We start from the raw sequence: 72,089 nt of genomic DNA on the forward strand, positions 1-72,089 counted from the left end.
ACCGTTAGCTGTTTTGTAGTGTATGGAGGAAGAAAATGAGGCTTGGCATCTCTCAACAGTTTTCTTTGCAAGCTAGGACAAGGAAGGCAGGAAGCAATGCTGGCTGAGTTTAGAATCAGGGAGTAACCAATAGAGTTACTAATGAATGGTAATTCACACTAAGAAGCAGATGTTTCATGCATGTAAAGAAGAAAACACTGGAATCTAGTTTAACCCATAAGCTTCATTATAGGGTGAGGATGTTAAAAAGGTTAATGATCACAAATGAGAATGTCCAGCTACAAATTAAGCTAAAGATGTGGCACTGGGTGATGCTGTTTCCGCACAATGGCCTATAAATCTCTTTCATCCGGCCTCCTCATAATTAATAGGTTTCATACAGATCTACCATATTCCAAACCAGGTTACGGTTCCCAACACAGCCTTGGTAAATGCTGGGAGATTCTAGATGGGTGATGTCTCAGAAAGGTGGAGTTTGGGAAAGGTGTGATGTCCTTTCTGGGTGACTCTAGATGACCATAGATATTTGGGGAAATATCTAGAGTATTAGTATGTGGAGGGCATTTTTGGAGATGGAAAGCTGAAAACAAAAGGGAAGGTAAAGGCAGGTTGGTTGTTAGGTGGGAAGGAAATGGGGTTGCCAACTTCTGGAGATTGGAGGGGTAGAGCCAGGAGATAGTGAGGATTGAGTAGAGGAAGGACATCAGACAGACACAATGTCATAGACTCCATCCTCCAAAGCAGTGGTCCCCAACCTGCGGGCCGCGGCCCGGCGCCGGGCCGCAAAGGCCATGGCGCCGGGCCGCGGCTCCCTCTCCCCGCCCCCCCACCCCCGCAGTAAAAAACTTCCCAGGCCGCAAGCCTGCGGCCCGGGAAGCTACTTACTGCGGGAGGGCGGGGAGAAGGAATCAGGTCCGGGCCGCGCCCGTGCAGGCCGCGCCGGCGCGGCCCGATCCACGGGCGCGGCCCGCGGGTGCGGCCGGGCGCGGCTCGCGGGTGCGGCCGGCGGGCGCGGCCGGGCGCGGCTCGCGGGTGCGGCCGGCGGGCGCGGCCGGGCGCGGCCCGATCCGCGGGCGCGGCCGCGGGCGCGGCCCGAAGCGTGGGCGTGGCCCGCGCGGGCGCGGTCCCTGCGGCCGCGGCCCAATGCCCTGCCGGTCCCCAGCCTAAAAAAGGTTGGGGACCACTGCTCCAAAGCATCCATTTCCTCCATGGGAGCTATCATGGCCTATCTCCAGGCATTGCTTCAGCTACCCCCTTTGTACTTTCCTGCTAGCTTCTGACCAATGAGACTGCAAGGAGAAGCAGCATTGGAGTGTGAGTGAGTGGGGCAAGTCAGATTCTTCACTCCTATTTGTCAATTAGAAGATGGCAGGAAAGTTTAAAGAAGGCTGCTGGTGGCAGTAATTGTGGAAGGGGTGAAAAGGAGCCCTCCACGGTCCCCCCTGGTGCTTCCAATGCCACAATACGCAAGATTTTCTTTCAGGTCCTAATTTTGTTTTTGTTTTAAATTGTGTAGATGGTAGGCTTTGGTGTGGGCTGGTAAGTAGCTTATAGATTTGAGAATAAGTAAATATCATGAGCATATAAACCACAGCCATTGATTAGAAATTGTTTTCTTTGTACAGTCCTCCATGGTTAAATACTGGCTCTTGACTGATTGAGTCCCATCGGTTCAGATTCTCTGAAGAAACAAGTTCTGAGACGGGATGCCAAGCTAGATGGATGATAGTGCCAGCCCTCTTCTGAGGGAGTGCCTGCTTTCCGCAGAAAGCTGAAACCATTCCATAGGGACAATGATAAGGGTGGATACCAAGTGTCTTTGCAGCTGCTGATCCATGAAACGCCAGCAAACATCTTTTTTAACAATGACTTTCTTCGGCAGTTTATCATTCAGCCGACACATTTAATGTCTCAATTGGGCCTTACAATCTCTATTTTCTTTATCCTCACTGCAGCTTGTGAGAGGCTGTGATCCTATTGATGGCTATGAAAAATGGGAGTTCTGTGTGCGCAGCCTATTTGCCGGCTCTGAGAGAAAGTTCCTCGCACGCAGGGTCTTCTGTCATTGTGTTGCAGCAGTTTTGCAGGCTGGAATCTGAGTGTAAGAGTGTAGGCAGTACAGCTTCTCGACCAACATGTTGTGTCTCACTGAGGCTGGATTTGAACTGGTCATACCTAGACTCAAAAGCCCTTTGAATTGGGTTTCATCTGGTCATTTTTGTACAAACTGGCTCATAGTATCCTAATCTAATCTCGGTACTTGCCCAGATAGCTGAAACATATATGCTGTTTGCTGATGTTATGGTCCATTCACACAAACCAGGACACCACCAGCCGTGTGTATTGAGGGTGCAAGATGTTACTTTACTTCTGACCTCTCACAAAGATCCCAAATTCGACACCAAATTGGGTCAATTGCAACTTTTCCCCAGCAGCACCAATGTAAATTCAGGTTCCTAAGAGAAACTCCCTGAGTCCACCAGCCCTTTTAGATGGCTCCTATCCTGAAACATCTTTGTTACCACAAGCATGACAATATGCCCTACCACCTTCCAGTACCACCTTCCAGTACTCCTGCTCAAACCAGAGTATGATTTTTTCTATCCCATTTTGCTTCCCTTCCCAAATATAGGCATCTATGTCCTCATTTCTGTGCACCCCCTCTTAGCTCTTCTTCTGCTTGACATTACACATTACTGTTTTCTTCTCCTTCCCATTACAGATTACTGCTAAATGTTTTCTCCCCCAGGCACCCAAACTCTATTTGTAGGTTTTGGTATTTCAAGATCTCCTGTTCTTCCTTTTCTATTCTGCTGTCTCCTGGGATTGTAATATCAGAGATCCAAACACCCTTTCTCAGTTTTTCTCCAGTTGTGATACCAGGGTTGTTTTGATCCGGGTGTTTATCTGTTTGCAAACCAAAGTCCCCAAGGGTCTTTGTTTCATGATTCTCCATTGTTTCATGATTCTCCAGTTTTTGCTTCCATGAATATCTAGATCAGTGGTCCCCAACCACCGGGCTGCGGCCCGGTGCCAGGGTGCGAAGGCCTTGGCACCGGGCCACGGCTCCCTCTCCCCGCACCCCCCCCCCACAGTGAGAAACTTCCCAGGCCGCAAGCAAATTGGCCACCAAAGCAGCCGATTAGCTTGCGGCCCAGCAAACTTCTTTTTGTGGGAGGGGGGGAGAGGGAAGCAGGGCGGCCGGCACAAATGTGCATGCGCGGCAGCCCCTCGCATGTGCGTTTGCACCATGTGCAGCCACAAACATGCATGTGCGGCAGTTACATGCATGCGTGTCAGGTCTGCGCATGTACGTTTGCGGTCGCGCATGGTGAGAATGCGCATGGCATGAACGTGCATGGCTAGAACACACATGGTGAGAACAAGAGCGCGCATGGTGAGAAGCATGCGCAAAATTGCCGCACAAATGTGCATATGCGGACCTGCCGCACATTTGCATTTGTACATGCGCATTTGCGCATGTGCGGCCGCCAGATCGCCCTCCCACTCCACCGGTCCACAGCCTTAGAAAGGTTGTGGACCACTGATAAAGATTATGGTAATACATACTACCAGCAAAGATTCCAGTGCAACACAGCTGCAACTCTATAATAACATTCTTTATAGTGAGTTTGAGCAATTTTACTGCAGACACTGTTTCATCCATTGTCTTGCAAAGGTAACACTTGCTGTTATCACTGGTGTTCTAAATCTTGGCCATCATACTTTTTATTTTGAGCACTTGCCATTGTGGAGCTGGAATGTGCCCTTCTTTTTCTTTCAAGTACCGATTTCCAGGAGTTTTCACTGTCGGTTTTGTTCTCAATGTCTTTTAAATATTGCCCATGCAAGTGCTTTTCTTTCCAGTTGTCAAAGTGAGTTCTGATTGCAAATACTTTGTAATTTTTAGTTTCTTAAATAAGTCTGCCTTGTACACTTCAACTAGAAGCTTTGCTTTGCTTGATGTAGCCATTCAGTGCTCATTTTTCTTCATCAACTGGTTGTTTAACTTTTAGGGGACCTCTTCCACCTAATTTTCTTGGCAAACAGAGAAAAGTAACTTCTAGGATGTAGTGTATGATGTATTGTCATAATTTTGTGAAATATCTGATCTACTGCTTCTTATTCTGCTTGTTTCCAAATGATTATGCCAGCTGTGTATGTCAGAACTGGGACTGCCTACATGTTAATTGATTTTAATGTGTTGTCTCCATTTAATTTTGTTTACAATATCTTTTTAACTATCTGGTAATAATCCTTGGTTGTACTTTCATAACAAGTCTATGTTTGATGTTGTCAGGCTCCAAAATCCAAGATATCTGTAGTTTTCTTCAGAGCCCAGTTATTTGATATTGTTTCACATCTTGATTTCTTCTTGTTCAATGATATTTCCTCTGTTCAGTGTTAATGCTGCACACTTGTCATGGCCCAATTCCATTGCTATATCATTACTAAATATTTAAACTGTATTTAGTAAAGAATCAGTCTATGAGGATGACTTTTCAAGCATTTCCAAGTCATCCATATGTAATAAACGTTAATTCTTTGGGCATATCTTTGAAAGTTGGTATCCAAGGCCTGTGTGGCTGAGAATGATGGTGACTGGCATTAGGGCAATGCCAAAGAGCAGCGGTGATAATGAACCACCCTGAAAAACACCTCATTTGACATTAACTGTTCAATTTTTTGACCATGTACTGTCATCCTGATGTTTCCTTTACTCATGGCAGTTTGTTTTGCCAATGCCTAACTTTTCTAGTGTTTTCAGGATCCACATATGAAGGATAGAATTAAATGCCTCCTTTTGATCAATCCAAGTGACATTCAAGTTGGCGTTCCATCATTTTCAATTTATGAGGCTATTTTAGCCATCAATAGCTGATCTTTAGTTTATTTTGTTTTCTACATCTATCATCCAGGTGGTTTTTCAAATTTTATTCTTTGATTCTTCCCAGAGTTCTTTCCAGAAAGTTGTTGTCTTTTCCTCCTCAGGTTTTAATTCTAGATGATCATGATGATTATCACAGTCAGATATTTGACTGGTAGATGGTTTTCTGCAATTTGAGATCTAGCCAAGTTCTTGAGAATTGCAGTAGTGTTCTGGAATTTAATCATCATCACCATCATCAACATCATCATCATCATCATCATCATCATCGGTGGTGGTGGCGATAGAGGCCTTATTGTTCTTTTTGTGAGACCTTGTGTATGTTACTATCTAATAAATTGCTCACGCCATTTGAATGCATAAACGTTGGGGGCTATTAATCAATATGTCAATTATCAACACTGTCAAGCTGTATATTTTCATTCATGCAAATAATTGATGTTGATCTCTGTCCCTGAATTGGCTGTTTAATTATAAAAGGTTGATGACACCTCTGCTGTAGCAGTCATTTCAAATGGATTAACTTTTCTGTATAAGAAAATATACTTCCAAATGTTTTCAGTAGGACAATATTACTGCAATGTCTAGTAATGTGCAGATGAAGTGTCATTCAAAGGTGGGATGTATATATATCCAAAGGTGGCATGTATATATATCCAAAACACAATTTGTGCTCTGTTCCTGGCTGGAGACTGTACATCCTGCCATTAGAGATAAGTATAGAGCCTCTTGTGGCGCAGAGTGGTAAGGCAGCGATATGCTGTCTGAATCTGTCTGCCCATGAGGTTGGGAGTTCAATCCCAGCAGCCGGCTCAAGGTTGACTCAGCCTTCCATCCTTCCGAGGTCGGTAAAATGAGTACCCAGCTTGCTGGGGGGTAAACGGTGATGACTGGGGAAGGCACTGGCAAACCACCCCGTATTGAGTCTGCCAAGAAAACGCTAGAGGGCGTCACCCCAAGGGTCAGACATGACTCGGTGCTTGCACAGGGGATACCTTTACCTTTACCTTTTTATGTAACTTAACCATACATTTAAAACCTGGAAGTGTGGAGTGTGACTCATATAGGGATGCTAGCCATTGTCTGGCAACCAGACGGAGAGGAAGGAGGAGACAGGTGGATCCTATTATGCCAATCATATCTATCTCTGATGTGACACCAGCATGGCATTCTGGAATTCATCAAAACTCTATGGTAAAACCATGCTGGTGTAATGCTGATGATTCTGGATGTTCATCAATGTGACACCACTTTTCACTTTTGCAGAATAAAAAGCTGGTGGGCAGTGAACAGGGAGATCTGGTGAATTTGAATCTCAAGCAATAACAATCCACTGACTTTCTTAAGGATACCCAGTAGGGATTTGAATCCCACCTTCCCACATGCCAATCCATCGCAGAACTCTGATCTTTAATCATGAAATTGAAGTCTGTAGTATAGGACATCTGAGATTCTCTGAACAGCACAAGTGAACAATATAAATTTTAGCAAGGCATTTTACCCTCCACTGTCTCACAAACTCCCTTTACACATTTCAGTGCCATGAACTTAAATAAACTGGCAGATGTGTGTTCATAAGTATGTGGTGTTTTGCTATTTGGAAACCTCCCTGAAGTGAATTCTAACAATTATGTATTTTTTATGACTTTGCCTATTACCAGCAGAAAAATATTGATGCATCTGGCAAACTATATATGTCAGTCATGTTTTCAGGCAACATATCCTACACTGGCTCTTTTTTGCGAAGCACTGTGCTTCTGAGACAGTGAAAACCATGCTGCTCAGTGAATTCCAAATGAGCTTATTAGAGTTTGGGAAGTGCAAGGGCTTCTTATCATACGCAGGGGCCAGCTCCCAGAGGCAAACACACTAGTTTAGACTGTGCCTTTGTGCTGTTTGCTCCCATTATAATGCTTTATGCAGGTTTTTGAGAATACATATCCCTTGCAAAAGCAGCATTTTTAGGAAGCTGCACTGTGAGTCATAGAGGAGGGGTTGTGGTAGCCCTGCCATCAGATACATACTTGATTCCATCCCTGGCATCTCTACTTAAAGGATTTCAGGTGGCTGCTGCCAGAATAGACTGGAGTGAGCTACCTGATGAAAGATGTTCGGAGATGGTATAGTGGCTACAGAGTTAGACAAGTATTATGGGAGGCTTGGGTACAACTCATAGCTCAAATGACGCTAAGTGGATGACTGTAGATCAGTCACACACTCTGTCTCACCCATTTTCCTTGGTTGTGGTAGAGACACAGGGAGGGAGTGAGAGCTAAGCACTCTGCCTTGGAGGAAAAGCCATCAGCTCTTCAAGAAGACAGAATGGGGTGACAACGGAATCTGTGCAACTGCTCACCACAGTGTGAATGTGCTTACAGTTAGTCTGAGGAAGAGTGCTTGCACGCAAAAGCTCAGGACTTGAATCAAATCATTGTTGGTCTTAAAGGTGCCACTGGACTCTGATTTTGTTGTGCTAGTTCAGACCAACACGACTACCCATTTGAATCTGTGCTTACAGTGGTGTAAATGTATTTCAGAGAACAACCGTAGTTTTTCATTACATTTCTGAGCCCCTTTGTGGCCTTTGTTCCTCATATTTGAGGGACCACCTCTTCCCCTATGTTCTGCCAGGATGCCTTTGCTCTTTGGAACAGGGCCTACTATGGTTGCCACCCTGAAAACTGGCAACATCAATGACTGCTGTACGCATGTACTCTCTGTTGTGGCTGTCACCTTATTGAGTGGTCGGCCTGATATAGTTAGGGAGGCTCCCACTCTCTTGGTTTTCCACAAGTTATGTATACTGTGGCAAGTAGCTTCACACTATGTCAATTTTGCATTTGTTTAATTTCTCACCTCTGGTACCATTTCCACAGTTAAATCCAATTGCATTATTGGACAGTCCACCCTGTTGATTGTATTCACTTAATATGTATAATCTGCCAATGTGTTGTCCTTCTTGTGCATATTTCCATTCCTATCATGATCTCTTTACACACCTGTACACCTCTCCACAATAATGGAAGAGCTGTACTGAATCTCAAACTGAAGAGAACAGGAGAACCACCTTTCTAGGAAGTTTGTTGAACATTGGCAGGGACTAAGACTTCTGTCCAGACAATAAATTCTGTTACCTTGTATGACTCCTGCTTCAGTTAAAAATTCTTTAAAATGGGGATATTGATGGCCCGGTTTGGATAGCTGATGTAGGCATGGGTATGATGCATCTTCTCAATCATTTAGCACACTCAGGTTGAATAGAAGTGAAGTAGATCTGGTTAAAAAACAGAGAGCTAGTCTGCTTCTCAGTCACGTTTGTAAACAAGGCTGAATGCAAAATCTCTCTTTTTTTAATGAGCTGGCCATTTAGATCATTTCTGTTTGCAATCTGAAAACAAACAAACCCTACAGTTGTTCAGCCAAGTTAATCTTAAAAATATGGCTAACAAAATGTGTCCAATTCTGAGCGCAGATCTCTCATTTAATTAATTCCCTGGGGTACGTTGAGCTCACTGCCTCCCGCACATCCAGAGACTGAAAGGGCTTTCTGAATTATGAGGCATGAACACATGTCCCAAGGCTAATATTGAAAGAAGGAAGCTGATACCAGGAGAAAAATAACAAATGTATGATCTTACATTCAGCAGCTGGGTGGCTGGAAAGGTTATGGCTGTTCTGCTGGAACTCCAAAGATCTATTTGATAATCCTTCAGGACTGAAATCTGAGGGTGCTTTTACCTAGCCAATTAAAACATCCTGTGGAGCCCAGGTATGGCAGTTGTAAACGAGTCACAGCATACAACGCTGCATCATGGGAGCTGCATTAGAGAGCCAGTTTGGTGAAGCAGTTAGGAGTGGCAGCTTTTATATATATATATATATATATATATATATATATATATATATATATATATATATATATATATATATATATATATATATATATATATATATATATATATATATATATATATATATATATATATATATATATATATATATATATATATATATATATATATATATATATACACATACATACATACATACATACATACATACATACATACATACATACATACATACATACATACATACATACATACATACATACATACATACATACATACATACATATATATATATATATATATATTTAATTTTTCGCTCAAGATAGAAATAAAGTGAATATATAGAACATAGATTAGTAAACATTAGGTAAGTTATACTCTGAAAACATTTTGATAAAAAAATCCCAGCATAGTTTATTTTCTTAGATAATTCAGATAAGGACCCCATTGTTCTTGAAAGACTTCTTCTGTTTTCCCATTAACTGACAGTGTTAATTTGGCCATCATGGACAAATCTGAGGAGTGGTGGCTTTTAACCTGGTGAGCCCTGTTTGATTCTCCACTCCTCTTCCACATATAGCCAGCTGGTTACCTTGGCCTTGCTGTTCTGACCGAGCAGCTGTTCTCTCTCAGCCTCACCTACCTCACAGGGTGTCTGTTGTGAGGAGAGGAAAGGGATGGCGATGGTAAGCTGCTTTGAGATTCCTTTGGGTAGAGAAAAGTGGCATATAAGAACCAACTCTTCTTCTTCTTCTTTAATATCAGGGCTCTCTCAGCCTCACCCACCTCACAGGGTGTCTGTTGTGGGAAGAGGAAAGGGACTGCAACGGTAAGCCGCTTTGAGACTCCTTTGGGTAGAGAAAAGCGACATATAAGAACCAACTCTTCTTCATAAACAAGGTGTGTTTTACTGTGGCTAAATAGACAGGATCTGACAGGCTCATTCTATGTGAGTCAGGCAATGGCAACCATCAGGAAAAACTTTCAAAATCTCCTTAATCTGCATTTCTCTTCAGAGTTTAAAATTCAAAATTCCTTATCTTAGTTCCAAAGTAAGTCCTTTGTCTTTATTTCCAAAATTTGCATAAAGCAACTTCAACTGGCAATAGCCTTCTCTCTTCATTTCTCCCCTCACATGATTGATGCTCATGTGTGCCAAGAAGCAATCTCGATATGATCATACATGTCATCTTAACACCGCCCGTGGCACCGTGGGCGCCACGGACTAAATAAAAGGCTAAGGGGTTCTAGGGCGGGATGTGTCCGTGATGAGGAAGGGTCCGGATTGGACCCTTCCTCCGGACAGACAATCGGAGGGATTGACCAATCGGCTGCGCGCCTGCCGATTGGTCCCTCCGATTCCCAGCCCCAGCAACTGCGAGCCGCGCACAGTGCGGCTCGCAGTTGCTCCTTTGCCACCGGCCTGAAGTATCGGAGGCGCTCCCAATCACTACACTGTGGTGCAGAGAGGAATAGGAAGGCGACTGTAAGCCGCTTTGAGCCTCCTCCGGGTAGGGAAAAGCGGCATATAAGAACCAACTCTTCTTCTTCTTCTCAAGAAGGAACCTGGAAGGTGGGGGCTTCTTCTTCCCAGAATTTGTAGAAGAGGGGCTTCATGTGGGAGCGAAGGGGAAGGTATTTCTACAGCTGATGAGAGGAGGGAATGGTCTTTCACCTGCTGACCATCAAGGAAGGAGACTGCGCTGGATATGTGGACCATATAATCAGACTTTGGGAACTGCTTAAGTGAAGGTGCCTGTTCTGTATTTAACACAAAATAAAGTATATTTTTAGTACAGGGACAGAAGGATTGCATTTCATCCAACTTATTTTGCCTCTTTTGCTTAACTGTGCTGTGCTAAAAAGCTGTTTTTTAAACCTTGTTCTTTTAATAAATCTTTTATAAATTTGAAGTACATTTATCGATTGTTGTCTGAATTAGCCTTCAGTGGGTGTGACACTCTACCCTGGTGGAAGGAGAATTTCTTTTTTATACCCCACTTTTCCAAAGGAGTCTCCAAATGGTTTTCCTACCTTTACAATAGTCTCCCTACAACAGAAGGTACCATACAAGAGGACAGGACAATTCTTGACATGGGAAAGGCATGAGTGTTTTCATCAACCTGCTTCAAGTTCATCCCAAGATTTCGCTATTTCTGTAATCCAGCCCTCAAATGCAAAGTGCTGCATCCGTGCTAAGTACCATTCCATATTAAGTTTATATACAGCATATCTAAAGGGAAAGAAAAAGAGACAGAGCGTATGTGTGTTTAATAGAATAATAAATCTCAGAGGAACCAGATACACAACACATTTACAATGAATAGCGGCAACAAGAAAAGATAGCAATGCAATGTTCACCAGGAAGCAATCCATCTGAAACAGCATACAGAACATGAAAAGTAAACTAAATTTTAGTTAACAGAAATTGGACACAGATGAAGCTGCACAGGCTTGGGAGAGAATCCTATATAAGATCGGCAAAGAGGTCCAGCGATAGCAGCGGTACATTCTCAGATGCTAAACCTCTCTGTAAAGTACACACAATGGATAGCTTATGCAGTGATTCTATCATCAGGCTGTAACCACATACCAGCAGATGTGTTTTCTTACCTTCTGGGCATAACTGCCATATAGAATTCTCTAATCTCTGGGGAATGAAACTATATGTAGTAATATCTTCCTGCTAATGTTCTCCATCTCCCTGATTCTTTTTGCTGCTTTCTCAAGGGGATAGGCTGCAATCCCTTTACTGAACCAGTTATGATGATACATCAGTGCTTTGCACATTGAGGACATGGAGAATAGAATATAACCTCTAGCCTACCACTCATCCCCATGCTGGTATACTGGGCAGACAGGCCCAAATCCAGTGTGCATAAGTTTAGTATTCATCACAGACACTTGACATTTAATCTATGATTTTTAACTTCATATATGTTTGCTGAAGAACCTCTTGTGCTGCAGAGTGGTAAGGCAGCAGACATGCAGTCTGAAAGCTCTGCCCATGAGGCTGGGAGTTCAATCCCAGCAGCCGGCTCAAGGTTGACTCAGCCTTCCATCCTTCCAAGGTCGGTAAAATGAGTACCCAGATTTCTGGGGGGTAAACGGTAATGACTGGGGAAGGCACTGGCAAACCACCCCGTATTGAGTCTGCCATGAAAACGCTAGAGGGCGTCACCCCAAGGGTCAGACATGACCCAGTGCTTGCACAGGGGATACCTTTATGTTTGCTGAATTTCACAAAGACCATTACCACAGGGCACCAAAACTCCACAGTGGTGTTCTTAATTATTCAAAAAGTTCTTCACAAAATTTTGCTTACTCAGGTGTAGATCCTTATTGTACCCCTAATTACTTCACATTTTGTGAATCCTGGCTTACAACAATATTTTTGTTTCCTTCAGATCTTGACTCCCAGTATCCAAGTGAGGAATTTATAAGTGTGAATTTGTCTTCTTCCCCTGCCTCCATTTTGTGTCAGTCATCTTGGTGTCATATTCTCGTGTTTGCCCCTCCTACTGCCCTCTGTGCAGTGACTTCATTGTATCTATGTCTGTCCTTCAAGGTTTCAACAAGTAAAGAGAAACTTAAGTAACCTCTGAACCAGGACATGTGGCCAGCCTGGTGGGTCAAAAAAGAGAAAAGACCATTAATCAGCTCTTAGACAACTTCAAAAGATAAACCATCCAATGTCCTTGGATAATTGCATATCCATGAAAACAAATCTAACCCAAAGATGAAATACCTCTGATTTCATTTCTATGGTCCCCATACCTGGCAACAAAAATGTTTGCATCTTCTTTTGCTCCTTCATCTTCACTTCATTAAGATGACCTTCCTTCATGCACCCTCTTAATGAGCATTTTGGTGTTTGTGCATCTTTACTCAGCAACAAAGCCAATTTGAAGCTTCAGCTTTTTACTCTCTGAGATAGAGTAATTCACAGGCTAGTGCATGCATATTTTCTTACACTGGCTTTCTTCCTGCCCCAGATCACTGGAGCAGTAAATAGTGGGGGGGAAAGCTCTCTCTAAACAGCATCAGATCAGTGGTGCAGGAAATAGAAAGCAACTCCCCAAAGGAACATGTGCATTCATAGCAAAATCTACCAGCAAATGATAATCAACCGGCTAATTATATTTAATTGCTGTCTGTATCAAAACAATTAATAATGTGGTAGTCCAGCACACTTTGTTGGAGATTATTACTTGTTGTGCACTTGAGAAGGATGAAAAAAGGAAATGCAAACAGTTCGCACACACTGGTGTTAATTATTGTTCTATTTGCTCAACTCTAGTTAGGAGTCTCTAGGAGTTCTATAACCAACTCCTAATTTCTAGGATCTCCCCCATGCTTCAAAAATGGCAAGATTGAAATGCACTGATGCTGTAAATACAGACTTTATTTGAATAAAATCCCACTGCTTTAGTAAAATAACTATCCTTCTTGGCACCTCATGAAATAGGAAGAATTGCCTCAATTTTGCCCCTTGAAAATTAAGTTGGGATGAGTTATTTGTATTCACATCTCACTCTGTTCCATGAACAGGGTATGATCATAAAGATGCCCACATTGCATGTGGTTACTAAAGACATTCTTGGGTGTAAATTACATGGAGCTTTTATTCCAATCCCAGGTCGATTCAGTCCCTGCTGTCTACACAGAATGCGATTTCCGTTTGGATATTGGGCAATTTAAATTTTCCTTCTGCAGCAAGAAGGATTGATCCAGAGTGACCCTACCTTTATTGTGCAATATCTTAGAGTGCTTTTAAACATCAATATTTTTCAAATCCGGATTGGGAAAGCAAGCTCCGTGGTAGAGAACCTCTGATAGGCCACACCTGGTCATATGACAAGCTTGACTTAAAGGAGAAGCCCCTAATTTCTCTCAACTTCTGTCGGTCCTGGATTTTTCTCCCTTCTCTGCCTTTTTTGATCCTCTCCCCCCCCTCCAAGAAAATAAAGAGGCTCCCTGCTTGGGTCCTCTCCCCCCCCTTCAAGAAAAGAAAGAAAGAGGCTTGGCTCCCCCCCCCCCCTTCGGAACTACCCTAACCACGTGCAGAACACTTTCCTATTTCAATGGGGGGGGGAGGAAGACCCGAGTTCAAAGCGATCTGGATTCAACAGGATTGACAATGGAATAAACAAAGTAAGTGCAGACTCTGCCTTGGTCTATTTTGTCTCTAGTGCTGGCCAGTCCCACCAACTAGAGCCCCAAAGCCTCCCACCACCACCACCACCGAACTGCACCCAGGATGACTCCAGAAAATGAAAACACTCCCAAAAGAATTGAACCACAGCTATTGCAGCTAACAGTTAAGTTAAAATGCCCTACAGTTGAAAATGTTATAAGTTCTACTAGTGTTAGAAATTAGTGTTAGATCTGAGGAAGAGTGCTTGCACTCGAAAGCTCATGCCTTGAATAAATCTTTGTTGGTCTTAAAGGGGCTACTGGACTCTGATTTTATAGTGTTAGAAATGTTATACAGTTCATGAGGCTTTCTTTGTATTGTACCACAGGAATTTGTACTGTACCTTCATGTTTCTATTTTCCATGTGAACCACCCTGAGCTGCAAGGGAGGGTGGCATATAAATATAACATAATAATAATTTGGCATGTAGAAGTGGGTCGAACTATATGTTAAGATAGTTTGAGTTTAAGTCCCGAGCTTTCACAAAGCACAAATCAAACATTCACAAAGCCAAAAATGGGAGGGGAAGTGGATTAAACTTATACCTGTGCAAAATATATCACCACAAAGTGGCTTCCATGGGCGCTAGGATCGATCACAAAATACTGGGAGGTCCCATCCTCCTATTATAGAGATTACCCTGCAGGCTGAAAGGTGATGCCTACCACACTCTTCAGAAGCACATCCTGCTTCACAAAGGTGGAGGAAAGCTAGGACTGTTTTTTGTTTTGTTTTTTGGTTTGGGAAAGAGATGCATTAAGTAAGTAGATACCCAAAAATATCTTGGAGAATGTCCTGATTAACAAGCAAAGCAGGTATGTCTGCCTGTTCTGCATGGGTGGCCTCTCTTTGGGCCTCATATCAATTGTTTAGGTCTCTTTCAACTTTGGTAACCTATATTTGGAGTTATCCCCTCCCTCTCTGGGCTTCTTACCCCTAGGTTGCTGCTTCTTGAAATCCATCTCAGGATCCCCACTAATTTCCCTTTTGTCCTAATTCAGAACAGGAAGAGCATTACAAGTCCAGGCGACACCCACAGTTAGGGAAATCAGACCCAGCAACATCCTTGAAACCACTGGTCATGACTAGTCTCCAGTGGAGGTTATTGTTCCAGCTTCAGCTTTTGCCTCTCTTCCATGATACGCATTTTCAAAATCTCCTTGGTTTTAGCTCTGACTGCTTCCACATGAGGCTGTTCCCTATCGCCCCCCCCCCCTCACTACCCCACCAGGGTAGTTCCCGCATTAAAGTTCCAGCATTAAAGAACCACCTAAGGAGGTGGCGAGCTCCCCCCACTGGCAGTCTTCAAGCAAAGGTTGAATACACACTTTTCTTGGATGCTTTAGGATACTTTGGGCTGATCCTGCGTTGAGCAGGGGGTTGGACTAGATGGCCTGTATGGCCCCTTCCAACTCTATGATTCTGTGATTCTATGAACAACTACATGATAGTATGCTTGTTCTATGACACCTGGTGTCTCTGGGTCCTTCTCCTTTAAAACCAACTGAATAGGACCCTGTTTTGACTTGTCTCCAAGGGGAGTGTCAGTGGGAAAGTTTTCACATGGACATTTCCTCAGTCACAGCCTCAAGGAAAGGGGGAAGGGCTAACTTCTGCTTTAATGATGCAGGAAAGCCGCATGTCCCATACAATTTTATCCGCATACAGTACCTTGTCCCTTCTCCCTGCTGAGCTGCAAAGTAGCATCACCGGCATTTTTCAAGCAGCAGTTAGACACTGGCCAGGGGTGCATTAGGTCGATCTTTCATTGAGCAGAGAGTTGGATTAGATGGCTTGTATGGCCCCTTCTAACTCTAGGATTCCATAATGTCTCACTAGGGAAAGGGGGAAACGAAGGGAAAGTGGGTTTCAGGAGGTAATGGAATGATGGGGGAGGGGAGGAATGGTAATGTGGCAACAGCCATGAGTGGCAGATGAACAAGTGTGTGGGAGGATGCTGTCCCTACACCAGGGGTAGTCAAACTGCGGCCCTCCAGATGGCCATGGACTACAATTCCCATGAGCCCCTGCCAGCGTTCGCTGGCAGGGGCTCATGGGAATTGTAGTCCATGGACATCTGGAGGGCCGCAGTTTGACTACCCCTGCCCTACACGTTCCCACTTTGCTTTCAGCTGCTTCTGTGCTCAGGGTACATTTTGGTGTCCCTGTGCAGATGCAGCCTCTGTCAAATGCTAACTCTAGACCTGCTGCTTGAATTCACTTGTGTAATCCATTTCAACTTGTCATCAAATCCCAAAGGTCTTCTTTGCACCCTCCGCTATGTTCCCTCAAAACTGAAGGTGGGAAAATTCTGCCCCAGAATCCCCTAGCAAGTTAGAGAATCAGGCTTATGTCTCTCCCCCCCCCCACACCCCCCTCACTATTGCCTTCCAACTTTGCTTTTCAAGAACATCAAAGCTTCTTAAAGACCTCATTTCCCCTCTATTTCAGATTCATTTTAATAAAATCCCCCTGTCTAAAATTACATGCAATTATCTCATTCCACTCTCTGAGCATTTTTGCCATTTGCATATGCATTGAATCTGAGAGGGTATATGCGAACAGCACTGTTGCCAAGCAGTTTGACAATGCCTTTCCCATAGGGAGGTTTCCAAATTCTCTTCTCCCGCCCCCAATTTATCATCCTGGAGTAGCAGCACCAATCTGTTTGCTTTGTGCTATCCTCCTGACTTGTAAAGATCACTGCACATGTGTGGTTTCCCTTCACTGAAGTTCGAAACAATGCTATGGAGCCGTTGTTAAACTGCCTTCCTGAAAGAAAGCAGAGAGCTGCAGAGGAGGTTTCCAGTTTGTGAGTACCCTCGCTTTTAGGGACGATGTTCTAAATATTCAGCGTTCTCATAATGAGGACAGTGCAGGAGTTGATGAGCACACAGAAAATAATGAGAGCAAATCACAAAGAGCAGAAGGTCACAAGGGATATTATACATACCAAAAGCATTCAAGTAAGAACACAGAAGGTTGGATCTAATGACTGCCTTACAATTAGTAGAAGGGGGGAGGGGGAAGACCCCTTGTCACAAAGCAGAATAAAATAGTATAGCTACATAGTGAATTTTGAACATGGTCTCAGAATGTGGATCAAAAGTAACTTAAGTAATGGGGCCAAAGGTAGAGAAAGGAGATTTTCCTGCAAGCCCAAGTCAACATCCTGGGTTCCGCAGGACCTGCAAGTCAGAGCTCTTCCACCAGGTTTTTGGTTGAGGCCGGGTAGTGATCCCCAGGGTATGAGATTGCCCCCCCCCCCCGCTTGGCTCCTGGGCTCAGTGTTAGACTGAGCCCAGAGTCACTAGCTGATCTACCCCCTAATATTTTCCATCATCATCCATATGATTGTAATCCATACTGCCTATAATAGCTCTGAGACATTGGGGAGGAGCTTTTGTTATTTTATTGCCATGTAATGTGTTATATATTGTGGGGAATATTGTAGAATTATTGTAGACTTTATTATATGGGGTTTTGTATTTTGGACTATGTTATTTTATATGTTTTATTGTGAACCACTGTGAGCCAGATTCCTGGGAGCAGTGGTATATAAATCTAATAAATATATAAATAAATAAACTCCATCTCTCCCAAAATATCTAGAGGGTTAAAATTTTAAAAGGGAGAATCCCTGCAGAGATCACGTGAACTCGCCTAAGATCATGGAAGGCACTATGGAGATGTCTAGCAACCCAACCAGGGTATCCTAGAAAGGCACTGAGAGGCGAGAAGGGATGAAAAGTTGTAAGAAGAGGGCCAGGAAAGGAGATGGAGAAATTATGCAGGGGCAGTGGAGAGTGGATGGGATTTCCCTCCCTCAAGAATCTCACCAGTCCCCCGTTGAGAGTGTTTATTTGCTACAGCTGGAAATTGCATATATTCGCTATAGCAGAATATACTATCTATATACATGAGGAAATACATTCATAACATAATGCATTCCCATAGCTGCTACACAAGCTCCAAAATCTCTTGCCATTCTAATTTAAGGATAATTTTGAAATTTATAACTCTTCTCTTCTGATCTATTCTGTTGATACATCTTCTCTCTTTTTGCAAACTGAACCCAAAATTCTGTTTTTGCAACATTTTTCTGCTGATTGGCAACACACTTTTGCTATAAAATGTATGCATTTTTCAATGTGTTGTGCAGCCATAAATCACCAGTGTGTATTATACATACAGATGGCTTATTTTGCATGTATAAATACTGTTTTCATTGTTTATAAAATCCTTACAACTTGCAAAAGTGAAGCAAAATAATCAGCAAAGAGCCAAAAATCAAATCCATCAGCATAAAAATATATGCATAAAAAGGCATGGAACAGAGAACATTAATTGTGCCCCCATTCTAAATTTAAATGCCAGCCGAAGAAGGTTATTCTTCCAGTTCATACTTTTAAAAAATCTCCCTTGTGATTTCTAGAATTCTGGGGAACACTCTCCAGAGGTAATATGGTTTGGATGAGTTTGTGTACAGACATCAGGAACATGCATCACTTTCATGATACTTTGAAGTCACGAGACAGTTAGCCCCTCTGTTCCAAAATGTTTTATAAGCAAAGGAAGCTATTACCAGAACACCTGCCCACGCTGAGAAATCTGCCCATTGAAAGGAAAAGTCCACTTCAAAGCTTGTACTCCCAACTCAACAACTGCACAACACAGCGTGTGAAAAAGAGACGCCTGTAGCCACATCGCGATCTTCAGCCAGGATAATAATGCCAACAGTCTGAGGCCTTCTAATAAAGAGCAGAGAGGGCTGTGGGGAAAAATAAATGAGAAGAGGTTGAAAACACACAGAAATAAAACACCTTGTCTCAGTACTCCGGGATAAAGATTTCCATTTACTGTGACTTTGACCTTATGAGAATGTTCGTAATGCCCTGAGAGCAATAGAGTAATACTAGCCTGAGCAGCCAAACTTTGAACAATATTTGAAATGGATTTTTTTAAAGTCCCATATGTTTACTAGCTGGCATCTTGACACTGTCAGATGCCAAAACATGGTGTAGATTTACAGTACAAATCCTCGGCAAGTTGTATGCCTCTAAGTTCCTTGAGGTCAATGGGCTGAGAATATTGTAACTATCCTTAGGATTGCTCAGTAAAGGTACTAGCACGAATTGTCCAGATTTTCCCTAATGAATCCTGGGAAGTGAAATTATTTAAGAGTGACTGAAGCATTACTGCACTCACAGAATTCTGATACCTGGAGATCCTGGGTTGGATATCATGATAGTCAGAAAAGGTTTTCAGTTGACTTGAAGTACCTGGAACAGGTGAAGGATAAACCAGGGCTGATTCTGCACTTACTTTGTTTTTTTCCATTATGGATCCTGCTGAATTCAGATCAATTTGAATTCGGGTCTTCCCCCACACCCAATTGAAACAAAAAGTGTTCTGCACTTGATTGGAGAAGCTCAGAACAGGGAGGGGTGCCAATTGCAGCAGGAGTCTCTTTCTTTTCTTGAATGGGGGAGGGGGGAGGAGACAGCAGAGGAAAGGGAAATAACAAGAGGCAAGAGGCAGCCCACATATGCCAGGGGAGTGCTGTGCATAATGGGTCATAGAGAATTAACACATAGAGAATTAACATCCCACATGGAAACCTCAACACACATTCTCAATGTTGCCCTGTGCATAACAGAACCCAATATTTGGATCTTGAAGCATTTGTCTACCTTCAACATCTAGCCAGTGAACTTGGTGTAGTGGTTAATTGTTGGACTAGAATATGGGAGATCCAGGTTCAGATCCCCTCTTAGCCTTGAAGTTCACTTGGTGATCATGGCCAGTACCTGACTTAACACATGGGACTGTTGTGAGGATATAATGAAAATGGGGAGAACAGTGTTACCCAAACACAAGCTTGTGCACGGATTCAATCTTCCCACACTGAGGCCCCGGAGTCAGGATACTTTTCTAGTTTGTGGGTATCAGAAGTAAAAAAGAAACAAGAATATCAGTTGAGGCAACAGCTAAAGCAAGTCCTCTCCATCCTGACATTGTCCTCAGCCAAAGCCAAGGCACAAGCTGCCTGCTTAAGACAGCCTAAAGATTCACCTGGAACCAGCCGGCAGCTGATTTAAGAGGGCCACCTGACCCACTAGCAAGGGCCACCTGACCCACTAGCAATTTAAGAGGGCCACCTGACCCACTAAACCCAAGTGCAGGGACAATTGGTTTAATGTGGAAGGGTAACTGATTGGTTCCTTAAGGGTGGAAAAGGCGGAGCAAAGCCAGCAGGGAGTAATAAAAGGAGAGCACCACAGGCAGGCCAAGGAGGCAATGCACTGCCAGGCAGTGAGGCTGAATATCACTCCAGAGAAGAGAAAGAACTGCTGTGCATAGTGGCACCCTACCAACTCCCTCATTCAGGGGTCTAGCAGGATCCAGCACAGAGAAGATGATGTCAGGGATGGCAGAGAATAAACTCTCAAAAGGGGTACTTGCAAATGTACATTCCCTTGAACTCTTTTGTGAAAGGATAGGATAAAAACATATTAAATTTGATGATATGAAGCATAGTTCTGAATAGCATTACTGAGCCCAGATGTCAGAAACTGGAGCAACAACAGCCAGTTCAAATAACACTGCATTCTGCTTGATCAGTAAAGGATGAAAGAGAATACAAAGGAGGAATACCGCACTGGGAGTGTTAGAAAAATGCTGCTTTGAGGTGTTTGGGAAAGTGTAAGTTAAAAAATAAGCTCTGCAGAGCAGGTGAGCTGCCTTCCTGAAATCAATTCAAAGAGATAACGAATGCAAGCCCTCTGGTCAAAATCGCTTTACTTAGTCAGATGTGATATTTTTTTCCCCCAGTTCTTTATTGTGGGTATGTAGCAAGAAGAATCTAGTGGTCCCAACGGAGTATGTGAGATGTTGCTATATCTAGGATCAGACGTCTGGCTTGTTTGGGCCAAGCACTTCCCCTTCCAGTGTGCTAACGAACGGCCATATTGCAATTCTGAGCCAAAATAGCCCCTTCAAGAGAATAATGCCCTTCACAAAATCAGTGCCTTATACCAGGGGTAGTCAACCTGTGGCCCTCCAGAAGTCCATGGACTACAATTCCCATGAGCCCCTGCCAGCAAATGCTGGCAGGGGCTCATGGGAATTGTAGTCCATGGACATCTGGAAGACCACAGGTTGACTACTCCTGCCTTATACAACACCAGTTTGGGTGCATCACTTAGTCATACATCACTTCCGACAGTGCACAACAGTGACAGCTCTAGGTTTCTCATTTTAAGAATTATAAAAGTTAAACATACCGAGGAGTCATAATAAATATGGTTACACAGAATTCATCTGATTAAGTGCAGTCCGTGGAAGCTTGTCTTTCAGTAAACCTGTTAAGTTTGAAAATGTGTATTACCTTGTGAGAACTTGTGTTTTGGGTTTCATCTTACCATTCCGCTCAGCTGAGGGGGGTGTTTTCTGCTTGTGTCAAGTGTATTTAGTCACCATGATGAGTATTCCTATCAAGGTAAGAGGAGAATACCTACAAGTGGAATAGACCACCCTTAGGTGAAAAGAATGCTTAGATACATCCCTATGTCATGACTAGGGATGTTACATTTGTCTCTTTCAAGGTATTTATGGGTATTTCATATTCCCTTTACATTTCTTTTTAATGAATTTCTGGTCGAGATTTATGAGGAAAACTTCTCAAAGCTACAGGGGCAAGTCTTACTCACATGCAGGTGCTTTATACTGAATCAGGATATTGATTGGTCAAGATCAATATTGCTTAAGATTGACAGTGGTAGAGATTCAGGTAGAGGTGTTTCATATCACCTACTACTACCTGATTTTTAAAAGGAAACTGGAGATGCCAGAGATTGAAATCAAGGACCTTCTACATGCCAAGCAGATATTCTACCACTGATCTTTGGGCCCTCTCCTCTTCCCTGCAAATCCTAGTCTGATTGTCTTAACCATATGACTACAGTGGCCCTCAACCATATAAGCAAGATACTCAAGATGTTTACCCACACTGCCATGATGGCAACCTTTCAAGTGAAAGGGTGCGATTCATATCGTTCATGGGTACAGTTCAAATCATAATGGTTTTTGTTGCTGTTTTTTTAACACTGGAGAACGAAGCTGCAGCTGCTGCAGATAAACTTTAACTGGGGAAAAAAATCCTGACCCCTATTCTTCAAGGTGCAATCCTAAAAAGAATTACACTGTTCTAAATCCTTCTAAGTCAATTGAAGTCAAGGGCTTTCAAAGGGTGTGTTATGTGTGGCAGAATTCCACACCAGTGGACTGGCACATTGTGCCTACCGACCTGTAACACCCTTCATTAGTCTAAAGCCAGACACTTCTTCCATGGTTCACCAAGACCAAGCTTGGCCAGACTCTGTCTTCTCTCCAGCCTGATCCAAGCCACAGGTTTGACATGACAGCTGCAACCTGAGCCACATCCTGCCTTCCTTCCTCTCCTCTTCCCCCCCCCCCCCCATTGTATTGCTGATTAAGTGACCGGCAGAGTCAAGTTCACCTGGAGGCTTCTGGGTGATATGTTGTCTTCAAATTTCTGACTCATCGTAAGCCAATCTGACAGGGTAAATCTCACCCCCCACCCCAAAGATTTCATCTATAGGCATCCCCGGACACCTACTGAGACATGATGGTTTCCTTTTTCCTCACCCATCTCTTCACCCAGCCATGTTATTTTCCCAGTGTCTTACTCCTGGAAAATTCCACTTCTTCCAAATGACCTGCTACTAAAATGCTTTCCCAATGATTCAGTCCTACCACCACTCTCATTTGCCCTTCAGTGGACAACTGGTAGGCCAATCCACAAGTCCTGGGGGACAAGTTTAAACCTGGAGCCTCCAGCTCCACCTATTCTAATGTAATCTCATATCAGCCCGAAACATTCATCAATGACATTGCATTTATAGTTAGATGAGCAGGCCACATGCTCGCCATCCTTATAAATAATGCCAGGGATGTTTAGCAAGCTGGAGCTTGACCTTGTTTCATTTCCATTGCCATCTCTTACAATAGGCGACAGCCTCCATTGTGCTTTTACAGCACCATTTTATGATGTCCCTTGGTACATGCAGAAATGTCATTTGGGCTTTTGTGAATGAAATGCACTTTCCTAGATTAGCTTGTGCAAGCTTCAAGAAGATGAATGGACTGTATTTGCATTGATTTCTAGGGACAGATACTCAGTGAAAGCCATTGAAGATCATGAAATGACAAAAACATCCGCAATAGCTCCCTGGAGGCTCACCATATTACTACAAAAATTGCATTTTAAGATATACTTGAAAATGATCAAATGCCCTTTTTCCCAGGGGTCTTTGGTCTTGAACTGAAGTTTGCCATCACTGATGCCAACGATTCCCCAAGCCCCTATAACTGATTTAGCACAATCTGATGTTTTTCAGTAGCTAAGCCTTCCATCTATTTCTAGGGATCCCAGTGAAACCTTGGGCTACACAAAGCTGTTTTATACTGAGTCAGGTAACTGATACATCAAGGTCAGAATTGAGTATGACTCGGATAGCTAGGAACTCTGCAGGATCTGAAGTATTTCACATCACCTACTGCCTTCCAACTGAAGATGCCAGGGATCATACCTGGGACCTTCTACATGAAACCAGTAGATGCTTTCCCACTAAGCTACAGGCCCCCATGGTACCTTTGGAACTTTGATTAGGGATTATATAGGGCCAATGTTGATCATGGAACCTGGCTGGGAAAACAATGTTTCTATGGACTGACATTTGTATTTATTTTTATTTATTTATCATTTGACATAGACCACCACTCTCATTGCTGGCTCATAGTGGGTAAGAAAATTCAGACCCCACAATAAAACCCCATAAAACATTTTTTAAAAACCCATACACACATGTGGCATCAGAATAAATCCCCCCCCAAGCCCACTCAACAAAGGAAGCATAATTGCCTCAGGGGGCTAATAGGGAGCAGCAGATGACCAAGTTGGCTCGGGGAGGGGCCCAGACTGTAAATACCTTGCCCTGGCTTCAAACAAAGACCTGTCAGAAGAGCTCCATCTTACAGGCCCTGTGGAACTGCAAAAGCTCCATCAGGGCCCTTAGCTCTTCCAGGAGCTCATTCCACCAGGCTGAGGCCAGGCAAACCTCCCTTGGGACAGGTGTCTCCAGTAAATTTGTACCTGCAGAGCGAAGTGTCTTGTGGGGGCAGATGGTCCCACAGATATGTGGGGCCATGACCACGGATGGCCTTAAAGATTAATACCAAAACCCTTTAACCTAGTCTGGGCTGCAACTGGCGACCAATGTAGCCACCTCATCACTGGCTGGATATGGGCCCTTCAAGCTTTTCCTGTGAGGACCCTAGGCACTGCATTTTGTACCAGCTGCAATTTCTGGACCAGGGACAAGGGTAGGCCTCCATAGAGCAAGTTACAGAAATCCAATCTGGAGGTGATCGTCGTTTGGATCAGTGTGGCCAAGTGGTCCGAAGACAGATAGTGAGCCGTGCTTGGCACAATGGTAAAATGCCATGTGGGTTACTCCTGTGACCTGGGCCTTCACAGACAAGGAGACGTCCAGGACAAACCCCCAAATTCCTTGCCGAGGATGAGATCTTAAATTGTACCCCAGCTAAGGCAGACAGGCATGCTTCCAAATCCTCCCCCTTCCCAACCACCCACAGAACCTCCATCTTGGAGGGATTGAGTTTCAGGTGATTCTGTTCCAACCACCCAGCCACTGCTTCGAACCATCTGGCGAATGCATCTGGGGGGATTCCATGCGGCCGTCCATTAGGAGATAGAGATGGGTGACATCCAAATATCGGTGACCCACATTGGGTCATTTGCCCATTCCTTTGGTAGGAATTCCTACCAATAAAGTACTGGTAGGTTGCCTGTAGGCTGTATCTTCAGTCATCCCTAAATTTTCTGCTTCCTTCACCCCACTCCATGCTTTGTTCTTCCTTTCATCAGTAAACAGGAGGTTGTTGCACAGTAGCCAACCTCCAGGAGGGACTTGGAGATCTTCCAGAACTACAACTGCTTTTCATATGACACAGATCAGTTCCTCTGGAGGAAATGGGTACTTTCGAGGATGGATTCTGTCGCATTGTAATTCACTGATTTACTTTGTTTTATTGTTAATATTGTTTGATGTTTGATGTTTCTCTTCTTGTCTTGCTGAATTTATTGGGCGGTCTTTGTTGAATTTTGTTGCAAGCCAGTTCAATACAGATTTTATATTTTTATTAAAAAGTGGAAAGGTGTTTTTTTAAATGAATCTCTCTCTTTGACCATCTCTCTCTCTCTCTCTCTCTCTCAGATGTTTGTCCCTCTTTTGTTAATTGAATTGAACTGACAAAAGTTCTGTATGGGACAATAAACAGGTTATGATTTACAGTAGTGATTTGAAAAAAATATAATTGTGCTTCTTATAATAAAAAGTCAGTGGGGTTGCATTAGAAAAGAATTAATGGACATTAGTTCACAAGCAGAACCCACTTTAATGTTTTATATCATACACAAAATGGACAGGATCCACATGACCAGAGAATAACTAAATATAATTGGCTTGTATATATCTCCAGGGCATAGGAAATATATTCCTAGCAAACCTGATTGCTTTACTATTTACTTAGCCTTTCAAGTGAAAGGTCTTTTTATAATTTACACTTTCAGTGGCCTTGCATATTGCAAAAGTTCCTGAATGAACAATAGGACCGCTGCTGCTGAAAATGATTAAAAATGGAATTTGGAGTAAAATGTGTTGGTGTTCCAAAGAATGGTCTGAAGCAGCAGGCTACCCAAATTCCATATTGCTATAAATAAACTTAACTCTATATGACCCCCAGAAGGTGCTTTGGTGTTTATAACTGCACTGTAGTGAGTATTCTTTATTCTCATATTTGAGGGGAAAATCCCTTTCTGACTTCAAGGTTTACTGAGAAAAATGGTTCATAGAATTCATAACATCACATTAGACAATTTTGTTTTTACAAAAATAGACTGCAATCCAAGACAACAAAAACAACTGGTGAGAAAGAGAAATGTTTTGCATGATCATCTCTACATTATTCTAAGTGAGGTCTAATCAGAGCAGAGAAAGGTGGTACCATCATCTTGCACAATCTGGACACTAGACTTCTTTTGATACAACCCAAATCCCATTTGCCTTTCTTGCCACGAAGTCACACAGCTGACACATGTTCAGTGTATGGTCTGTTAAGACCTCTAGATTAAGCTGCCCATCTGTACCGAAAACCGTGGGACACTCACGCTTTCCTGATCTTCATCCCGGGTCCATAAAAGTCCCACCTCCCTGCCCCCCGGCCAACAGGATGGCCAGCAGCGGTGCTCTGCCCTGGCTGGCCTGAAGAAGAAGAAGAAGAAGAGTTGGTTCTTATATGCCGCTTTTCCCTACCCGAAGGAGGCTCAAAGCGGCTTACAGTCGCCTTCCCATTCCTCTCCCCACAACAGACACCCTGTGGGGTGGGTGAGGCTGAGAGAGCCCTGATATCACTGCCCGGTCAGAACAGTTTTATCAGTGCTGTGGCGAGCCCAAGGTCACCCAGCTGGTTGCATGTGGGGGAGCGCAGAATCGAACCCAGCATGCCAGATTAGAAGTCCGCACTCCTAACCACTACACCAAACTGGCGCAGGCGCACCAGGCAAAGGCCCACCCTCGGCCCTCACATGGCCTGCGCTGAATTTTAATCCAAAATTTAAATATTTTAATTTTAATTTTAATTTTAATTTTAATTTTAATTTTAATTTTAATTTTAATTTTAATTTTAATTTTAATTTTAATTTTAATTTTAATTTTAATTTTAATTTTAATTTTAATTTTAATTTTAATTTTAATTTTAATTTTAATTTTAATTTTAATTTTAATTTTAATTTTAATTTTAATTTTAATTTTAATTTTAATAATAATGCACAGAGGCACAAGATGGGAGAGGTACACAGGGGGCTCGCGGGAGAGGCCCACGGGAGGCAAGGAGGTGAGTCCAGTCGGAGGGAAGGAGTGAGGCTTCCACCACCTTTGCCCTACCCTGGCTGGCCTGCAGCACAGGAGCACAAGGTGGGAGAGACGTGCAGGAGGCTTATGGTTTCTTGTGACACTGTGTTGTGGGCTGGAACAAGCTCAGTAATTGCTGATGGGATAAATGACAGAACTTGAAGTCTCTGCAGAAATATCCGTGTGGCCTGTGGTGGGCCTTCTGAGTCCTGAGGTGTGCAGCCCCATGAGGTCAGGACCAGCCAGGATAAGGTTGTACTTTATTTGTTTAAACAGTTTTTGCAACTTGAAAGCTTCTGTAGACTACTTTGTATACCAATCACACGGCTCTATTTTTTTAAGTGTCCTTGGGAAACTTGCAATATATAAAGTCACCTAGGTATACAGTTATATCGATACGACCATATCGTTAATAGAAAACGAAATTGTTTTACTTTGGCCCAAGTATTCTTTTAAAAAGTACTTCTGGTGGGTATAATACGCGGGCCCTTAATGTGTTTTTTAAAAAATGTGTGTGGGGGGGATTTCTACCCAGAACAAATAATCTTTGAGTGCACTTGTTACCTAAAGATGATTATTGTTAAGAGAAAATGTTCTAACTGCCCTCGTACTTGATAGAATATTGTAGAGATGGAAGGTTCTTGTGTGTGTTAATGATAACTTTAAATCGCAATATATGAAATTACATGATACATGTAACCAGTGGTGCCTTGTATACAAATGAAAGCTTAAATCTTTGCACTTTAAACAAAAGAAAAAAGGCTTATAAATGTATTTTCCTTTGTCCCTAGGCAGTGTTATACTTTAGCTTTCTGTTCCTTAGTAATTTGACATTCGGTGCATATTCTAACACACTTTATGAATTTCCCTAAAGCTAAATACATTTTTTCCAAAAACGTTTTCTATCCCACACATAAAACAACATAATCTGTAATAAAATAGCAATAGTACATTTAAAAATTGGCTATTGGGGGGGGGATCTTACATGGCTGAATGTGCGCTGGGACATTTTAAGGCATCCATCATGAGGCAAGATTTAAAAATACAAATGTGAAATGAAAACAAAAGATTAATGTCGTAAACCAATCCTGAACCCCTCCTACTGATGCATTTGGCTTGAAATTATAAATAGATATCAACGATGTAGCCAAGGCTGTGAAGAAATCCAGAGTCCTAGATGGAGCCAGAGCCATGAAAAGAACGTAAGGATAAAAATTAAATTAGTGGGATTGATTTTTCTGTATCTAAATAGTTGGAACATCTAAAAAGGTTTAACATAAATCTGTAACTTCTGGCCATTTTCCAAATGGTTGCATTTGGCACTCTATATGTGGCTTAGCCCCCTTCCCACTCATAGCTGTTCAAATGCACGAGTACATGGGATTTTGGGTTTTCATTTTTAAAATTCTTGTGTTTGATCTAGTGATAGGAACTGTCATGAGCTACTCATGTTGGTATGTATTAAACAACTCTGCATCATGCTGGGACAGGGTTAAAAGGTGGGAGCAAGGATATGATGAGGAAGGTGAGGTGTACATATTTCCAATAAATCATTGATGGTTCCCTGCTAAATGTTCCCTGCTCTGCAGCACTGTATATTTATTTATAATTTTGCAAATAATTTTGGGCCTACATTTTCTGTCATTGGTTTTGTGGAATCATTTGTCTTGTATGTACATGTTGCAGAGGTTTTATATGCCATTGATACATTATTTATGTATAGACTGCATGTCATTTAGTGGTCCCCAACTGTTTTATCACCGGGGACCGGTCAACGCTTGACAATTTTACTGAGGCCCGGGGGGGGGTAGTCTTTTGCCGAGGGACATCGCCACCACCTGAGCCCCTGCTCCACTTGCTTTCCCGCTGGCACCCCTGACTTCCCGCCACCCGCTGGGGGGCACTGCCAGCAGCTGCACAGTGCTACGCTGAGGGGGAGCCCCAGCCATGGCAGCTGCTGGAGAGCACCAAAGGTGAGCCAGCGGCAGAGTGGCAACAAGCCTGGGAGGAGGATGAGGAGGAGCCGCAGCTCAGTACCAACTGATCCACGGATCGGTCCTGGTCCCTGGACCGGGGGTTGGGGACTGCTGATTTATAGCAAGTGGGAGATCTGTGAGAACTCATCTGGGATAATCACATCCCCCCCCCCCCGCTGGTCCTCTTCCTCGTGTCTCCTGTACTGTGCCTCACAACCCCATAGCTTCTCTCATTTCCCTCCTTTCTTCTTTTCCTCCCACTCACCTGTCTGAACTTCTTGCCCTTCAACTTTCACTTTCCCTGCTGTCCATTTCTTCTTTGCCTCACCCTGGCAGTATCAATGGTGGTCCCCATTCCAACTTCTTTACTTCATTTTCCATTCCTCTGTCTATTCTAACTTCATTCTCATACATTCTTCCTTATCTTTTTTGCTTGTCTGTTCCTTCCTGTTATTCCAAGTTTCAAACTGAAACAGCAGCAATTTCGGATTATCAAAGCAATCATATACATCAGTGATGTTGCTAGACAATAAAGAAATAGGCCCTAGACTCCCTCCCCTCCCCTCTGCCTCCTTACTTCTTGCTTCCCTGATCCCTTCCCCTCCCTCTCTCTCAATCACACAGGCATGCATGCACACACAGACAGACACCTCCCCCTCCCTCCTACCTCCTTACCTCTTGTGGCGGGAGAGCCACCCTTTTCTGTGGAATCCTTCGGGCCTCCTCTGGCTTTGCTGCAGTCTTCCCCAGCACAACTACCGCCTGAGCCTCTGGCCACCATTTCGGCCCCCTCCAGTGATCCAACCACTGCCCCAGCCCCCCTCCAATGGTATGCCTGCTACCTCATCCTCGCCCACTTCTGCTCCTTGCCTCCACACTGACCGCCTCCCTGCCTCTTCTGGTGCACTCCCATTTCTGTCCCAGGAGGCAAGTCTTCCACATTAAAAATTAAGATTGCTTTACAAAACATAGGTCATTCTGTTTTATGTATTCTGGGGTCAAGTTCAGGGATACATATATAGTGTATGTATAACTTTTAACTCTGATATAGCACACACAAATAATAGCTGAATGTAGGCTGCACAGGGCTTTTTACCCACTGCCAGCTTGACTACATCCCTGCCATCTACACTGAATTCAATTTCCACTTTGATTCTGGCCACTTTAAATTTCCCCTCTGCTACATGTATGATAGATCTGGAGTGACCCTACCTTCCTCTGTTTTGTAATCAATAAATCCAGATACAGGAGCTGCAGAACACAACTTCTTTATTTGCAACCTAGCTCCAACTAACTTAGGAAAATGAAAGTAAGGACAAAGAATAATTTGAGGGGTGGAGCCTAATCAGGCTTTAGTTAACTCTTTACTATCTAGTTTACTACATTCCTCCCCCTTTAAGTTTTGTTGTTGTTTATTTAAGTCATCACTCAAATATAGTCTTTCAAATACTCTGGAGGTCTTCTTGCACGCCTGGGATAATGGTGTTCTTCCACAGCCTAATTTTCCTCAGGTCTGGAAAGTTCAGGTTTTGTATCTTCCCTTCTTGATGATGCTTGATGATCTAGAAGGAGACATCAAAGAACATGGGTCATCTGCTTCTGAAATTTTGCTGGGGTTCTAGTCTTCCTGGCATTGCTGTTTCTCTCCTCCTTGTACTGACTCTTGCACATCGATTCTTCTGTGGATGTGATCCTGATGTTGTCTGAGGACTCTGCCATCTGGTAACCCAATCTGAAATTCTACCTGGGATCCAGAAAGGATGGGAGGCACTAAAATGTTTGGTATAGATGTGATCCTGGATTTCCAAGTCTCTATCCTTTGAATGGTAATCATGGTTGCCTTTTTGAAGAGTCTGTTTTCTTTGCACTTCCTCTTCTATTTTGGGACACATTAAATCCAGGTGGGTCTGTAACCTTCTCCCCATCAACAGCTGAGCAGGACTCACTCCAGTTGTGGTCTGTGGAGTGATTCTGTATTTCAGAAGAAATCGAGCCAATCGTGTCTCCAAAGTCCCATTTGACATCTTTTTCATTCCCTCCTTGAATGTTCGGACAGCCCGTTCAGCTAAGCAATTGGAAGCTGTATGATAGGGAGATGTTAAAATATGTTTAATTCTATTCTTCCTCAGATACTCTGTAAATTCCTGGCTAGTGAAATTTGGTGCATTATCCGTGATAAGTACCACTGGAAGTCCGTGACAAGCAAAAGTCTGTCGAAGTTTGTCACATGTTGCAGCTGAGGTGGTGCTGTTCATTGTGTTAACCTCCATCCACTTGGAGTGGGCATCATTTATATAATCAAGAAGATCTTCCCCAAAAATGGTCCTGCAAAGCCTTGATATTTCAAAAATCGGCATCAGTAAACGTGCAGATCTTTTTACACATTAACTTCCTGCCTCATGCCTCCAATGCTGTAGCAGAGCAAGTCTTCCTTGATTGGCCAGCGCATCAGTCCAAAGATTTCCTGGTTCCCGGTTGCAAGGTTTGTCTTAAAGTGACTGTGCTCCAGAAGCCCTAACTTCGCTCAGCAGAGATTTGCCTCTTGGATTTATTCCCCTTCCACTGCGGTCTCCAATCCTCTCTACCCCCTGCCCCCATTCAAGAAAAGAAAGAAAGTGACTTGGCTCCCCTCCCCACTCTGGGCTTTCCCAACTGAGTGCAGAAGACTTCGTTTTAATTGGAGGGGGAATACAGGAGGATCTGGGTTTAAATCAATCTGAATTTTGCAGGATCCACAGCAGAAAAAACAAAGTAAGCGCAGAATCAGCCCTGTTCAAGATGTACATTTAGGGTTGCCAGCTCTGGGTTAGGATAGTCCTGGAGACTTTGGGAGTGTAGCCAGGAGCAGCTGGGATTTCAGGGATTTCATATAATCCTCTGGAGTCCCCCTTCCAAAGCATCCATTCTCTCCAGCAGAACTGATCTCTTTAGTCTGGAGATGAGCTATAATTCCAGGGGATCCTGAGGTCCCACCTGGGGACTAGCTTCCCTATCAACATTTTAAAAGGAAAAAAAATGTGATGCAAGTAATTAAAATGGTATAGAAATAAAAGAATGTCAGGTCTGAGTCATGCAAGGGAGAAGTGAAATCAAAATGGGTGGTTGTGGATCGAAACAACCGTAATGAAAAATTTAAAACATCATCCTGAAGCTCATCAGCACTGCTCCATATTCCATTTGGCAAATGATGCTGAAAGGGCATGGGATGAAATGTAGGACTCGTATCTGGCAAGCGAGACATATTCAATGGCACGAGAGATACATCAAGGGGTGATGGTGTGAGGCCCAGTGAGTGTCTAATCGGGCCATAGACTCACAGAACCAAAAGCTGCAGTAAAGATAAATGAACTGGAATTCAATGAGGGAAAGGGGAAAAAAATAGCCCTCAATAGAAGAGCAGAAATGGGAGGGGTGGGGGAGCCATAACCAGGTTCCTGTGTAATGACGAACAAGTGAAAAGCAATCCCACCCACCCCTAACGCTGGCCTCATTTGGAACTTATTATTACCTAGGATGGCTTTTCCTTGTACAATGCTGTTCATCAAGGCAAACCAGCTGCCACCATGGCAAAGCAATGCACAGTAAAACTTCATTCTCTTATGAGAATGTCAGCGCGTCCTGCGCTCACAACCAGGGAAGTGACAATCCATTCTGCTTCTTTAGTGAGTTCATTTCCCGATGTCAGTTATAGCATCGTAACGTGGGGCACGTTATTGTTCTACTTAGGCAGTGAATTGTTGATGTGGATAATGCCGCACCTGTTAGTCAAGGGATCCCTCGGAAGGCAAAGTGTGCTATCAAACTGACATGCCTGTGTACAGCCCAAACTGTCGGAATGTTTCCTCGGCAGGATGCAATATTTTCTGCTTTATGGTCATTAAAGGTGATAATAAAACAGCTGTCGCCGAGCGGCATGCTGTCCAATCCCAGTGAAAAGTGCAGAGGTGATTATGGCAGTACCATTCAGTGCGCTATAACAATGGGTGGTTTAGCGCTTCCATTCTATATAAATCCTTCTTCTCTAGGGAAAGATATGCATTATCTCCAGGCAGAATGTTGCTGCAGAACATATGAACTGCTTTGCTCTTTGCAAATGGTCAGATCCTTCCAGTACACAGCTTTTTCTCATCACCCAACCTGAGAGGCTGTTGCATAAGTCAATATCACGCCATTGATTGGTTCATTAATTCACTCACTCACACACTCATTCATTTCATTGTCTATTCACTGTTTATCAATCAGCCAAAACCTTAAGAGTGAAGTCCCTCCCCCCCAAAAAAAACTCTCCTAAGCCAAATATGGCAATCTAACTGCCTGTGTAATTCAGAAGAAAGGTACTGGTGGTCCCAAGGCTCCAGAGTGTCCTTTACTACAGTGGTCCCCAACTCCCGGTCCAGGGACCGGTCCCGGTCCATGGTTCAGTTGGTACCGGGCCGCAGCTCCTCATTGTTCTCCTCCCCAGCTGCTGCCTCGGGGGCTGCCATGCCACTCTGCTGCCAGCTCACCTTTGGTGCTCTCCAGCAGCCACCATGGCTGGGGCTTCCCCTTGGCCAGGTACTGCGCAGCTGCCACTGGCATCTCCCCAGCAGGCGGTGGGAAGTCAGGGGCGCCGGCAGGAAAGCAAGTGGAGCAGGGGCTCAGGCGGCGGCAACATCCCTCGGCAAAAGACTACCCGGGCCTCAGTAAAATTGTCAAGCGTTGACCGGTCCCCAGTGATAAAAAGGTTGGGGACCACTGCTTTACTATATAAGTATTCTTCAAGTATTTAAAAGGCTGCCATGTAGAGGATGGAGCAGAGTTGTTCTCTCTTGCCCCGGAGGGACAGACGAGATCCAATGGGATTAAATTAATTCAAAAGAAATTTCGTCTAAACATCCGGAAGAAGTTCCTGACAGTCAGAGCGGTTTCTCAGTGGAACAGGCTTCCTCGGAAGGTGGTGGATTCTCCATCTTTGGAAATTTTTAAACAGAGGCTAGATAGCCATCTGACGGAAAGGCTGATTCTGTGAAGGCTCAAGGAGTGGCAGGTTACAGTGGATGAGGGATAGGGTTGTGAGTGTCCTGCATAGTTCAAGGGGTTGGACAAGATGACCCATGAGATCCCTTCCAACTCTATTATTCTATGATAACCTTCTCCAGTAATTCAATCACAGGCCCAGGCAAAAGTCATCCAGATGTTGCTCAGGCTTTATCAAAAAGTCTCCAATTGGTTTACCGTTCTGGTAATTCACTCCTTCTGTCTTACTATGAGCCAGTTTTCCCCACAGCTTCATCACCTGGTCAGGGAATGCCTTCCTTCCTTTCTGATGCTTCTTCCCCATTTATCCCACTATATCATTTGATCCCTTTGGAGCAACCTCTCATCTATATTCTTTGACTGGGTTGGTTTGCTCTGGACTAAATATGTGGGAGGTACACAATTTAACAGTACACTAGGGTTATGCAATTGTGGGTGGTTTTATTGGGTTGCAATACAGAAATGCCCAATATCTTGTACTTTTGCCTTGACTTCACCTCTTTTTTCTGTACCCTGGATAGGGTGATAAGTTACTTGCTGCTTAGGTGGTTGTCTCCCTTCTGGATTTCATTCTCAAGAGGTTTTTGTGCCAGATTTGGGCCCATCTATGCTAGACTCAAAAGATCCATTATTGGTCTGGACTCATATTTTATGGGATGGTCTCCACATGGCAAGCCTGACACAGGGACAGATTTGGGTAATACCTTAGCTTCCTCATATCTCCTCAGACTCAATTGCATGTATTCAGTAGCACCCTTTGGGGTTCAGTGTATTCATTTCACTTACATATGCCAATTAACTGCTAGCATTAAAAGCCTTCTAACATTTTCCATGCTATCTCCTTACACCTCTGTTCTCAGTGTGAAGCCCAGAGTACAGGAAGGTGTGTTGACATCACACAGTTCTTACCAGGAGACATCTTTGCTTTGCAGCCGCTTCAGAATCCCTTCCATGCTAACAAGCCATTATTTTTGACACCGAAGACAACTCCAAGAGATGCAGCAAAGAGACATGTGTAAGATGTAATTTTCACCTTCTTTTTGCCATAATTGTAATTTAAGACCTGAGGGGATGTGCGAGTTGCAAGGGAGTGTAACCTCTTGGAATGCCCTGATATTTAAACCCACGAGGGATTACTTTTAAGAAATCATCAAGAAGTGTTCAGAGAAAGTGTAGACAGGGAGGTGTAATGAAACTCTTGGAGAGGCAGAGCAAAAATCATATGGACTAGTGAGCTGTGCATTCCCAAATGTCAGAGGAACATCTTATTATTGAATTAAGCAAAGAGAAAGTGAAGAAAGCTTGAGCCAGGACAGGGAAGAGACTTTCAAACTAGCAGTAATGAATCTGAAGTGACATGGAAGCAAATGCATAAAGAATGAGGTTTTTTTTTTAAGTTGAATACCCGCTACAGGCAGTACATCCTTCATAATCCAAGGAACTAGGAACTACTCAAATAGCTTGCTCAACCTACATTGCTGTGTCCATGGTCTATTCTCATTCTGTCACAGTAGGGAATGAATTAGATCCAGTCAACCTATCTGCTGGCAAAAAAGGTACAGGAGATTCCCCCTTGACTACCCAGAACAGCTATGCTGGGGAACACTGGGGCTTCATGGACAAAAGCTACCTGGGATGGGGGCTATGATAAAGAGGGAAAATGGATAAGCCAAAGCAAAAATACTTTTCAGAATCCACTGCAATTAGATAAGTGGGAGAGGTGACACAACAGGGGTCAGACCAGTCATGGCTCAAAGTAAGATCCAATGTAGCCTGAGATGAGGTCTGGTTTATTTGCACAATTGCCTCCGCTCTCATAATCACTGGGGCTGCAATGAAAGATGTTCCCAAGTTTCAAGATGAATAGTTTTTTCGCATATCCAGCACAGTTGACCCTAAAGGTAGTTAAGTCTTATATGGATATAACCGTGAGCATCATCTTGACGGGCTTGATTAATAATGCCTGGTTTTCAAAATGATGCTGGTGGAATAGAAGAGCTTTTCCATGTACACTTCTAATGCCTCATTTAACCTGGCCACTAGACCACTAGACATTGGGATGGGTACTATTTAATTTATTCATAAATGATCTGGAATTAGGGATAAGTACATGGCACAGAATTATCCCCCCCCCCCCAAAAAAAATAAGGCTGGCTGTGGAGTGCTCCAAGAGGATCAGAGGCATATCTAGGGAGTAGCAGCCAGAGCATATGCTGGTGGGAGACCTGCCAGCAGCCCTGGGTGCCTCCACCCACATGACCGTTGCTTGCCCACACCACCATGGCCCTGGGGCAGGGTCGACACTCCTCTGTAACAGTGTGCCATCTGAGTGGGCCAGCCACCCCAGGTAGCTCTTGTTTGCACCCCCAACGCCTGCCCCTGTGAGCAGATGGCAGCACTCACCCTGCAAGTAGAAGATGGCAGGTTGCAGAGCCCATCCAGATGCCATGGCCCTGAGGCGGTGGGCCACTCTGCCACCACCCACAGGGAAAGTGGCAGGACATCAGGTGACAGGATGGACTGGGGCACAGATGGACTCTCTGTGGTGGCTATGGGGTTTGGTCCTCTCACCCCCAGATCACCAAGCCTTGCCCCCTGCATCACCAAGTCCCAACCCGTGCCAAAATAACCAGGTACATGCCTGAAGAGAATCTCCACAAAATGGGCAACAATGTGGCTATTGAAGTTCAGTATTGGTAAATGTATGATGATGTTCACTGGGACAAAAAAATCCCAACCAAGTATAGGCTAATGGGTTTCTGATGTTGGTGAGACTGAAAGGGAAAATGGTCATGGGGTAATAGTGGATAACTCAAGGAAAGGGTCAGCACAGTGTGTTGCAGCAGTAAAAAAGGCAAACCCTATTAGGATAACCCAGGCTTGCCCAATCTCATCAGATCTCAGAAGCTGAGCAGGGATGGTCCTAACTAGGGTCATCACATGGAGGCAAAGAATGGCAAGTCACCTCTGAATGGGGTTATCATGTCAGTTTCTGTATGTCAGATTATGGCACAAGAGATAAACGAACTCCTTTATTTCAGTTCTGTTGGGGGGAAAGGGTCAAGTAGGCATCAGATTTGGAACTTTGTATAATTATAAACAACAGTATAAATAATGTGTTTATAATTATAAATAATACAGTAGCTGTTTGGATCTGTTTGGCTCTCTTTGAATCTAAAACTGTGGAGAGAGTTCTCTTGCCCATCACTGCTTAAACAGGCATAAGCTTCTTTGTATCAAAAACACTCAAGTTTGTGAAGGTAGAAACATACCCAAGGTCCAATTTTTCCCTTTTAAATATTTGGCTGGATCACCTCCTTTCCCTAGGAGCTATTTCCCTCAGAGAAAGACTACTGGTCCCACTTCCCTATTTCAGAGAAGGGTTCTCCTTGATCCTCTCCAGCCCAGCTGAACTGCCACTCTCAACTGTAGATTTCCATTTGAACTCTATGTCAGTCAAGGTTACCAGGCTGGTGGTCAAGGAAGATGCTTTCTTCCTTTTTTTTACCAACATAAAAGTTTCTTGGATCCAACCTTATAACTATATGAGCACCACAAGACCCTTTATCAGCTTTAGTTCTTCCTGTAATGAACTCTTCTTGAACAATTCAGAGTGGGGAGAAAACTTGTGGGTTTTAAATAGTTTAGATTGTTATTTATATCACAGTTAAGATTCTTGTTTAGTATTATTGTTCTTGTTAAACTGATATTATGCCTTTATTGTGAAGGAAAATCCCAGAGTGAAATATATTAATAAAAATGGAATTTCCCCTACTGTTTTCATGGATCTTTAGTAGAGGGATAAAATGGTAATTCTTCATTCTGGCTCCAATGGCTATTCTAGCAATGACTTTAAAGAGACAACTTGTAAATGTTTAGGGAAACACTTGAGAACTGATAGCTAGGAAGAAGAATCTGAAATAAGAATTTGTGAACCTAAAATATGAGTAGCTGTACTGGGTATAATTTTCCCATTACAAAAAAAAATGTAGAAGGAAAGGGGAATGCGTATACTGACATGAATATGTTTAAAGATGCCATGACAAATTTCAGGTTCCTAAATTGTGTATATGTGACAACATAAACCCACATGTCACCTTCACATAAAACAGTCTTTTTCCTTTCCTGCTGTGTACCTATGTAAAGAAAATACGTCTCCCAAAGAAATGTTATAATAGTGTTTCTCTCACAGCTCTCACACCTTTCAACAGTACGGGAGATATGAGATGATTGAGCCCTTTGGTTATGAAGTATTTTTAGAAAGGTTAGCTGCTACAAGGTGAAATTGGCCCATCATATTCGGGCAATGAAACTTTCCTCCCAATGTGCATCTCATACAGAGAGATCTGGGTGAGCATTAAGTTAAGCAAGCTCTTACGTATTGCTGCATAGTCAACCGTTCATGCCCTGTGTGCTGCACAACTTGACCCACTGAAGCCCACTTAGCCCCCCCCCCCTCCTAATTTTCTTCCAGTATTTAAGAGAGCCTTCCAACAGCACAGTGGGAAGAATGGATGGGGAAAAGTTATGGGTGTTGCCACCCCTATATCTAAAGATGTTTTAAGTACATGGAACTGCATGAATGGATACCTGCAGTTAATGTTGATCCTGATATTCATCATATCTAGCATGATCACGCTTTTGGCTCCCCAGATCCATTCTTCATTTGATCCCTTCTCCTGAACTTCAGTCGCAGTATAGGAACTGCCTACCCCAGCACCACCAACCCTCTCCTCCATGAGTATTTGTTTCTCAATCAAGCCTACAAAACTGGGATTACCAATTCTGACTTGAGACACTTCTGGATATTCAAGGGGGGGGGCTGGAAAATGCAGAGTTGGGGAGGGAGCTCAGCAGGGTTTCAATCACATAGTTCCTATTAGGAAATATAGTTCCTACCTTCTGAAGCTACTTTTTCCTCTGAAGAACTCTTTTGTCATTGTAATTCCAGGAGAATTGGCCCCACATGGAGGGTGGCAACTGCAGTGCGGTCAGGGAGGCTTGATCGAAAGCTTTGGATTAGCATCATGAGAATATGGATCTACAAAAATGTGGTTTCCTATCCAATGGATATATTAACAAGCAGCTGTAGAGATGAGGTTCTCCAGGAGTCTTTAAGTGGGCTTGAGGTAACACTTTGGTCAGTTCTTCAGGGCCTGCAAAACAGAGCTATTCTATCAGTTGCCATCACCCCAGGGGGCATCTTCTGGTGATGTCCAGCCAATAGGGTCCTATACCAGGAGGGACCCCATCTTCCTAGCCTGGTCTCAACCAATTGCCTAGCAGAAGAGCTCCATTTTTCAGGCCCTGCAAAACTGTGAGAGCTCCCTCAGGGCCCTCAGCTCTTCTGGGAGCTCATTCCCCAGGTTGGAACCAGGCCCTGGCTCTGGTCAAGTCCAGATGTACCTCCTGAGGGGGAGGGACAACCAACAATTCAAACCCACAGAGCAAGGAGCCCTAGAGCCCTAGGAGCCCATAAGAAGACAAGCATTCCTCAGATATATGGGGCCCAGGCTGTGGGCAAGAACTCCTGGGCAAAAACCTTGGACAAGAACCTGTAGGCAAGAACCAAACCTTAAACCTGATCTGGAAGCTAACCAGTAACTAATGCAGCTGCCTCAGGACAGGATGAATGTATGTCCTCTTGGATGACCTCTTGAGGGCCCTAGCAGCCGCATTTTGAATCAATTGCAATTTCCAGGTCAGAGATAAGGGCAGACCTGTATAAAGCAAGTTACAGAAGTCTAATCCGGAAGCGACCGTTGCATGGATCAACAGCCCCTCTTAACCTGTGTCTGTGGAAGTTACTCCCAAGAAATTAATTTTTCTCACTGTTTTTTAACATTGTTTACAGGTATTTAAGAGCCTCTTGTGGCGCAGAGTGGTAAGGCAGCAGACATGCAGTCTGAAAGCTCTGCCCATGAGGCTGGGAGTTCAATCCCAGAAGCCGGCTCAAGGTTGACTCAGCCTTCCATCCCTCTGAGGTTGGTAAAATGAGTACCCAGCTTGCTGGGGGATAAACGGTAATGACTGGGGAAGGCACTGGCAAACCACCCCGTATTGAGGGATTTAAAAGGTATATAAAAGGACTTTTAAATATACAGGTATTTATACAGGTATTTAAAGGACTTTTACCCACCCTTATTAAAGCTGCTTCTTCCAGGAGTCATCCCAATCAATACATGGTCCAGGGGCAGTTATGGTGATGTCACGATCAGCTAATCAGCTGCACCCTGGGATAATATCACTGAGAATACCAGGGTGACCACACAGTAAACTGGTATCAAATGGAGGAGATGGAATATCTCCCCTTCGCCATAGCTAGTTCCCCTTGCTAGTTCCCCTTGCTGAAGTTCTGCCTCCAAAACAAATTTAGAGTCCAGTGTGGCACCTTTAAGACTGACAAAGACCAACTTCCTTCAGACTTATACTGATTTCTTCCATTTCATGACATTGTATCTGAGGAAGCGTGCATCCACACAAAAGCTGATACCTTGAATAAAATGTTGGTCTTAAAGGACTCTTAATTTATTCTGCTGCTTCAGAACAACATGGCTACCCCCTTGAATTTAACTGCCTACACTTCTATTTAACACCAGACAAAAAAGGGACTGTTGGTCTGTTCACCATCCCATCTCAGTCATAGAATTATAGAATCATAGAATCACAGAATCATAGAGTTGGAAGGGGCCATACAGGCCATCTAGTCCAACCCTCTGCTCAACGCAGGATCAGCCTAAAGCAAGAATAGAATCATGATCTCGAAGGGACCATACCGGCCCATCTTGGATCAACCTAAAGCATCCCTAACAAGTTTCCTTCCAGCCACTGCTTGAAGATTTCTAGTGATGAGGAGCTTCCTACTAACCTAGGCAGTTGATTCCACTGCTGAACTACGCATATTGGGGGTTTTTTAATCCTAATATCCGACCAATACCTTTCCACCTGCAATTTAAACCCAGTCCTTCCATTCTGAACGCAAGGTGTAATGTCATGCAAAAGCCAATGGCCCTTTTTTATACCCAAAAAATAAATAAATCATGTTCCCATTTACTAGTTATAACCTCATCCTACAAAAAAAAAAAAGGGGAGGTATTGGCCCAGGATCACAGATTTGAGCTACGCAGCTGCCTGGCTCATGTCTTTTCCACAGATAAATGCTCCAGCACATATAACAAGATGTGAAACCAAAGTGAATATTCAGAGCCAGCGATAAAGCGGGAAAGGTAGTTAAAAAGTCCATTGAATGAAAAACAATTGCCTCTACTGGATCTCTGTGAATTAAACGTTGGGGAACAAAAGGGCCCACTCTTCTGTTTTATTTCATTCACGTTAAATGGCTTCTTGTGTGTCATGCTTTCTTACTTTTATTTTTTTATAGTGCAAAGTGGCAGCTGTAAAAGCTGCCAAGAACTTCAGTAAAAGAGGCAGCAGAACGCAACTTCAAGAAAGTTAAACCTACGAATTGTGTAATATGTGCATAGCCATGGTGAAGTGTCACACTTCTAACAGTTCTTTTGTGTTTTTTGCAGATAAAAATAGAGTCAAAGATCCAAGCTGCCAAACCCTTTGTTCTTTGTTCCGACACCAAAGGCCGACAAGACGCAGTCTTGCGATCAATACCTGGAAAATCTGCTTTTTCTTACTTCGGTTTTAATTTTTGTAACATCCAGCCTGACAAAGAGTTCTGATGAGCGTCAAGATTGCACGATGTTTTGCAGCTCTAATACAAAGTATGACATGGATTTTGTTTCTTGTTCTTTTTGTCACGTTAGCCAATATAGCTATTCACGGCTTTTCTCCACTTTGCTCCTACAGCCATTTTTGCTTGACAGTTGCCTATCAGCAGAGGGAAAGATCCACAAAGTGAACCTACCTTTTTTCCCCTCAAGTCAATAACACTGAACACCTTCTTATACACATCTAACAACTGCCACTGGTATATTTTTCCTTGGTGTACAAATAATGCTGCCATTGAGAAAAGGAGAAATGAAAAATGTCACCACCTTGAGAATTGCATTTCCCTAACCTACATTACTTTATTAGACAAGATCTTCCACAGATCTGACTTCCTTTTCCCTGACCCCTGTAGCCAGTCCAGCATTGTATCTTAGGGGTTCTAGATTTAGTGTTCCCCACTGTGATGCCCAGGGGGGCCATGGCACCTGCCAAGACCTTTTCTGGTGCAAGCTTTGTGTAGGGGTCAAGAGTGGAGGCCTCTAATCTGGAGAGCCAGGTTTGATCCCCCCTCCTCCACATGCAGCCAGACGGTTAACCTTGGGCTAGTCACAATCCTGTTACAGCTGTTCTCACAAAGCAGTCTTGTCAGAGTTCTTTCAGCCCCACCTATCTCACAGTGTCTGTTGTGGGTAGTGTCTGTCTTGGAGAGTGTCTGTCATGGGGAGAGGAAGGGAAGGAGGTTGTAAGCCACTTTGAGACTTTTGCGGGTGGTAAAAAGCGGGGTCTAAAAACCAACTCTTCTTTATCTGCCCTCCAAGTGTTTTTAGAAAGTGCGTAGAATTAAGCAGGGTTTTTTTGCCCAGCAAGGATAATTATTAGCTACTGAAGATGTGATTGGCTGTGCAAATTATGTAAAATGTTGTTTTGGCAGCAGCCCCTACCATAGCACAAGGATCTACATTGTGTGACTGAAAGTAAGCTGTGACTGTCATTTTGCAGCTGGTGAACACCACCTGCAGCAGCTGTTTTGTGGCAGCCATACTGTGGCTGCACCTACCACACTGTGTCAGAATTCCAGAGGTGCTCACAGACTCCAAAAGTGCTGTAGTGGTTAATCACAGAACCTGCACACCCATTTTCCCCAAGCAGAAGTAACTTCTGCTTGCACATGACCATCTGTGCATCCAGCCCTATAGGAGATGATGCTAAATGGATGTGGGCAGAGGGGGAAATAGGTGAGACTACAGAAAAAGGAACCCAGCTAAAATGGCACCGCGGTTCAGACCTTTGCAGAAGTACTACAATAATCAGTGGTCTTGGACTGGTATAACTCTGTTAATCAGCTAACACTTTCCTGCAAGATATCTCCCCACCCCTTCTTTTCAACACTGGAGAAAATAAATGATAATCCTGTCAGTGAAGTGAATCTCTTTTTTATTTTATATAAAACAGATGTTATCTGTGAGTTTTACAGAGCCTGTTATTTATAAAATAGCAAGGATCAGTAAAAGCAAGTTTCTAAAGGGGACTTTTCAACAACTAAATCAGGCCCATGGCTTTCTAGTTTCTTTCTCGGGTTTTGTTTTAGATGGATGGAAAAGTCCAAGCTGGAACGCAGAGGCCACCATTAATAAACAGAAAGCAAATGAATCGAAGTGCACATGCTGGAGGTTGTCCAGGGCTATGGTAAAAGCAAAAGACAGAATTCAATTTTGTTAGCATCAAATCAGTTGTCAGCTTGATTCAAGGACAAATTTGCATCCCAAGGCAAAATCTGTTTTGTTTTGTTTTTTAATTGATGCATGCCTTTTAGCCTCCATAACTGCGTAATGGTTCCAAATACTGTAGGTCTCTAATTAACTAGAAGTGCACAAACTGTAATCAATACACAAAACACAGGGTGGGCATCTAGATGTCAATGGGCACTCAATCTTTCCCAGGAATGGAGAAGAAGGTCAAATGCTCAAGTAATTAGTCACATTTCCCAGCACAGCCTCTATTAAGCCTACATTTGATATGTATAGTCAATGAATTAACACAGGATAGGCAAAACAACATCTGAGTCAAGTGGCACATCTCAGACCCACAAAGTTTGATTCAAAGTATAAGTTTCTATGTGCATGCATGCTTCTCCAGAAACAGTAAAACTGAAATGATCAGCCCATACATATAGGGGAGCAGTAAATTAGCAGGCAGCATAATGAAGAAGAGTTAACAGAGTTAGAAAATTTGTAGACAGACCAAATTTGAAATTAGACAAAAAGGATCTTTATTGAATAACAAATTTAAAAACTGAACCTATTTGCACACAGTTTGAACTAATACAGACATACAAGAAGAAAGTAAAGGGTTGAGATGGTATAATAGAGGTTATGATTTTAGGTCAAAGAAAGGTTATTAGCTGCCTTCTGTGATATGGAAAAGTGCAGATGAGAGACAGCAAGACAGCATGCATTCAAGGGGGAACATGCAGCCACCCACAACACTGTGGGTGACTGCTTGGACCCCAGGCAGGGTGGGAGGCTGAGTGGGAGGCTAGCAATCATGCAGGTGGCTCCCAGGCAGGGCAGGAAGGTTGAACCGGCAGGTGGTTCTCAATCCAGGTAGAGGATTCTACACTGCATTCATCTGGTTGGTGGAGAGAGCAGATGGGCCCAGCCATGGATACACCTATTCACAGCAGCGCAGGCAGCAGTTGTCTCCTGTATGCATCTGGGGATGGCAGGAAAGCAGTTTGTGCTCATCCCTATTCCCTAGATACCTCTATAAGGCATGGGCACATACATAACCCACATTCATATTGTTTTGGCTTCGGACAAAAATGATTTGGCCGAATCCAAAGTGTCTAAATACCCTTCACCTTTTGTGATCCTGCCAAATAAAATTGTCTGAATCTGAAACGTTTGGGGGCTTTTTGCACACATTTGTGTGTGTGTCCCCTACCCAAGCAGCAGTGTCTTGTTGCCCAAGAAAGGGGGAAAAGAGAGCACCCGCTCAATAGTTGATGAGAGGCACCCCACCCACTCCCTGTAAATCTCTCCCCAGCCTAGCTACTCCCTTTAAATGCTCACCGCACCTTCACTGGCAAACCACCCCATATTGAGTCTGCCATGAAAACGCTAGAGGGCGTCACCCCAAGGGTCAGACATGACCTGGTGCTTGCACAGGGGATACCTTTAGCTTTACCTTACCGTCAGCTTTACTTGAAGGCAAGCAGCATACCTGAGTATGATCCATAGAATGAGATTCTAAGTATCATTCGTGTACAATTATTAAATATTAGAAAGATGTACTGGAATTACTGTGGCCACCTTATTCAGAATGGCAAGCTCAATAGAAAACAAAGCAATCACAGTTAACAATATTATATATATTATATATATAAGAGCCTTTTGTGGCGCAGGGTGGTAAGGCAGCCAACATGCTGTCTGAAAGCTATGCCCATGAGGCTGGTAGTTCGATCCCAGCAGCCGGCTCAAGGTTGATTCAGCCTTCCATCCTTCCGAGGTCAGTAAAATGATTTCCCAGCTTGCTGGGGGGGTAAACGGTAATGACTGGGGAAGGTGCTGGCAAACCACCCCGTATCGAGTCTGCCAAGAAAACGCTAGAGGGCATCACCCCAAGGGTCAGACATGACTCGGTGCTTGCACAGGGGATACCTTTACCTTATATTCTATATACTTGGAAATCCTAAATTTCCAGAAACTTTCTAAACAGCAATACTGTGTTGCCTGTAGAGAATATGCAAACGAGAATGATTAACAGTGTCAACTTCTGATTGGATATTGGAAAATTGAACAATTAATAGTTAATTTTCTCTCTGCCAAATGCAGTCAAGGATTGCCAATCTTAATTTCAAGGCCAGATGATTTTGGAACCATAACAGAGGATCTAATGCATTAAATTTGTTTATAGTTTAACTGTTCAGTGTTTTCTTTACCAGATTAGTAGACATTACTTTGCATGTGTGCTGGCAGGGCTGTTTAGAATGCTCTCAGATTCACAATTTGTTTCAGCAAGGAAGAGTTCACTCCATTACCACATCATGCATATCAATGGACTTCTGGGGGGGAAAGGATGTGTTTTCTTTGACGATGGCATAAACCACTCGGTGATAGCAAATGAATTTAAATAATAAAGCAAACACTGATTGCTCATGATCAACTGACTGCAGAAAATGCCTTTGGTCTCCTGGGATTAAATGACACATGTTTCAGCCACCCTTAAAATCAAGCATCAGGTATTATATGACTACCTGAAACCATATTAGGATAAGAGTACCATCCTAAACAGAGTTATACCTTTCAACGGACACTGATGTCAGAGGGTGTAGAAGGGTGTTACTCTGCCAAAGGTGACACTGCTCTTCGGTCCACACTGATTAGCTGCAGTTTTCCAGGAAGAGCTTTCTCCTCCACATGCAGCCAGCTGGGTGACCTTGGGCTTGCCACAGCACTAATAGAGCTATTCTTACCAAGCAGTAATATCAGGGTGGCATGCAAGAACCAACTCTTCTTTTTCTTCTTCTAAAAGTAAGAACCAGCACTATAAATTGTAACTGAGTACATATATACTATGAGTGAAGATCTAGGGGCACAGGATTTATATTTATACTAGTAAGAAAGCCCATTTGTAAAAATGGGCATGTGTAGAGGGGGGAAGGCTGTGTGAGCGTGGAGCAAGAGGGGGGAAGAGGCAGGACGAAGGTGGGCAAACAACACATAGGCGAACTCCGAAGGAAAGGAGGAGGGTGGAGAGAGGCTTGGAAAGGGCTCATATCAACAGCAGGGCGGAGAGAGGAAGATGCAGGCCCCTAGAGGGGCGTCTGAGGGAGGGAGGGATCCCAATGAATGAGACGGGGGAGGGGGGAGACAGGAGGAAGAGAAGAGCGTGACCTGCAGGGGGAAACGGGGAGGGGGCAGCTCAGGCACTTGGAGATAAAAGCGCAGCGTCCCCTCCAACCCATCATGGGAGTCAGGCAACGCGAACTGGTGGGAGCGGCGGGGAGTAACGGACCATGGTATAGAGGGGGATGCTCACGGTGGAGGGAAAACAGGTTACAGGCAGGCAATTCCATCAGCGAGGTCGGGCGCAGGTACTGCAGCTCTTCAGCAACAGGGCAGCTGGGGCCGGCTGCTGGGGTGTGGAGGGTGCAGAGCACGCGGCGACCAGCATGTCGCAGGGCCAGCAAGAGGGCCCAGTGCACAGCAACCCACAGGAAGGTAGGCGGCACAGCTTCCGGGTGAAGCGCCGCTCTTCCTGCATCGCATGTGGAGAATGGGGGCCGGCACTGGCGGGGCCATGTTAGTGAGTGGCAGAGGGCGGGGTCTTGAGGGGCAGCAGCTCAGAAAGTGCTGCGCGAGCTGTCCTGACCTCCCTCCTCTCTGGCTCTTGGGTGGAAAGTGTCCAGGATTGTTGTGGGCGCAGAGGACAGAGGTAGAGTGCTCAAAGCGTTTATGTAGGGGTGGTGTTTCTCTGGCGGGCCATCGGTGGCATCAGAGCAGGAGCACGGCATGGGGGCAGCAGGGTAAGTCCCAGGGCGCGGGGCTTAGTCGGGGCAGGGAGGCACAGGGCTGAGTGGGGTCGGGAAGGCATGGGGCTTAGTGTGGCTGGGGAGGCATGGGACTTAGTCGGGTTGGGGAGGCACGGGGCTGAGTGGGGTCAGGGAGGCGCGGACAGGTTAGGAAAGGGAAAGAAGCAGGGGCGCGTCGTCGTGGACATGGAGTTCCTGCTGGTTTTCCGGCAGGAAGGACTTACGGTGATGCGAGTGCAGAGGCTAGGACGGCTGACTCTGTGGACGGCCAACTTGCCGGAGTGCTCATAGGAGGATGGGCCAAGTAGCCAATGGGGAGCCACACTCCCCAATGGGGAGCCGCTGCGCGACTCCTGATTCGCCCCTCCAAGTTCTTATCATGGACAGGGCCCGCCCTATCTCCTCCCCATTACCCCTTAGCCTTTTATTTATTACCGCTCCGCAGGAGCGGTTTAAAGATGCTCTCCAAATGCAGCAACTTACAGTAGCCTGACAATGGCACTATCAACCAACTGAAGTCTTATGTAAAGCACATTAGAGTAAATAGAGTAATCTATGAAAGCAAGAGCTTTTCAGTTTGGGATCTGTTCCAGAACACTGAAAATAACCGACTTGAAACCAGGAATTTTGGGGGGGAGGTTGCTTCCTATAAAAAACCAATTGGTTCTGTCCCCTGGACTATTAAAAATCCTTTGACTCTACCCCCTCCCCTCAGTTCCATTTCATTTGGGTTTTATGTCATTGGCCAGAAGCCCCTGCCCCCAGGGCATGCCCAAGTACTCCCCCACTCCAAACTGGCAACTCAGGCATATATGTATGTGCCAGATTCTTTCCAGAGAAAAGCAGAGGGGTGGCCATACATTTCATATTGTGTTATTTCCATGATTAATCTTCAGTCATATTTATCAACTTGACAATATCCTCAGGAATGTCAAGTGAGGATGGTTGGTTGGTTCAATTTTAAACAAAAGCAAAGTTCAAATTCAATTAGTTTCATCACTTGATTAGTCCATTAAACAACTAAACAAACTGTTCAAACATGGCTTTCAACTCCACTGAAGATATTTATCACGGGAAATGATAAGCCTACTAAAATCAATCAGCCACAAGTTACAAAATTAGTAAATTAATGAATATCAAACATCAAATATTGATTCAACAAGCATCTAAGTGTGAATTGACAAATAAATGGATATTAAATAAATATTTTCTCCCTGTTCCCCCACCTGTTCCCCCACCCCCATCTCCCAGTAGAAGATCTCTTTCTAGACCTCATTTAAAGAGCTTATAAAACGTAATTCTTAATTCAAAATGAACATACACATCCAAAAACGTGTTGTTATTTGATTACGTTTGGGAAGAATCAAACAATACTGCATTGGATAGACAAAGAAAATAAATCGATACTAAGGGTACTGATTTCTTTACATTGAAGAGATATGAAAGTTGAAGTAGTAGTGGTACTATTGAAGTGAGGAGACCCAGACTCAAATGCCTCTTTGGTAATAAAATTAGATCTGGTCCTCCCCCCCCCGGCTCCTCCTGCAATAGTATACTGTGTTGGGGGCCGGTGTCTATTTCCCAGCCGGTACATATACATATATATCTTAAGACTGATGTCTGGAATACGGGGAGCGATTTTTAAAGTTATTAGTATTCCTCCATCTTGTATTTCTATTTATAGTTTACATTGTTTTACTGTTCTATTGGGAGTACTTTTAATTGATAGTTTTTACTCCAAGACAATGATGTCACTTCTGAAGTTGCGCCAAAAGAGACTTGTGATGTCAGAATGGTGCATATTTCCTCCCTCATCTCATTTCCCATTTAGTACTCTATCAACTGGCAGCAGGCAACCAGGACTGCCAGCTGGAGTTCTCCAGCCTTAGTGGAAGACATGGCAGCTCTATCCATTGCACATGTGTCTAGAGCAATTAAGAACCAAGGCATGTAGAAAGGGGGAAAGTAGGCACAACCCTTCGATCCCCACCTAACTTTGCTGGCCAAAACCAGGTTCCCACATTTGTATTGGTCCTTAAAAAAAATCCTTTTTTCTGTCTTAAAATGTTGACACTGGCATGGAAGCATGATTCTGTGCAGCAAAACTGAGGGGTTAAATCCCCTTTCCCCTTCTTTCATAGTCCTGATCCAAACTGTGATTTGTGTGTGTGTGTGTGTGATGGTACTCATGACTGTGAAGTAGGGTCACCATTTGGGGGCTAAATCCAGGGAAGGGGGGACAAGTGGAAATCAGCACAACCTTATAGAGCACCTTGTTTACCAAACAATACCCAAATTGGCAGATATGTAGGCAATGGAGTAGCTAGGCTTGACACTAAGTTGCTACTATTTTTCACATTGCATTTGCAGATTAAAAACTCAGATGCTTCTGCTTGCACAGTGACTGGCCCCAACAGAGAGCCATATGGACATACACCATGGAAGAAAACAAATGGAGTTAGCATCCTTTTGGGGAAATATCTTGAGATTTTGGTGGTGGTGCCTGGGAAGGAGGGGGTTTGAGGAGGGGAAGACCTCAGCAGCATATAATGCCACTCTCTGAATCAGCCATTTTCTCCAGGGGAACCGCATTTGGTCATCTGGATATCAATTGTAATAGCAGTTCACAGGTACTACATGGAGGTTGGCAATCCTTTTCATGTTTGTGATCCACAACAAATGGCGGACCACTGGAAGGTGGAGCCAGAATAAGACATGCTGAAATCCCAAACTTTGTCTAGTTGAAAACGTTTCATAGCATTACTCCCAAATGGCAATATATGTTTTTTAAAAAATAGGGTCTTATATCCTGAGCCCCTAAACTATAGTTTACTTAATTTTTTAAATAAATTCAGCTCTGTCAGAAAATGATCCTCAGCTCAGGGTGGGGCAGGAGGCCATAGCTCAAAGCTGAAGCATATACTTGGCACAAACATCCCATCTTATTTTTGAGATACTTCTTTAAAGGCATCTCAGACAGGAAAGCATGACCTCTTGAGACCCTAGAGAGCCAGGCCCAATTAAATTAATAATGGGATTACAGTTTGTATAAAATATGTTTGTTAAGTCTGGATTCTGTCAGATATCCAATTTATTTGTAAGAAACGGACTCTGTTATTGCCTTCCAAAATTTCAATGCCTCTGGCAAAATCCATTACCACCTGATACAATATTGATGTCCTGACCTGGATGGCCCAGGCTAGCCCAATCTTATCAGATCTCAGAAGCTAAGCAGGGTTGGCCCTGGTTAGTATTTGGATACGAGATCATGAAGGAAGCCCCAGGTTGCTGTGCAGAGGCAGGCGATGGCAAATCTCCTCTCAGGGTCAATTCGGATGGGACTTGATGGCACTCTCCACAGCCTGATATTATGGCAGGCTTCGGTTCTCTCTCTCTCTCACACACACACGAACACAAACACCAGCTGGTTTCTGACTCACCTACCTGCAGAACTGACATTCAAGCTTGAGAAGCAGAAAGAACTGGGTCACCCTGACATTTTTTCCAAGTTCCAGTTTTCTCCATTCATTTCAGAGATTGCAGTGACCTCTGCTAAGTATTTCACTCATCTGCCATCAGCACTAAGTACTCAAGCCTTGGAAAATCAGAGCACGGCAACCAAGTTATTCCTTAGTATTCAGGCTCCTCTATGGACTAACTATCACTATTTGGCATAGACAATCTCTGATTTTTTTTTGCAACATCTTCTCTTCTCTTGGTATATTTCTTGCTTGATTTTATCTCTATTTCACTCTTTTGGGGATTCTGTTGTAAATAAACAAATGTTAATATATATATATACACACATACACACACACACACACACATATATATGTGTGTAAAGGTAAAGGTATCCCATGTGCAAGCACTGAGTCATGTCTGACCCTTGGGGTGATGCCCTCTGGAGTTTTCTTGGCAGACTCAATACGGGGTGGTTTGCCATTCTTTTCCTCAGTCATTACTGTTTTACCCCACAGCAAGCTGGGTACTCATTTTACTGACCTCGTAAGGATGGAAGGCTGAGTCAACTTTGAGCCGGCTGCTGGGATCAAACTCCCAGCCTCATGGGCAGAGCTTTCAGACTGCATGTCTGCTGATTCCAGTCACTGCAAGCTAGCAAAGCTAGGAAACCAGGTAGGAGATAGATAGGACTGTAGCTCCAGGTGAGGCGGAAGGTCCCAGGTTCAATCCTTGGCAGCTCCACTGAAAGGGTTCAGGTAACAGTGAATACTGATCTTGACAGAACAACAGTATAGCTCAGTAGATGTAGATGTTATGTGGGGCAGGTTATGATGCGCTGCATACAATTAAAACAATTTAAATGAAAGAAAGCCTTGAATTGCATCCCTGTGAGTAAAGCAACATGTCAGAACTGTCCAGCATGTATCTATGTACTATGGATGGGAAAGATTGTTATTATTTTCTGCTTACTAGTTCCCATTAAAGATGCTACTTTTCTAAGCCAAAGAAATGACAAACGCGGACGTATCAGCTTCAGGAAAGGAAACCGATGCCTCACAGGAAGAACTTTTAGTTGTGAGTTTTCCAGCATGTGTAAGATTTTGACCCTGGGCCAGATAGGTAAATATTTATCCTTTGTTAAGAGGAACTGGGGCCAAAACACAAATATATCAAAAGTGTGAATGGAGAGAAGGATTTCATCCCTTTTCCTCCCAATGCATATATAATAAATACTTGTTCATCCAAATCAGGCTTCTCTGCAGCCAGTGTGATGACTTAAAAGGGTACCTGTGATTTTGTAAATAAAGCTGGGCTCAATGAAGCTGAATAGGATGCTGACATAATGAGGCTCGGTTGAGTTTCTGACAAGAAACAATTTGGATTTAGGAGAAGGGGGAGGAGAAGGAGAAGAAGAATAGGAGGAGGAGGAGTTGACTCTTATATGCCGATTTTCTCTACCAAAAGAAGTCTCGAGGTGGCTTACATTTGCCTTCCCTTTCATCTCCCCACAACAGACACCCTGTGAGGTGGGTGAGGCTGAGAGAGCCCTGATATTACTGCTTGGTCAAAACAGCTATATCAGTGCCGTGAGGAGCCCAAGGTCACCCAGCTGGTTTCATGTGGGGGAGCTGGGAATCAAACCCAACTCGCCAGATTAGAAGTCTTTTTAGCCACTTATGAAATTTGGCCTTCATTTGGTGACCATCAGCCACATACCACAATGTGAGGTGGAGATTTAAACATAACAGGGTTTTGTTTTTTTGAAGAATTCTGTGTAAATTACAAAAAATCAGTACTTACAGTATCAATAATCAGATCCATCACCATGGTGTCTTTGTAGCTATTGGATCTTCTGGAGTATGGCCAACAAAGCTCATCAGCAACGGGTGAATTAAATAATTAAAAAACCCTACTAATGGAGAGTTAAAATATCATCTGCTATTATTCACTGTCTTCAATGATGGCTAGAAGTCATAATTTGTATTAGTTTATAGATCTGGTGACTGTCTAATCTTGTAGCTCTATATTCTAGGAACAATTTACACGCATGTTTGGGCATGTAAATTCCTAAATGGTATAGACCTTCTCATCCAGAACAACTTTTCAAAAACAGTGAAGAAGAAGAAAAGATTGTTTTTTATACCCCACTTTTCATACGACCAATATGGCTACCTGTGGTCATTTGTAGACTGGCTCAGGTATATCCAGGTGCACCTGTGTTTTAAAATTCACATGTCAGTTTGTATATTATGGAGCTGAGTCTCAAAATGTTTCACTGATAAAAACAGGCTAACTTGTGCTTCTTAACTTTTTATGTACTTGAATATCTAGAATTTATTATCAAGTACTCGTGACTACAAAAAATCAGGACAAAAATCTATGGACTAATTCAAATGCCTGGCCATTATCCAAGACGGTGAATAACTGCCAATGTGATTTTAACTATCCAAAGTAACTTTTTTTGGAAAAAAATAATTTAATACACCCTTTTTAGGTGCAAAAAAAATCCCGTAAATTATACTTTGAAGCTGAAATATCAAAAGGTTTGCATCTCATGCTGTATGAGGTAAAGAACCAATACTCTGGTAATTGTTGTAATTATGTATAATTATCTGAAGTGTTTAAAGGTGAAGTGAAATACCTTTTTGTTAAAGATGAAATAAAAAAGAAAGAAACTGATTGAGACTTGAAATGATTAAGCCTGAGGTTTACTTGCAACAAATAAATAACTAAAAAAATATAAAATAGTCCTCTTCTTGTACTCCCAATAGTCATCAGTAGAATCAAAAATGAACTTGGCAGAATTAGTAACATAGTAAAACTATCAGACATATCTGTAGAAACAAACTACCAAGATTATGCCTATTTTTTGAGCAACACAAAAGGACTCCAAACTTAGGGCTGGATCCAGACAATCACAGCCATGCCATTACCACTAGGCTGCGGGTTGCCCAAAGGGAGGGCGGGGCTGTCAAGGAGGGAGTGTGGGGAGGCCAAGTGACATGGACGTGGCTCACTCAGAGCACTGCTGCAGTGAGCGGGCGGGGCTGCCCCTTTAAAGAAACAGCCTGCCTATTAACTGACCTCTTGCCTCCTCAAACCAGACTCTTCAGCAGCGTAGATGGTGAGCCGCAGTGCCTCCCCAGCTGGGGAGGCAAGCTCACATCATCAGGCAACTGGGGGAACCAAACAGAGGCTCATACTCATTGGGTCTCCCAATATAAAGTTGTTTTCCCCCTATTCTGGTCCCAGTGGCTATTGGAGTGCCGAGTGCTTGGCAACTCTGGCTGTGCCACTGGGGTCTTGCCTTCCTCATGGTCTGCTGATCATGAGGTGACACAGGTTTCTCCCCAGTTGCTCCAGCTAGGCTGTCAATAAACCTGTAGCCAATTCCATGTCAAATAAGAGTGTGTGTGCATGTCCTCCTTGCTGGCCTGTAACTGCCCTCCTGTTACGCAATCCTGAACTAGTCTACTCAGAATCTTAAGTCCATCCAGTGGGTATTACTCTCAGGAAAGTGTTCTTGGAGCTGCCTTGTAAATTTTTGAATGGCAGATTGATGCTTTCTTGCCTCTCTGCATCTACTTCAAGCTCTTGAGCGACATGAAATTCTTCTTCTACTGATAGGGGACTCTGGCATGTGTTTGGGTTGGGATATACTTGGAGATGTGGGGGGATGGGGCCAGAGGAGGGCAGGGTTTGGAGATGGCCTAGAATTCAATGGGATATAATGCCAGAGCCCACCTTCCACAGTGGTCGTTTTCTCCAGGTGAACTGATCTGTTATTTTGGCAATCAGATGTAAGAGCATGAGAGCCCTAGATATCATTGGGGTATGGCAACCCTAGTTCTACAGAAGGAAGGGGGGACTGGTGGAAATCACTGATTCAGTCTGGATCCAACCCAGTGCTAAGGAAAGTGAGCTGAACCCTCATCCCGTCAAGTAAAAAATCTGTCGCCTTCACATCAATAAATATCTGATCCTGAAGGAAGAAAAACAAAAAAAACCCCAAAGATAGGATTGACCCTGGGATAATTTTCTGTGCAGAACAAGAACTATAAAGGCCTTCTCTTGTGGTGCAGAGGGGTAAGGCAGCCGCCTGAAAGCTTTGCCCATGAGGCTGGGAGTTCAATCCCAGCAGCCGGCTCAAGGTTGACTCAGCCTTCCATCCTTCCGAGGTCGGTAAAATGAGTACCCAGCTTGCTGGGGGGTAAACGGTAATGACTGGGGAAGGCACTGGCAAACCACCCCGTATTGAGTCTGCCATGAAAACGCTGGAGGGCGTCACCCCAAGGGTCAGACATGACCTGGTGCTTGCACAGGGGATACCTTTACCTTTTTAGATGAAAATTGGACAGTTAATACTAGGGATGTCTACTAAAACCAATTTTGAACTTGGATTTTGAATGTGAAATTAGGACTGTTGGATTCACAATTTAAAGCCACTGATATCTGTAGGAAAAGATGAAGCAGATGGTTTTTAAAATTCCACTTTTCACTACCTAAAGGAGTCACAAAGTGGTTTACAATCACCTTCCCTTCCTCTCCCCCCAGCAGATACCCTGTGAGGTAGGTGTGACTGAGAGAGCTCTGAAAGAAACTGTTCTGTGAGAACAACTTCTAACAGGACTGTGACTAGCCCAAGGTTATCCAATGCAGTTAACCACTACACCAAGCTGAGTAGCCATTTCCCCCATTAAGAAGCACACTGGAAAAGACAAACCACATTTGCAATGTTTCCTTCAGCCCTCCTATCCTTTCCCAGTGTCCATGCCAACCTCAAAGAGCTGAAATACATGACAAATGCACACAGCAACAGCCAGTATTGCCAGGCAGTGATACCGGGGGTCAGGAAATGGCCATGAATCCTAATCAGCACAAATTCCACCAGGGAATTGTCAGACATGGCACAGTGGAACAGAGCAGTTTGTGTGGAGAAGCAGGCAAATACCCTCATGTTGGGACTTTTGGACTTGGCTTGGTCCTGAGTCCCTCCAGAAAATTTGAGCTGCAGAGTAACAGGGCACTTTAAAGTATGCAATTATTAGTTTACCTTTGTAGATGAGGCACAGATCCAGACTCGCATTGCTTTGAGGTTTAAAAGAGAGTGATCTTTATTAGAAAGATTATCTACAAATATATATATTCATCTGCTTCAGTCTCCTTACTGAAGCAGTCCACCAAAGCTTAAATGGTAGTTACAAAGTTACATTGCAAGCCTTTATATCTGGCTTGCAAGCAGACTGAATGCCCACACATTAGCAGATGGAGAGATCTGAGAGCCTTAATGGCAGACTCTTCCCCTCTCACTAGCAGAACAGCTTCTCTTCCAGAAGAAACAGGAAGTGGGCAGGAGCCCAGCTTAAACAAAGAGAGCTCCCAGGCATGTGCTTGGAATGTTTCCACTCCAATCCCAGCATGACCCCAGCATGACCACTAGGTGTAACTAGTAAGCACATAGGCGCAGTTTAGCAGCATAACAACTTTGCAACAATAACCCTTCAGAGTTCACTTCACCAAATTACTTGCTAGTTTCAGTTCCAATACCAGGGCACCATGGTCAGGCAGACTGGAGCAGTGGACAGAAAGTGGTGGGTAGATGGGATCTATCCTAAAAGTACCGAGTTCAGCAAACTTGAGTGAGTGAGCTGTCATGGAGTAATAGTTGGGAGAAGAAAAGGGACAGCAGGAAGAGGGAGCAGACAGAAGTATGGTTTACCCTTTACTACGGGCTAGAGTGTGCCATTCTCTCTTATTCAAAAAATACCTTGGGGCAATCCAGGATGTTCCTGCAGCCTTTTCCATGTGCCACCTTCCTCTGTGTTCCATTTGTGATACTACTGGCAACCCCCCCCCCCAAAAAAAAAAATCAACAGCACCTGGTTCTGCTAGAGCAGAAGAAAAAGGAAAAAGAAAGGAGATCACACACACACACACACAGGAAATCTATTATCTTAATCTAATCTAAATCTATTTAAATCTGTCTAACAAACCATATCCTTATGACCAATATCCTCCAAAGGGCCTAAATTAAACAGAACAAAAATTCTCTATTAATCTAAAATCTAGTTAATCTGTTTTATTCTTAATAGGCACTACAGAATAGGCAGAGAATTCCATGTAGAAAGGGAGGTGAAGAAAATTGTTTCAGCATGGAGAACAAATGGTCAAGGGAGGGTGGAGGAATTAGACACACAGCTATGCTCTTCTTTCTTTTGGAAGGATCAAATGTGGCAGAACCTTCTCAGGTCAGGATTCCATAAACACAGACAGACATCACTTGTGGTTTTTGCTTTCACCCCATTCCCTCCCATCCTTTGCAAGACCAAGGTAATAGTGTTTAGGAGACACTGAGCTCTCTGCCATCCAGCCTGCCCCATGGGTATCCAGCTGTCTGGAGAATGTTTCACTTTTCCCCCCACAAGAAACCAGGTCAAACTGCCAGAGGGCTAGGATTTGATTTCTTCAAGCTTGTGTAGCAACGAAGAGCAGTGGCCTCTAATTTGGAGAAGTGGGTTTGATTCCAGATCCGGTTCAAGGTTTTGGTTTTAACCTTCAAGGCCATATGCAGGTTGGGACCCACATACCTGAGGGACCGCCTACCGCTCTATGCCCCCCACAGGGCCTTACGCTCTGCGGGTGAGAACCTGTTGGTCGTCCCCGGCCCGAAGGAAGCGCGCCTAGCCTCGACCAGGGCCAGGGCTTTTTCAGTCCTGGCTCCTACCTGGTGGAATGAGCTCCCGGGTGATCTGCGGGCCCTGCGGGATTTGTCAGCTTTCCGCAGGGCCTGTAAAACGGAGCTCTTCCACCAGGTCTATGGGGTCAGCAAATAAGGGACATCGCTCCCCCCCTAGGAGTTGGAGTGTACGCTACTCCCTTATCCTTTCCTCTTCACCTCTTAATAATTGGGGGAGGGATGGGATTTTTAGCCGCCATGTTAGTAGATTGATGTTTTAATGGGAATTTTAATGGGATTGGTTGTTGTGACCCGCCTTGAGCATATCGGGAGAGGCGGGAAATAAATCTAATAATAATAATAATAATAATAATAATAATAATATAATAATAATAATAATAATAATAATAATAATAATAATAATAATAATAATAATAATTCCTGACTCCTCCTCCACAGGCAGCCAACTGGTGACCTTGGGCCAGTCAGTTATTTCAGAGCTCTCTCAGCCTCACCTACCTCACAGGGTGTCTGTTGTGAAAAGAGGAAAGAAAGGTATTTGTAAGCCACTTTGGGACTCCTTTGGTTAGTAAAAAATGGGATACAAATCTCTCCCTCCCTCTCCTGTTGCAAGCCAAAGAGGCTCGGAATACTAGGAATTGTTCTGGTTATCTAGACCTATAAAATTTGGATTTGGAATCATTTGTGTATTCCCAATATAGCATCATTTAGTATTTTGGAATCCAAATTGCACATTGGTTCTTGGGGTCATCAACAGGGGGGGGGGCTATTTGGGTGGAAAGGTGGCATATAAATGTTTTAAACAAATGAAAATAAATCACTAGTCAACACCTGACTGTTTCCGCATGAGAAATCTGCCCCTGGACAGCCTCTGGTTGCTGCTGGGTTTTAGAGCCCCCTCCACATGACATCACCTGCATCCAAAGGCTGTCCAGGGGCTGGCTCAAATTTTGTCTAAATTTTCCTCAGGATGAGAGAAATGGCAAAAATTGGATTTGCCACTTTTTATCTCACATACCCCCCCTTCAAGGATCGCTGCCTTGTTGTGGCAAGGGGGCTTGCGTAGTTCAGTGAAGCTATGAGCTATGCCGTGCAGGGCCACCCAAGACGGACAGGTCATAGCTGAGAGCTCTGACAAAAGGTGATCCACTGGAGAAGGCAATGGCAAACCACTCCAGTATCTTTGCCATGAAAACTCTATGGACAGTTCCAATAGGCATAACGATATGACGCTGGAAGATGAGCCCCTCAGGTCGGAAGGTGTCCAATATGCTACTGGGGATGAGCAGACGGCTAGTACGAGTAGCGCCAGAATGAATGAAGCGGCTGGGCCAAAGCCGAAAGGACGCTCAGTTGTGGAAGTAACTGGTGGCGAAAAGACAGTCCGATGCTGTAAAGATTTTTATTCCATAGGAACCTGGAACGTCAGATCCATGAATCAAGGCAAGCTGGACGTGGTTAAACAAGAAATGAGAAGACTGAACATCGACATTTTAGGAATCAGTGAACTAAAATGGACAGGAATGGGTGAATTTAATTCAGATGACCATCAGGTATACTACTGTGGACAAGAATCTCGCAGAAGAAATGGAGTAGCATTCATAATCAATAAGAGAGTAGGAAAAGCAGTCTTGGGATACAATCCCCAAAATGACAGAATGATCTCAGTTCGAATCCAAGGCAAACCATTCAACATCACAGTGATCCAGGTCTACGCCCCAACCACTGCTGCTGAAGAGGATGAAGTTGATCAGTTCTATGAAGCCCTACAACACCTTCTAGAAGCAACACCCAAAAATGATGTGCTTATCATCATGGGGGATTGGAATGCTAAAGTAGGAAGCCAAAAGATAACCGGGATAACAGGCAAGTTTGGCCTTGGAGTACAAAATGAAGCAGGGCACAGGCTGGTAGAATTTTGTCAAGAGAATACAATGGTCATAGCAAACACTCTTTTCCAGCAACCCAAGAGACGACTCTACACATGGACATCACCAGACGGTCAACACAGAAATCAGATTGACTATGTGCTCTGCAGCCAAAGATGGAAAAGTTCTATCCAGTCAATAAAAACAAGACCAGGAGCTGATTGTGGTTCAGATCATGAGCTTCTTGTTGCAAAATTTAGGCTTAAATTGAAGAAAGTAGGGAAAAGCACTAGGCCACTCAGGTATGAACTAAATCATATCCCTGACGAATACACAGTGGAGGTGACAAATAGATTTAAGGAATTAGATCTGATAGACAGAGTGCCTGAAGAACTATGGACGGAGGTTCGCAACATTGTACAAGAGGTAGCAACTAAAACCATCCCAAAGAAAAAGAAATGCAAGAAATCAAAATGGCTGTCTGAGGAAGCTTTACAAATAGCTAAGGAGAGAAGGGAAGTGAAAGGCAAGGGAGAAAGAGAAAGATACACCCAATTGAATGCAGAATTCCAGAGAAAAGCTAGAAGAGATAAGAATGCCTTCTTAAATGAACAGTGCAAACAAATAGAAGAAAACAATAGAATGGGGAGGACCAGAGATCTTTTCAAGAAAATTGGAGATATGAAGAGAACGTTTCATGCAAAGATGGGTATGATAAGGGACCAAAATGGTAGGGACCTCACAGAAGCAGAAGAGATCAAACAAAGGTGGCAAAATTATACAGAAGAACTATACAAGAGCGAGCTTAACATCCCTGATGACCACAATGGGGTAGTTACTGACCTGGAGCCAGACATCCTGGAATGTGAAGTCAAATGGGCCTTAGGAAGTCTGAGCAACAATAAAGCTAGTGGTAGTGACAGCATTCCAGTTGAACTATTCAAAATCTTAAAGGACGATGCAGTAAAAGTGCTACACTCAATATGCCAGCAAATTTGGAAAACTCAACAATGGCCACAGGATTGGAAAAGGTCAGTTTACATTCCAATCCCAAAGAAGGGCAATGCCAAAGAATGTTCAAACTACCGCACCATCGCACTAATTTCTCATGCTAGCAAAGTTATGCTCAAAATCCTACAAGCTAGGCTCCAGCAATATGTGGACCGAGAACTTCCAGAAGTACAGGCAGGATTTCGAAGAGGCAGAGGAACTAGAGATCAAATTGCCAACATACGCTGGATCATGGAGAAAGCTAGGGAGTACCAGAAGAACGTCTACTTCTGCTTCATTGACTATGCTAAAGCCTTTGATTGTGTGGAGCACAACAAATTGTGGCAAGTTCTTAAAGAGATGGGAATACCAGAGCATCTTATTTGTCTCTTGAGAAATTTATATGCAGGTCAAGAAGCAACAGTGAGAACTGAACATGGAATCACTGACTGGTTCAAAATTGAGAAAGGAGTTCGGCAAGGCTGTATACTGTCACCTTGCCTATTTAACTTGTATGCAGAGCACATCATGAGAAATGCGGGATTAGAGGAGTCACAAATTGGGATCAAGATTGCAGGGAGAAATATCAACAACCTCAGATATGCAGATGATACCACTCTAATGGCAGAAAGTGAAGAGGAACTAAAGAGCCTGTTGATGCGGGTGAAGGAGGAGAGTGCCAAAGTTGGCTTGAAACTCAACATCAAGAAAACAAAGATCATGGCATCCGGCCCTCTCAATTCCTGGCAAATAGAAGGGGAAGAAATGGAGATAGTGACAGATTTTATTTTCCTGGGCTCCAAGATCACTGCAGATGGGGACTGCAGCAAAGAAATTAAAAGACGCTTGCTCCTGGGGAGGAAAGCTATGGCAAATCTAGACAGCATCCTAAAAAGCAGAGACATCACCCTGCCAACAAAAGTGCGTTTAGTCAAGGCTATGGTCTTCCCAGTTGCAATGTATGGCTGCGAAAGTTGGACCATAAGGAAGGCCGAGCGTCAAAGAATTGAGGCTTTTGAACTCTGGTGCTGGAGAAGACTCTTGCGAGTCCCTTGGACTGCAAGGCGAACAAACCAGTCAGTCCTAGAGGAGATCAGCCCTGACTGCTCCTTAGAAGGCCAGATCCTGAAGATGAAACTCAAATATTTTGGCCACCTCATGAGAAGGAAGGACTCCCTGGAGAAGAGCCTAATGCTGGGAGAGATCGAGGGCACAAGAAGAAGGGGACGACAGAGAATGAGGTGGATGGATGGAGTCACTGAAGCAGTAGGTGCAAACTTAAATGGACTCCGGGGAATGGTAGAGGACAGGAAGGCCTGGAGGATCATTGTCCATGGGGTCGCGATGGGTCGGACACGACTTCGCACATAACAACAACAACAATCTCACATACCATCGGTGAGCAACCAGAGGCAACCCCATATGGAGGGGGAAATGTGCAACACTAGCATTGTCCTGCCTTCACACCCACCCTCCCCTCTCCATTTCCTACTCAAAGAATTTAAAAAAGTTACTATCTGCATTGCTGCGGGACCAGAAAGCTACATTGTCAAAGGTAAAATAAAATCTTCTTTAAAGTGTCCACCGTCTTTTTGGGATCAGGCAGGCAAAACACAGTCCCATTTTTGTTTTCTGGAGGTGAGGAATGAACGGGGAAAGAGGGGGGCATGGGGTGAAGCAGCCCTCTCCTGATCATCCACGCATGCATGCTCCTTATTTTAAAGCCTCCTTGTTTTCACAAAAAATTACTCTTTGGGCACCAGTTACCATGTCCAACCTCTCACAAATCAAGCAGGCAAAACACAGTCCTATTTGTCTTTTTTGGAGGTGGGGAATGAATGGGAAAAGAGGGGTGTGTGTGATGAAGTAGCCTTCTCCTGATCATCTAGAGGTCTTAAAAACAAAGTGCACTTTGTTTTTAAGCCTACTGTTCGCATACAATCACTCATCGACATCCAGCTACCATTTCCAGCCTTTCACACATCCACCCAGATGTAAACAGAGTCCAAACACCATAAATCCCCCAAAAGGGGGGAATGCTGTATTGTTCAGGCATTTATCCATAGCAATGCAGAAGTGTTAATTCTTTATTAAAAATCCTTCTTTGTTGTGACATTACCGCATAGCAATATAGAAGTGTCTTTAAAAAAAAAAAATTCGGGGCTCGGTGGGTAAGAAAGTTTCAATCCACAAGAGAACTGCTGTGCTGTGATTGGTGGCTTGCTGGGATTGACAAGCCAAGGGGCTTGTTTGGGGTTTTTTTTCCCCTTGCAACCTCGTCGGGAGGCAAAAATCCGTGCTAGGGCAGAGAGAAAATGTGGGAGGGGTCTCCTGTATGGGAGGCTGTAAACATGAGGTTTACCATCCCGTGTTATTTAGCAGGAGGCCACACACGTTTTACCTCTCTGTGCAGAAATGGTACTTTATTGGTAAAAACATAATGCAGTATGTTGGGGTGCTTAGAGTGGGATCCACTTATCAGTTATACAGCATGTACACACTGCTTTTAGTCTCAACTAGGGCTGTGCACGGCGGCGTCAGAATCAGCCTGGAACTGCTGATTCTCTCTCTGAATACCTCTTGCCAATCTTGCACACGTGCAGAGAAGTATTTTTCACCAATCCCCTTGCTCATGACAGATGTCTGTATCCCCTCTCATGCTGTTCCTGGGTGTTCCTTTTCCCTGAGGAGCAGCATTTCTGGGGGCATTCTGGAGATGCAGGAGGAGAGGGAGAAATCACTCTCTGCTGATATCTATCCTTCTGTCAAGCACATCCAAGCAATGGTTAGGATGCTGCGTGCTTATGGTTTCAACTTCACAGGGACCATCAGGAACAACAGGGAAAGCAATGCAAAGGGAGATCAGCAAAAATTCATTAAAACAACCCACTCTGCATGAGCAGAAATTCCTTCTATTGGCAGAAGGATACCTTTGGATCCAGACCATGTATATATATGCCTACGACTGAGAAGTTTCATATAATCCACAATGTCAAATCTTTTGCATCTTCTACCAGCAGTAGTATAACATCAAACTGAGAACTTGCCTCATTCCCAAGCCACTTGTTTTGGAAATCATTGGTGCTACTCTGTAGCAAGTAATCGAGTTGCCAACTCCTGGTAAGGATATTACTGGAGGGCAAGGTTTGGACAGTGAAGTATCTCTCCAGGGTAAAATACTACAAAACTCACCTTACAATTATTATTATTATTATTATTATTATTATTATTATTATTATTATTATTATTATTATTATTATTATTATTATTATTATTATTATCTTTCGATTTATTGCCCGCCACTCCCTTACGGCTCGTGGCGGGTTACAGCATTTTAAACCCCCCAATAAAATCCATTAAAAACCCTCAGCAACAATTACAATATAACATTATCGGTTAGCAAGCTAACCTGGCAAAATAGGCTAATCAACCTCCCCCTCCTACTACAAGCAGGTGGAGAGGGGATACTGATGGTACTAATCCCCAATCTCAATCCCAGGTCCCGGGTCCCCGGGGGGGCATAGATGTTAGCCTCGTCCTCAACCGTAAACCTGGCGGAAGAGCTCCGTCTTGCAGGCCCTGCGGAATGATGGAAGATCTTGCAGGGCCCGCAGCTCTCCCGGGAGCTCATTCCACCAGGTCGGGGCCAGGACAGAAAAGGCCCTGGCCCTGGTCGAGGCCAGGCGTGCTTCCCTGGGGCCGGGAACGACCAGCAGATTTTCTCCCGCAGAACGTAAGGCCCTGCGGAGGGCATAGGGCGATAGGCGGTCCCTCAGGAAAGCAGACGTTTCCTTCAAGGGAACTGGTCTCTGTCATCTGGAGACCAGTAGACAATTCAGGAGATCCCCCGGCCACCCTATCTGGAGGCTGCCATGCCTAAATTTCACAGATGCAGCATATTAGACTTATGACAAGAGAATTTGAGCCGAAACCGAAAGACATAATGATTGTCCTGCTCTCTACCATTAAATCCATGCCCAGTTTGAGATCTCTCTTCCCACGAGAGGAGTATTTTAAAACATTCCAGACGGCCTTCAAAGTTAAAGAATGCCAAGTGTAGTATGCTTTGGTATTTGTCACATCTCATTATAACAGTTCATGATAATAATGTCGTTGCGCAGGATAATTGTCATGATTACAATTAGTGGCACATTGAAACGAGTGTCGCTCCAATCATCTGAAAAGTTGAAAGTGCAATTCTCCATGGAGAAGCGAATAAATGGCACCATAGGGCTCCCTCTTCATGCGTTGCTGGGTGTCTCCATCGTTTGCAAAAAGGAATTTTACTCAGCTGGCAAGATGATTTTTGGTCCCTTAAGTGCCAGGCTCCATTTTCTTATCAGCGAAGTTATATATTCTTTGTATTCCAAACAAGTTACAAAGAATACACAAGAGTGGCAGCAGTTAGAAAGAGAAAGGGGGAGGTGTAGAAAATGTGCAATTAAAATATCACCCTGCAAGACAGCGTGAAAGAGAAATGAACGCCACATGGTGTATTTACCCAAAGCTCCAGGCCCACTGCTGGATAAACTCAGGATGGGACATCCATTCGTCTTCTACACTGGCTGCCAAAGCAAGACATTTAATTAGACCTACCAACAATGTTCATTTTTAAATCACACCCCACCCCCCAGAAATATAAGCAAACACTGAAGTTCTTACATTCCTAAATCATCTTCACTTGTAAGCATGTTTGCAGTTAAAATGCTAAGTCTCACAGCCACTCTTGTTTGGTGTGTAAATCATATAATTTCTGGGCAATCAGAATGGGCTCCTGGGTATATTTTTTCCCCGTTTTCAAATACTTCTTCAATGATTGCCACTGCAGAGTCTGTAATCTCTGTAATCTCTATGTAGGGGCACATAGGAGTAAAACTGCCTCAAAATAGAGAGCTTAAAGCCGAGAGATACGTCTTAATTTACTGTTAAATGGATTACAGACTCTGCAGTGGCAATCAATGAAGAAGTATTTGAAAACGGGGAAAAATATACCTAAGAGCCTATTCTGATTGCCCAGAAATTATATGATTTACACACCAAGCAAGAGTGGCTGTGAGATTTATCATTTTGGCCTGCTGATTTCGTTTTTCTCTTATCTGTAACATTCGGAAATCAACAGTGTAGTTCCTTTTCATTGAATGCAGTTAAAATGCAGCACTGTCCTCCAGGGCCAGAAAGCTTTCATTGCAGCGACATGTATCTATCAGCATCCGTTAGACATTCTCAGGTTATCACATGATTCACACACACAGAGCTACATTACAGAGACCCGTTCAGCATTCCATAGTGCATGATCTCACAACCCCTTGGACTGCAAGGTCGACAGATAGATTTGGGGTACAGTGACGTGTTTGGCTATTTAAAACGTCTCGGTCTCCCACTTTAAAAACCAAAAGGCTGTTCACAGAATAAATACACAAACACCAATGGAAATAAAAGCCTAATGGCTACCAATTCTCCAGTCAAATGGTCCGGACCACTGAGCCATGCATCATGAGCCTGTGTGGTACAACGGTTGGGCTACCTTGCTTTGCGAGTGTGCTGACAGGCATAGTAAGTGACGAATCATAGTCATGGGACAGGATTAATTTACAAAAGGAGGTGGTGAGCTCCCCCTCACTGGCAGTCTTCAAGCAAAGGTTGGATACACACTTTTCTTGGATGCTTTAGAATGCTTTGGGCTGATCCTGCGTTGAGCAGGGGGTTGGACTAGATGGCCTCTATGATTCTATGATTCTATACAGCTCAAGCACATTCAATGACTCTGGTTCCTGCTCTTCCTGTATTGGGATTCTGATGTCATGTGTTTGTAGCTCAGTGTGTTCCCACTGCCACCTGAAGGTAAAAAGTCGGTCTTGGCATCGGCAATGTCAGGTAGCCATTAACTCCTGCCACGTTTTGCTTGACCAAAGATCCAGAACCACCACCACCACCACCACCACCCCGAGAGAATTTGCCCTGATGCTGCCTTGGTCATCCCCTCACCCTTTTGTTCTCAGGCTCTTCTGTTCTCATGTTCCATATCATGTGCCTAGTTGTTACGGCTGTAGTTGTGAGTTCCCGCATTGTACAGAAGGTTGGATTAGATGACCGTAAAATCCTTTCCAACTCTATGAGTCTATGATTCTATGGCGGTTCTTTTCCTGCCTGAAGGTGTTGATTATAAACTAGACTGCCCTTTGATGATAAGAAACATTTTACATGAAACTGAAGTTTGTATGGGGGGTGGGTGGGAGGGAATTTGCTTCTATAATTGTTTCACGTCTCCTTGGGCTTGGACTTCAGCAACACCAAAGTTTTGTGATGCTGTTTGTACTCTTCTGAATAAAGGACTGAGTTTTTAGCCTGAACTCTGAGCTGGCCTTGGAGTGGGGAGGGTAGAGAGATTTGCCATTGAACATGACCTATGGGTGCCATGCTTCTTTTTCATTGATCCTTGCAATGTCATTTTTGTCTCAGACTATGCAGCAAGAAACATGAAATTGCATTGAACAACCTACTCAAAATTCCAAAATCAAGGCCATAGAGTTCAGCAATAGACAATTAATGCCTTGCGTTTCCTTCATCTCCCTTCAAAGTATGAACGAGTTTAGAAGACGCAGTATATTTTGCATTTTGTACTTATGCATGCCGATATCTGAAAAGGGTGTCTGTGATCTATTCAATCTGGATATCCCTATCAGCAGAGAGAAAGCCTCCCAGAAGAGCCCCGTACATGCAGCGAACCATAGACGTGAGACCAAACTGAGAAGGCAGCTGCCAGCTGGCAAGCTCCTTGAACAGCACTGTTCTTTTTGCAGTTTTGTTTTTTTCTCAGCTGCCTCTCTTAGCAGATTCTCTTTGTCTTTAAAAGATAAAAAAGCAGCCGGGTGTTTATTTCTCGACTGTAATAGCGTAACGTTTCAATCCAACCAAAAATCACAACAAGATGGTGGAGGGTATGAATTTTAGCTTGCAAGGAGCCAAGTTTTAGATTCAGGTTATATTTCACTTCTCAACTCCTCCTGCCCGTAACTCCTGCTTAACCTTAGTTCTGCCTCTTGTAATGACCTCTTTGCTATTTTTATTTGTTTTGGTTGCAATCCAATAAAGCAAAACACAGCAGCTTTTTCTATTCAGCCTTCGTAATGGGAACCCCCATTGCCCCTATTGGAAGGCCTACTGGAAAGGACTGAGGAATGCATCCTTTCCCCCCTGCAGGCCTGTATGGAGAGACTTCAGTCTGGAAAATGATGCGAAGGGTTGAATGTAATTTAAAAGGGTCGCACGATTCCCACAACTTTTTTTTTTAAGAGGCAGCATGTAGAGTCGACCTCAGCTAGTACAATCCTGCCACAATCATTTGTCCTGATAGTCATAAGAAGGGCCCTGCTGGATCAGGTGTGGTCTTCCAATGACCTAGATCATTGTGGGTATCCAGGACTGACTTCATGTTTCACCTATCCTGATGTCACTGCCTCCCCAAGCTTTCTGGGAAGAACTAGCCTGACACTTCCTTCTGGTGCCCAAAATGCATTCTGTCATTTGCTTTACACTGGAGAAGACATTAATCTGATGTCTTCTTCCATGGTCATGCTCTATGAGATGAGATGCTACAGAGGGAACGCTTCTTCATGGTGGAAAGACCCTTCTATTATGTAGAAAGACCCTTTTTGAACAATTATCTTTGGGGGCCCAGAATGAAAATGGCAGGAAGCTGGCTAGGAGACAGCATATATTGTCTTTCATACAAATTTAGTGATGTAAATTACCTGCTTTAAAATATTATACGCTTGGAGCAAGGTCTACTTCTTCTGTTTCATCATACAATGTTGCATTGACTTGTCATAATACAAATGCCATTCTGAACTTTCTTTCCGCCATGTGTGGAATGGATCATAGAACCTTGATAAGTGCATCTCATTTGAGAAACAAAGGTGGCTATCATCTCCAATTAAAACGGCTGTGTGATATTCAGCAAACTGTAATGAAATTATCTACAGAAGGAGGCATCTCTCTGAATAATGGGGCTGCAATTTCCCATTCCTGTGCAAGTTATCCTGAGGTGCAGATGAAGAAGGGGAAGAAGAGTTGGTTCTTATATGCCGCTTTTCTCCACCTGAAGGAGTCTTAAAGCAACTTATAGTCACCTTCCCTTTCCTCTCCCCACAACAGACACCCTGTGAGGGAGGTGAGGCTGAGAGAGTCCTGATATTACTGCTCGGTCAGAACAGCTTTATCAGTTCGATGGTGAGCCCAAGGTCACCCAGCTGGCTGCATGTGGAGGAGGAGCGGGGAATCGAACCTGGCTCGCCAGATTAGAAGTCGGCGTTCCTAACCACTTTGGTTCCTCATTTTGCCCATGCCACAGAACATCATCTTAATTGAATCTCCTCTAAGTAGTTTCCTTCATCGTACTTTCTTTCCCTTCATCCTTAAAACTCTACGTATTGTTCTAATTTCACTGAGAATAATGTAATTGAAAGGCTTCCACCCCTCATTGCCTTCCCAAACAAACAGTAAAGGCACCGTCCTGGTGTGTGTTATCATAACATACTGTGAAGCAGAACAAATATTATAGGCAGACATTCCAAAAGAGAATTTTTTGGCAGGTGTATCTCACTATAATGCTAACTGTGCCTTTTCAATCAACAGTAAAGGCGTTGCAGCATTTCACGGGTGATAGACTCCTTTCTCCAGGCTATCTTCGATGTGTAGTTAAATTCCTGTTGCGAGGGTTATTCTTTTCCCCATAAGAAAACACATTTTACAAAGAGCAACATCATTCTTGCTTTAAACTGGGTAGATATAAACAATTCATCCAAACCCTAATGTGATGAGCAGTTGGAGGGAAGATCATATGTTCAAATCACTGTATGTCCAAATACAACCAAGCCTTTTCAGGAGGTCTACTCTCTTTCTCCATAATTCAAGCAGTGAATAATCACTCTCGGTTAAGGTTCCCTTTACAATTTTGGCATCCCGTAACCCATTTTAAATCAGTGGGACTACACTTCTGATTGCCAAGGTACACTTTTCAACATTCAAACGGGATTTAAAATAACATATTTACAAAATGAACAAGCAATAAACACAGAAACACACATGCCTCAATAAGGAAGGGGGGCCAAAAGCAGTTACTGAGAGCACACCACACAAAACAAGCAGTCAGTCCCCTGCTGACTGAAGAGAATGATAGAAGGAGGTTGACAAATCGTGCTGAGGAGGGATGGCCAAAGTTTTGGATCCATGACTGAGAAGGCCGTTTCTTGGTGGCCACCTATCTAGCCTGAGATGATGAGAGGATGCAAATCGCAGGGCCTCCAAAGATTATTGGGGCGGATGAGTATGTTCATATGGAAGAAGACAGTCTTTAATGTTTGTTGTTCCCAAACCATAGTGGACATTAAAATATGGATATGCCATAGATGGCATGAAAGATTAGCCCCACCTAAGCACATTTCAGTCCTAGAGGAAATCAGCCCTGACTGCTCTTTAGAAGGCCAGATCCTGAGGATGAAACTCAAATATTTTGGCCACCTCATGAGAAGGAAGAAGAGCCTAATGCTGGAAGTGATTGAGGTCAAAAGAAGAAGGGGACGACAGAGAATGAGGTGGCTGGATGGAGTCACTGAAGCAGTCAGTGCAAGCTTAAATGGACTCTGGGGAATGGTAGAGGACAGGAAGTCCTGGAGGATCATTCCATGGGGTCATGATGGGTCAGACACAACTTCGCAACTAACAACAACAACAACAGCACATTTCAGCAATCTAATCTAGATGTTACCAGGTCATGCACCATCATGGCAAGACCTTTCCCCATTCAGGAAAGGTCTCAGCTACAAGGCTCCTTAATTCTGGAGGAAGGGATTGGTAGGACCAAAGCTCATACCTAAAGAATATTTGGATGGCAAATATGAAAGCATTTTGATAGAATTCACCATTATTTGTACACAATCAATGAGATATAATTCACTATATATCGTCTTACACAAAACTAACAGTAAAACCCATAGTACAAAAAATACAATGAGCTCTAGGCTGCCAATGCTCCCTTTCAATACCCGCCCCCACCCAGCCTGTAAAGGTAGGGTGAGTATTGAAAGGGAGTGTGGCTGCGTACCAGCCAATCATGACAGTCACATAGCTGGTGACCAGCTGTTATGCAAGGGCCTGGTCCCTTTAAATGTTCCTCACCAGGTTGCTAAATAAGAGGGGAGCATTTAAACCCACCTGGGCCCCCGCCCTACAGCTAATCATATTAATGAGGCAGCACACTCCCTTTAAATACCTCACATATAATTTTGCAGGCAAAGCTTTCCCTGGAAAAGTGGGGGGAGTTTGTAACTTGAGCATTCCAAAACCACCTGGCATGAGCAGGGCTCTACCTAGAGGCTTTTGAACATCCAACTCTTTGTTGGAAATACGCACACTCAATTATTTTGTATAGAAGATGGGTACATCAGAATTTCTTGCCAGGCTTTACTAATGATATCACGGACTAAACAGAATACAATAAGATTTGATACTGGCTTACCTGTTTAGATAAATCAGTAGATTCTACAAGGCAGAATTGTTTGAGTTCAGGGCAGAAAAGATTTAGAGCAGATGTGTACACTCAGCTCCAGTACCTCATCAAGATGACCATCTAAGCTGACAACTCTGAAGTGTTTCCCTCTTTTCTTATGATATCTCTGTGCTTTTTTGTGGCAATCACAATTTATTTGTAAAGGGGGAAGGCTTGCAATGGCAGAGCCATGTTGTGATATTGTGAACTCTGACTTTATGTGGACTAAGTGTTAAAGAAGAGCCGTTTTCCTTTGGATACCACGTCCTTTTTGCCACTTTTTGCCCTCTTTTATTCTCTCTCCCAGACACCGAGCAATGCATATGCTAATGCACTTGATATAGTTGTCTGCTGTTGACAAAAACAATATGCAGCTCCCTCTGTTATACATATGAAACAACAGGCTGGATTAAAGGAGTGTAGCCAACAAAGAAAGATTAGAAAGGAGGGCTAGTACTCTGGGAGAGGTTGTGTCATGGGAATGAATTCAACAAGCCAATAAGGTCTTTCTTTGTAAACCTCTCCAGATTGTTGACAATAGCCCTCAGTGCCTGCATTACTAATCTCCCGCTCTTGGAGTTTGGGGTCATTAATCAGGGAACGGATTTTGTGACAGTTGATGTTTCGTTTTTGGAACAGGGCTAATATGGACTTGATTCAAGCCACCCAATCAGTTTCCAGTTGGATGCAGATCAGCAAAGGAGTAATTTGAGCCCACGACCTGATAGAAGTTTCTCGGTGGAAAACTATAACTTAGAGGGAGGCAATCTCGACGTGCCCAAATTCCACTGAAGTCAAATGTGCAATTAAGAGAATGTGTAAGAGGAAACAACCCCTGCCAAAAGACAGAACTAGAGGTACAAAGAACTCAGAGCCAGGGGCATTCGGCAGGCCCAGCATAGCTGCTCTTAAGAAGCATCCTGTGCTCTTCTAACTGGGAGAATGGAAGTAGGAAACTACATTTGGGGGTCTAGAGGTATTAGCTACCCAAAGCTGGACTGTCAGTCTCACATATAAACAGGAGATGCATAATCCTTTACAAGAATGAACCTGAACTCAGATTAATCAGCCTCTTTTCAGGTTGGACTCTGTTCCTCTATTGCACTTATCTACAGGCTGCTGCATGCACACATTAAATCATAAAATTATTGAATCGGGACTCGAACTCATGATAGCTGCACAACTTCAGAGAATGTTGGAGGAGACAGATTATTTAGACCCATTTCAATCTGGATTCAGGCCTGGCTTTGAGATAGAAACTGCCTTGGTAGGTCTTTTTAATTATCTTCACCAGGAAAGTGACAGTGAATGTATATCCCTGTTGATTCTTTTGAATCTGCATTGGGTTGAATCTGCTGCTCAGCCCTA

At 43.7% G+C, this 72,089-nt stretch overlaps 1 long non-coding RNA gene across 4 annotated transcripts; it reads left to right on the plus strand.

The window, feature by feature from the left end:
- Positions 1–16,620: 16,620 nt before the first annotated feature.
- LOC143828832 (uncharacterized) lies at positions 16,621–41,753 on the plus strand. 4 transcript variants are annotated; one of them, XR_013227916.1, is made up of 5 exons: positions 16,621–16,749; positions 28,086–28,155; positions 34,539–34,642; positions 34,806–34,960; positions 41,478–41,751. It is a non-coding gene; the product is annotated as an uncharacterized LOC143828832 (long non-coding RNA). The 4 variants fall into 4 exon arrangements; XR_013227915.1 differs by lacking the exon at positions 34,539–34,642 and having other exon boundaries at positions 41,478–41,753; XR_013227918.1 differs by lacking the exon at positions 28,086–28,155 and having other exon boundaries at positions 16,627–16,749; positions 41,478–41,747.
- Positions 41,754–72,089: the final 30,336 nt, after the last annotated feature.

This window comes from Paroedura picta, chromosome 2, assembly GCF_049243985.1.
Source record: "Paroedura picta isolate Pp20150507F chromosome 2, Ppicta_v3.0, whole genome shotgun sequence".
In the NCBI taxonomy this organism is placed as follows: domain Eukaryota; kingdom Metazoa; phylum Chordata; class Lepidosauria; order Squamata; family Gekkonidae; genus Paroedura; species Paroedura picta.